At 36.8% G+C, this 72,089-nt stretch overlaps 3 protein-coding genes across 10 annotated transcripts; 2 read left to right on the plus strand and 1 right to left on the minus strand.

Annotated features, from left to right (window-relative positions):
• The first annotated feature begins 20,264 nt into the window (after positions 1 to 20,264).
• Positions 20,265 to 26,417, plus strand: NFE2L3 (nuclear factor, erythroid 2 like 3). Its single transcript, XM_032234509.1, is given in 2 exon segments — positions 20,265 to 25,493; positions 25,495 to 26,417. Coding segments are annotated over 2 exon segments (993 nt in total). The 5' UTR covers positions 20,265 to 24,867; the 3' UTR covers positions 25,862 to 26,417.
• A 2,823-nt stretch (positions 26,418 to 29,240) lies between these two features.
• On the minus strand, positions 29,241 to 43,933 carry HNRNPA2B1 (heterogeneous nuclear ribonucleoprotein A2/B1). 4 transcript variants are annotated; one of them, XM_032235547.1, is made up of 13 exons: positions 43,703 to 43,933; positions 40,773 to 40,883; positions 38,543 to 38,689; positions 37,690 to 37,900; positions 34,890 to 34,991; positions 34,729 to 34,809; positions 34,492 to 34,554; positions 33,328 to 33,450; positions 32,000 to 32,122; positions 31,507 to 31,589; positions 30,441 to 31,357; positions 30,059 to 30,163; positions 29,309 to 29,436 (listed from the first exon to the last, which is right to left on the minus strand). In XM_032235547.1, the coding sequence occupies exons 1-10, from the start codon at positions 43,739 to 43,741 to the stop codon at positions 31,528 to 31,530; spliced, it is 1,062 nt and encodes a 353-aa protein (XP_032091438.1). In that variant the 5' UTR covers positions 43,742 to 43,933; the 3' UTR covers positions 29,309 to 29,436; positions 30,059 to 30,163; positions 30,441 to 31,357; positions 31,507 to 31,527. The 4 variants fall into 4 exon arrangements, with proteins under 4 accessions (XP_032091439.1, XP_032091438.1, XP_032091435.1 ...); XM_032235548.1 differs by lacking the exon at positions 30,441 to 31,357 and having other exon boundaries at positions 29,241 to 29,436; XM_032235544.1 differs by having other exon boundaries at positions 30,059 to 31,357.
• Positions 43,934 to 44,035: 102 nt separating this feature from the next.
• On the plus strand, positions 44,036 to 57,936 carry CBX3 (chromobox 3). 5 transcript variants are annotated; one of them, XM_032235553.1, is made up of 6 exons: positions 44,036 to 44,141; positions 45,637 to 45,687; positions 52,197 to 52,339; positions 53,510 to 53,675; positions 54,244 to 54,338; positions 57,307 to 57,936. In XM_032235553.1, exons 2-6 carry the CDS (start codon positions 45,664 to 45,666, stop codon positions 57,332 to 57,334), a joined length of 456 nt encoding a protein of 151 aa, XP_032091444.1. In that variant the 5' UTR covers positions 44,036 to 44,141; positions 45,637 to 45,663; the 3' UTR covers positions 57,335 to 57,936. The 5 variants fall into 5 exon arrangements, with proteins under 5 accessions (XP_032091444.1, XP_032091441.1, XP_032091445.1 ...); XM_032235550.1 differs by lacking the exon at positions 57,307 to 57,936 and adding an exon at positions 55,559 to 57,171; XM_032235551.1 differs by lacking the exon at positions 57,307 to 57,936 and adding an exon at positions 55,559 to 57,171 and having other exon boundaries at positions 44,071 to 44,227.
• The last annotated feature ends 14,153 nt before the right edge of the window (positions 57,937 to 72,089 follow it).

The following is a 72,089-nucleotide window of genomic DNA, read 5'->3' on the forward strand; positions in this document are numbered from 1 at the left end:
CTAAGTGAACTGTTGTAACTTGAGGATTACCTGTATTGCTTTTTCTATAGCTTGGTATTCTTCAAAACCTTTGCACTACAATGTCAGATTTCTGAAATAAACAGCAGATGGTAGTAACCATAGTCCATCCCATCTGGCAGACACTATGATAAGAAAAACAGTTGGTGTCCACATTTACTTGTGTTCAAGTTTCAAAGGGACTAATTACAGAAAATTAAGAACATGCCTCACTCTGCAATCTTTCATAGATGTGATAACTAATGTCAACCAGTAGAGGTCTCTATTTCTTTTATGTTGAATACTGTACAATACAAATAATTTAAGTAACTTTCAACCATGCCATTCTCCATACAATATTGTCTCCCAAATGATAAACATGGTACAAAGTAATAATTTATTATATCTATATCTGAATTATAAAATCTGTCACACATACCCATTTATATCACTAGACTTTGTAACGTTGTTATTGAGATGATGGTGATGAATTAACTACAGAACATCCTAAAAGTCGGTTAACTGAATCATTTTCGGCTAAGAATTGGGCCAGGACATGAGATAAAAACAGCATTTATCCCTGTTCCTATTAAACGTCTTATTGCACTAGTAGTATAAGTAGCACTGATGGTACCATCAACCATAATATTCTTCTGGACAGGGGGTTGGCAACCCATGGCTCTGGAGCCATATGTGGCTCTTTCATCACTCTGCTGGGGCTCCCTGTCACCGGTCGGCTGCAACATTGATGGGGCTTTTGGTTAGGACTGGTAGAGGAAAAAGGATGCTGTGCTAGGAGACTTTATGGCAGGGGAAACCAAGCTTCCAGTCGCTCCAGAATTGAATGGGAGGCTTCCAGTTAGGATTTTGTGGCTCTTTGAGTATTTAAGGTGGCCAACCTCTGTTCTGGATCATTTGCAAGATCTAGGAGTTAAAGGCACTAATTGATAGTGTTTCTGCTCCTACCAGAACAGATGATTCAAATCAATTGTCAAGGAGGAAAAGCAAAAATGACCATGATTATAGCAATGTGGAATGCCATATGGTTTAATCCTCTTTGCTAATAAACAATTATATGAAATACTAGGAGAGATCACTAGTTGGTTTGGAAAGAGGTATCATCAGCACACCAATGATTCTCAGTTACACATCCCCACTCTTGGCTGGACCAGGCCAAAGATACTGTGAAAATTTTCCACTGTGGCCTGGAAGCAGCAAGAGGTAGATGGGAAGAATCAAGTTCAGACTAACTGAACTTTATTCGGTTCATTCTAGCAAAATGAAAAAGCTGATCTGAAAATTCAATCCTAATGGTTGCACTTCCCCAGGTTCGTAATTTGAGAGACCTCCTGTATTCACAACTCTTCTGGGAAAACAGGTAGACCCCAATCAGGGCTAGGTTTTTCAGCTTAGCTAAACTGACTGCAGCAGTTACAACTCCATCAAAAACAGGAAGTCCTAGCAATGGTAAAACTTGATTATTGTATATAGGGTACTCACAGGTAAACTAAGAATTTAAATGCCAAAATGAGATTTGGTTTATTCACAAGTAGACTCCGACATTATGAAATATTCTGGACCCAATCTTGATGTTCCAAAAGCAGTAAAACTTACTTTGTCCTAATGGATCTTGGAGTCTTGGGGTATGCTATGATTGGCCATTTAATGTAATTATATTACATTAAATGTAAGTTTTTTACTGTTATATTGTGCAGAATCTCTTAGATTAGGATGGTATATTAAATGAAGTAGGTAATAGATAAATAAAAATAACTAAATATCTGGTGCTTATTTTAAAATGTATAAAGATCACACCTTTAAGACACAATAATTCCTTTTCTTTGCATGTCATCCAGATGTTCAAGACTCAAAGCCAGTCAATATAGCAAAGACTATGTGAGAGTTATAACTGAAAACATCCGAAAAGTATTAGATTGTCTACCCCTATTCTATAAGATATAAATAATCCAACATATATACTGCAATTTTTATTAACACTCCCAGATTAAACAGACAGGAAATATAACTAGATGAGCTAAATCTACTTTATTGCAAAGCTATATTAACAGAATCTTGTAAGTCTGAAGGTACAAATTTCCCACCTTCACTTTTAATTATCTGACCAACTAGACTAGGTCCTTCCTAAGTTTCTTTCTCTGACTGTTAAGTGACTGCGGGATTCTCCTTTTTTATCCCATCATTTCTTAGGTAGAAGCTCCTTCCCTCATCCCCCAGGTCATCCGCATATTCCATTACAATCCTTGACTTTGCTGTGTTGCTTAAATCTTGACCAATTCTCAAAAAGCATGATAAAGGAACACACTATTGGCATACAGTGCTTTAGCGATTGAAGCACTCAGCTTGAAGCACTCATATTGTTTAATAGAGATGAATTAATTCTTTAAGAGACAGCATGCTATATCTGGGCTGCAGATATCTGGATGATACAGAAAAAAATAATAAAGAAAACCTAATATCTTTTAGCCATTAACTGTTTGCCAGTTTTTGTAACCGCAGTCTGTTACACCTAGTCATTATTTATTTTGATTTGATATATTATAATCTAACAGCCCTGAAGATATCAGAGTGTAAATTCTGACTTGATTTCAAACACTTTTTTTTTCATCCAAAATATAGTGTGCCTGCTAAAAGCCTTTAAAAAGAGACCAACAAAAATGTGTTCAGGAGCCCTAAGGATTCTAACAATAAAGAGAATTTTCATATGTCAAATCGGATTACATTAAAATGGAATTAGGTCATTAGCTTTTACACAAAGCTTGCCACATTATCCTATCTGTTTTTCAGAAAGGTTGTTCCCTAAGAAGACTTTTGGAAGGGGGGGGGGTCATTTTAACTAGCTAAACTGAATAGAAAACCAAGTGTTAGTTCAGTTTCACTATTTCCTAAAAGCATTTATTAACATACTTCATGTAATATACTTATCCATCTGTAATATTTAATAATTTTGCTTAAGAAATATAGAATATTATAGTGTTTCTTTTTTCCACAATCATAAAAGTCATAAGAAATAACAAATCATACTAAGTTTTAATACAGTTTTTAACTTACTGTATTGTCTATATAGTGTGTGCGTGTGTGCGTATATGCAGTTAAAAATGGGAGCTTACTATAAGAGCATTATTATTTTTCTTCCCTTATAATTTGGATACTCCTTGTTTTGCCTTAAAGTTAAATGCTTTGACAAAATCCTTGATAACTTCCAATTAGAAAACTGCCGAACAATTGCCAAGAATCCAGTAAGCAATTATTTTCTTAAAGTTTTAATCTTCACCTAACCTGATTTTCTTCTTGCTCAAGGCAATATGTAAAGCAACAGATGAAACGTCTGCCATTATGGTTTCATAATTATGTAAAAAAGCTTCATTTAATGAACTTGCAGAACTGACAGTTTTCCCATAAGTTGCTGATTCATAATGTGATTTTTCCATTTTGGTTAACTGCAAACTCAGTAATTGTGGTTTTAAATCATTATGTATAACTGATAACTTTGTATGTATTACAATGCAATCAGGGTTTACTCAATAGACAAAAACTCTGCCTGTACACCCAATTTTCTAACCAAAGTGATTTATTTAAAGCTTTTCCCTGAATGCCATCATTCTGCTAAACAACTAATTCCCACAACACTGCTAAATTATTTACTAAGACTGTATTATTATTATTATTATTATTATTATTATTATTATTATTATTATTCAATTGTATCACAGTGGCCAGTTGTTTCACCGGATTTGGCATTGGTTACTAGTCAGGGGATTAGGATGTCGTAACGTATTTTCGTAATATGCGTGCAGATCCAAGCAGTGCGGCTTTTTGCATTTGACTGATGGTGATTTTGTCAATTTTTAACTGTTTTAAATGTAATTCCAGTGCTTTTGGAATAGCACCCAATGTGCCAATTACCACTGGAATTACCACTGCTGGTTTGTGCCATAGTCGTTGAATTTCGATTTTTAAGTCCTGGTATTTTGCGATTTTTTCATGTTCTTTCTCGGCGACCCTGCTATCACCTGGTATTGCGATGTCTATTATTGTGACCTTATTTTTCTCAACCAGTGTGATGTCTGGTGTATTATGTGCCAGTATTTTGTCTGTTTGTATATGGAAATCCCACAAGATCTTGACCATCTAATTTTCGGTGACTTTTTCAGGCTGATGTTCCCACCAGTTTGTTGCTGTTTTAATATTATAATTTTTGCACAAATTCCAATGGGTCATTTGTGCTACTGAATTGTGCCGCAATTTATAATCAGTCTGCACGATTTTTTTACAGCAGCTGAGTATGTGATCAACAGTTTCATCAGCTTCTTTGCAAAGTCTGCATTTGGCATCATCAGAGGATTTTTCGATTTTGGCCTTAATGGCATTTGTGCGGATAGATTGTTCTTGCACAGCCAGGATTAGTGACTCTGTTTCTTTCTTTAATGTACCTGTTGTTAACCATAACCAAGTTTGTTCACTGTCCACTTTATCTTTTATTTTTTCCAGAAATTGGCTATGCAGTGCTTTGTTCTGCCAACTCTCCATTCTTGATTTTATCACATCTTTTCTGCATTCTTGTTTCATCTGTTGGGCTTCAATAAATTTTTGTTCTTTACTTCGATTAATAGATGTTCTTGACTTTCTTTTAAATAATCAGCCAGTGCATGTTTTTCTTCTTCAACTGTTTACTTCAATTGTAATAATCCTCTGCCACCTGATTTTCGGGGCAGATATAGTCTATCAGTATCACCACGTGGATGTAAACTGTAGTGCATTGTCATTAGTTTCCTGGTTTTTCGGTCCAAAATGTCCAAATCAGCTTGTGTCCAGTTAAGTATACCAGCTGTGTATCTTATAACTGGTATTGCCCAGGTATTTATGGCCTTGATTGTATTTCCACCATTCAATTTAGATTTCAAAATTTTCCTAACTCTGTTGGTGTACTCTCGCCTGACAATAGTTTTTACTTCTCCATGCTTGATGTTATCCAACTGCAGAATGCCTAAGTATTTGTAGGCTTTGTAGATGATGATGATGATGATGATGATGATGATCCTTCCTATTACCTATGTCCTCCCACTTATGACTATAAACATGTTGCTTGTATCTTTATGATTTATATTGTTTTATTTGTTTCCTAATATAATTTGATTGCTTATTAGTAACCTATGACTATCACTAAGTGTTGTATCTTATTATTCTTGATGAATGTATTTTTCAATATGCACTGAGAGCATATGAACCAAAGACAAATTCCTTGTGTGTCCAATCACGCTTGGCCAATAAAGAATTCTACTCTATTCTATTCTAAGCCACAATGATTTGTTTCACACAAGCTAAATTAAAGCAATCCTTACAATTTAATGAAATATATAAATTTTAGTAATTCTTTTGCAAAATCATGGCTACTTCAATGTCCTGAAATTTCACTATCTAAATGATAGACTTTTCTATTGGTTTCAATGAGTCTCAAGATGGTTATTAATGGAACTATTTAATATAAGATGCTGTTATTACCCTGTTCCCAACCTATCAATAGAAGTATGTGGTCTATATTCAAAGTAGATGAATTGGGAAATAAGAGCTAGCAATTTCCTTTCCAATCAGATATGATGGCCAAGAAAATTTTAAAACAAAGAGTTACTGATGTGGCTGCCCAATATAATATTGCAGCACTTAAATATGTTGAGTCTTAAAAGTCTTTCAATACAAATTAGTCTCCTAATTAGGAAAATATTTAATAACTTATAGGCATCAATATCTCAAGAGAGCTTTTTGTGGTGTTCATTTGAAACAATTAAGCTCCATAGTAAGATATGGGAGGTTTCAATGGAAAAGAAGGCTGCATTTTTGTAACACGAGAGCCAAGGTGGCGCAGTGGTTAAATGCAGCACTGCAGGCTACTGCTAGATCAGCAGGTCAGCGGTTCAAATCTCACCGGCTCAGGGTTGACTCAGCCTTCCATCCTTCCGAGGTGGGTAAAATGAGGACCCAGATTGTTGGGGGCAATATGCTGACTCTCTGTAAACCGCTTAGAGAGGCCTGAAAGGCCTATGAAGCGGTATATGTCTACTGCTATTGCTATTGCTACACCAGCTTTTGAAGACTTTGGGCATACTCTTTTTGATTGCAAATTGTAATCTGTAGAAAAAGTTGCGTATTTAGATTCTTTAAAAACTAAAGAAAACACTGGAGCACCCAAGAGATACTGTCTCTTTGTGCTGGAAACAAAATTGCATAACACTGGGAAGATCACAATTTTTAAATCAAAGGTCATTTTAAAGAATATTTAGATCAACTTGGAATTAAATATAGGGGAGATGACTTACTATGAACATATTCTATTGTTTACATCTACTTGTATATTTGTATTACTTTTATACTTTTGATAGGGTCAAATGTCTAAATCAATAAAGTTTATATTCTACTATACTCTAAGATTTTACAAAAAAGTATATGTAAATAAATTGCATTGTGTTACAGTTTCGCTTAGAATTAATCTTATTTATTGACTAGAAAATCAAAATCTATATACTACTAAATACCAAATACTACTAATACTGTCCTATCTATTTGTTATTTTCAATTAGCCAGAATGTTGCATCATAGAGCAACAATGCTTGTAACAAAGTACCTCAAATGCACTAACTTAAATAATGTGTACATAATCTGTGATCCATAATTCCTGTGGAACTGAAATTTCAGAAGAGTTGTATTCACAAATTTGTGGCTCCTGCTAGACTTCCATGAACAGCTGTGATCTCATGAACATTTCTAATGCTCCCTGCCAGTTTCCTACAAGCAGAGGCAATATGGAAGCCAGCAGGAAGTTGGAATCACTTCTGCTCCAAATGCTTTTTTGCATTGCTCATTTTATTTATCTCTTTGAATAATAAATATTGACAAAGAATGACCCAATTGATTGTAGGTTGTCTCAATTGCCAATTTCAGGCACTATTGTTGACTATTAACATTTACTTTGGGACAAACTGAAATGGAAAGTGAGGCGCTAAACATAGAACCCAAAATAGATTTTGACAGTATTATACCTCTGCAAGTATTGATTTGTTACACCAAATTGAATATTTGAGTAAAAAAGCTCTTCACCACAAATTATTTTATTGCTTAAGTGCAATCTCTGTTTGGGTAGTTTGTCTCTGGAAAAACATCTTTACATGCTTATCTATCAGCCAGTCTTTTGCTGACTGCCATTAAACATATGTCTTTATATTCTCCTTTATTGGTAACATATGTCTTCATCCATTCCTCTTCTCCAACTCTGAAAACTATACTTCCTTTGCTTATAGCTGGGAGCCACAAGATGGTATGTACAAACACTTTCCCAGGAACAATTAAACTCTCTGCTGTAATAACTATTTAAAATATTCACATATTTTTTTAAAAATACTTAATATGTTTTCATGTTGTTGTAACTGGCTAAACAGTGGCAGTTCTACATTTAAGAATGCTGATTCCAATAAGGGCCCCACAGGTAAGCTCATAATTTAATAAACATAGGTACTTGCATCCCAGTGATTTGTTTAAAAAAAGATGAACTATTATTCAGAAGCTCAGAACAATGACTTTTAATTAAATGCTGTATCAATATTTTGTTTCCTCCTGTACCCTTCATAATTTCTCAACCTTGCCTTCTAAACCATCGATGGATGTCTACTATTTATCTTTCTGCTCTCATATTCCATAGAATCAAAAAGCTGCTAAGGGCCCTTTAATCCACATCCAATTCCCTGCTTCTCTGAAGACAACATTTTAATTTTTCTCTGCTGCCTTTTTATTCAGAACTTCTGCACCAGTATAAAGCAATCATAATTTTTAGAAATGCCTCCTGGGAAATAATCATCCCTGGAAGGATTTCAAAACTATTGTATAACTACAATCCCATGTTAGAACTAAGGCCACATGGTTATCATTGAAAGGCCTAAATATTTTCCCTCCATCTGCTCTTCCCTCTATATCTCCTCTCCTTTTTCTCTCATATTTCCTGCTATCAATTTTTAGACTGAAAGGCATTTGCATTAGGAGCCTGTGAAAACTGCTCTTTGTAAAGTATTATGTCCATAGTTTTTAATACTTTTCTCTGCAGATTGTAGACATGAAATACTAATAATTATCTAGAGAGAAAACTGCATTACACATATCCCTCCACACACGTGTCTGTCTGTCTGTCTGTCTGTCTGTCTAATTTTATCTATCTATATCTATAGATATCTAGATATCTTCAGCTTCACCTACCTGCCTCAAAATATAAGTGTGACACAACTAGGACAGTCATGCCAGCTGAGACATTATCCAGATTGATGTGATATGTTTCAAATGTTGAGGAATTAGGAGAATCTGATGATATGTGGACTATTGGAACAAACCTTTATGAATGAGACAAGACAACCTAGAACTGATAGAATGCTATTACATTCTATCTTATTACATATAGAAAACCTAATGAGAGGGGATATAAAAAGCATTTGCGAGAATTATGGAGGGACAGAAGACCTGTAGCCACACTAACTGAAGAGAAATCCAGTGTTTCAACATAGTGAAGAGAAAGCTGCTATCACAACTAGAGATGAACCAATTACAGATTACACCCCATACTCAAGAAGACCTGGAAGCACAACTAGATGTGCAGCCAATGCCTAAGGATGGGTCATCATTATCACCCTCTCCATTACAGAGCACAGTTGCTGTTATGAGACATAAAATCATGGATAAACTAGCTATAATCAACCCTGAAGACCAGTTACCAAGGCTTAATAGAAAAGTAACATCAGAAAATATGTTAGAAGATGCCAATAGAGCCCCCTCAACAATCTGTGTTACCAGGATAACTCAGATCAATGGTATATGCTATGGCTGCTGTAATCAAGGACTTACTTGGCTTCACAATCAAGAACAGTAGTACATATCCCCCTTGGAAAATAAGGTTAGAGGCTAAGATCAAACAAGTCGTAGAGAGATTGGTCAATTGGTGGAATTATATAAAGGAGTGAAGAGAGTAGAGATAAGACTTCACTCTGAAAAAAATCCAAGGGCCATGTGAAGCCTTCAAGACTGCTAAAGAAAGGTTCATTACACCTGGTCTAGTGTACCAGGTATCAATATCTAGAGAAGCAGAGGCCAAGAATATAAAAGCCTTGTTCCCCAGAGTATATCCCCAAGATATACTCCAAATTTTACTCCAAATTTACTCCAAACTGTAGTACAACAATATAGTAATAGTAGAGGCATCAACAGCAGAAATTGAGCAGTATCAGAAGGACATATGGCAGAAAGAAAAGACATATAACACCATGCAAAATGGTTGCAAGATCTAAGAGCAAACCATAGTAATTTCCTAGAACAGGAACTAATCACCATCACAGAAGCAGACATCAAATAGCGGGTTAAGAACAGGAAGAGCTGGAAAGCACCTAGTCCACATTTGATCTACAACTACTAGTTAAAGAAAGTAACTGCAGTGCATGAACACCTAGCAGCACAGATCAACCAGCTGCTAGCAGCAGGCTCCCACCCAGAGTAATTAATGCAAGGAAGAACAATGCTGATCATGAAAGACCCCCATTAAGGGAACAGCATCAGCCAAGTACCAGGCAATAACCTGCCTCCTCATAATGAAGGTTTTAAAGACTGATAGGTGGCTATCATGCTTTATAGCCACCAAGCTACAAGACCATCTTGGCCAGTATACAAACACAGCTCAGAAGGGCATTGGGACCAATGTTAGAGGCTCAATACACCAGTTGCTCATAAATAGAGCAGTCACCCAAGACTCAAAGTCTAGACAGACCAATCTGAGCACAACTTGGATTGACTACAGGAAAAGCCTATCATTCAATGCCACACACATGATCTATGAATGCCTGGCATTATATCAAGTCAACAGCACACAAAGAGCTTGCCTCAAGAACTCAATGTACTGTGGAAGACAACACTAGAAGTCAAATCAAGATAATTCACACAAGTGGCCATCACATTGTAGTTGCACCATCATTGGAGATTTTCAAAAATAGACTGGATTTGATTGATCAAATAGACTATTTGATTGAGATGGCATAAGTCTCCTGCCTTGACCAGGGAGTTAGAGTAGAAGACCTCTGAGGTCCATCCCAACCTTATAATTCTATGTTCCATGTGTCATATAACACATGTGGAATATACCAAGATGATGCACTGTTCCCATTGTTTCTACATATGCTTAACCCCCTTCATCAGATAGTCATAAATACTGGAAATGGATACAAGTTCAAGAGTGGAACTACTTTTTGTTTGAAGCGAGGAAACCTGATATAATTAGAAATGAATTTCTATAATAATAACAATGAAATGACAAGGGATATACTTAACTCTCTCTCTATATATATATATAGTGTCACAACTCCTAGTATGCCCCAATTATGGGAGGAAGCTAACTGCTTCCATTATCTGTCAATCGGCTCGTCACAAGAGTCCATCATGACAGAAACCCAATATTTTACTGTTGCCTTTTGTACATTTGTGTTGTATTTTTGCTGATATTTTTGCTCCCTTTATTTATTTATCAGCAAAAATACAACACACACACACACACACACACACACACACACACACACACAATGTACTGGCTCAATAAAAGGTATTGGGATACAAATACTAAACAGTGACTTGGAAAAGAGGATTAGAAATTTTGTTAGCAATCATAATTAATTTTTTCTTAGAACGTTATAAAAGTGTAATGTTATTGGATGATATTAGAAATAATTAATGAAATGTCATTATGTGGTTGTGTTTTTCAATTTTGGATTATTTTATGCAAAAGGATGTTAAAACAATTATAGTCAAATGAGAATTGTGGGATGTTGATGGTAAGATATATAAAGATTTTTGATTTAAAATATACAATGTGATATGAATTATAAGTAATGACTGTGGAAGAGATGCACAAAAGTTATTTGTAACCAATCAACACACTTCTACAATATGTAACGAAAGATGATTTTATTTTATTTTATTTTGTGTTGTGTTTGTCTGTTTAACCAAAAATAAAAATAATTTTTTTTAAAAAAAGTGGAACTACCATCAGCCACTCCCTCTACATGGATGACATCAAGCTGTACACATAGAATGAACAAGAAATCAACTTGCTGACCCACTTGCCATGGACTTACAGTGAGGACATCAGGATGTCATTCAACTAATGAGGTGTGGTCAGATGGTAATCAAGAGATGAAAAGTTAAGACTAATAGGGTGGAATTACCAGTGGGTCACAGACTTGTATTACTGAAACCTGGCTGGGCCCAGAGGGAGGAGTCCCCCTCACTGAAATGTGCCCAGAGGTTTTCAGGTGCTTCATCAACCGCGACCTCAAAGAAGGGGTGGGGGAGTGGCCATTGTTATCCGGCAGTCCTTAGCTCCTCGTAGGATCCCTGTTCCAGAGCTTGTCGGGTGTGAGTCCTTGCTGGTGAAGATGGGCCTTGCAGGTCAAGTGGGCTTGTTGTTAACATACCTGCCGCCCAACAGCGTGACAACAGCCCTTCCCATGCTCCTCGAGTCAGTAGCCGAGCTGGCAGTTGAGTTCCCCAGACTTATGATACTGGGGGACTTCAACTTGCCTTCGCTCGGCGAACACTCTGATGGAGCACAGGAGTTCATGGCTTCCATGACAGCCATGGGCTTGACCCAAGTATACAGGGTCCGACTCACTCGGCGGGGCACACACTCGACCTCGTATTCCTCTCAGAGCAGTGGAGTTGTGATCTTAGTCTGAGAGGTAGTGAGACCTTGCCCCTGTCATGGTCGGACCACTTCCTACTGAGGCTCGACTTCCGGAGACCAATCCCCCACTGTAGGGAGGAGGAACCGATTAGGTGGTTCCACCCCAGGCATTTTATGGATCCCCAGGGTTTCCAGATGGTGCTTGGAGTTATGCCTGATACTCGGTGGAGCAGCTCGGTGGAGACCTTAGTCACTACTTGGAACTCGGTGGCGGCTGAGGCTCTCCACCGGATTGCACCTTTACGGCCGATCCGCGGCAGTGGATCCAGGAGGGCTCCTTGGTTTACCGAGGACCTCCAGGAGATGAAACGCCAAAAGAGACGCCTAGAGTGCCGCTGGAGGTCCAGTAAATCCGAGTCAGACCGAGCACTATTAAAAGCTTGCATCGGAGCATATCTATCGGCAATACGGAGAACTAAGAACAACTATATTGCCACTCTGATAGCGTCCGCCACCCTGCTGCCCTGTTTAGGGTGACCCGCTCCCTTCTAAACACGAGGGTTGTAGATAACCCTTTACAGGGTAGAGCAGAGGAATATGTCCAGTTCCTTGCGGACAAAGTTGCTCGGCTTCGGATGGACCTGGACTCCAATTGCGCAGAGCCAGCCGGGGTACCAGGGAAGGTCTTGAACGACATCTCTGGACTGACTTTCAACCTGTTGCCCCTGATGAAGTGGACAAGGCCATGGGAGCGGTGAGTGCTGCCATATGTATACTGGACCCATGCCCCTCCTGGCTGGTCGCGAACAGCAAGGAGGTGACACGGAGCTGGATCCAGGCGATGGTGAATGCCTCTCTTCGGGAGGGCTTCTTCCCATCAGCATTGAAGACTGTGGTGGTGAGACCCCTCCTGAAGAAGCCATCGCTGGATCCAGCCATTTTGAACAACTATCGTCCAGTCTCCAACCTTCCCTTTATTGGGAAGGTTGTTGAGAAAGTGGTGGCCTCTCAACTCTGACGGTCCTTGGATGAAGCCGATTATCTGGACTCCTTTCAGTCTGGATTCAGGCCTGGCTACAGCACGGAAACCGCTTTGGTCGCACTGACTGATGATCTCTGGAGAGCCAGGGATGGAGGTCATCCCTCCATCCTAGTGCTCCTTGACCTCTCAGCGGCCTTCGATACCATCGACCATGGTATCCTTCTGCGACGGTTGCGAGAGGTGGGGGTGGGAGGCACTGTTTTTCGGTGCTTCTCCTCCTACCTCTCGGACAGGTCACAGTCGGTGTTGGTCGGGGGGCAGAGGTCGACCCCTAGGCCCCTGAAATATGGGGTTCCTCAGGGTTCGGTCCTGTCCTCCCTCCTGTTTAACATCTACATGAAGCCACTGGGTGAGATCATTCGACGGCACGGGATAAAATACCATCAATATGCAGACGACACTCAGTTGTATCTGTCCGCCCCGTGCCAACTCAGTGAAGCGGTCGATGTGATGTGCCAGTGCCTGGAGGCTATCAGGGTCTGGATGGGGGGTTAACAAGCTTGTGCTCAATCCAGACAAGACAGAGTGGCTGTTGTGTTTCCCTCCCAAAAATTTGGTTAGTATTCCATCACTCAGGCTGGGGGGTGAAATTTTACGCCCCTCAGACAGGGCTCGCAACTGGATCCACAGCTGACTTTAGAACATCATCTGTCGGCTGTGACCAGGGGGGCATTTGCCCAGGTTCACCTGGTACACCAGTTGTGTCCCTATCTGAACCGGGAGGCACTCGCAACAGTCACTCACACCCTCGTGATCTCAAGACTGGACTACTGCAATGCGCTCTACATAGGGCAGCCCTTGAGGAGCATTCGGAGACTTCAGCTCGTCCAGAATGCGGCCGCGCGTGCGATTGTGGGTGTACCTCGATACACCCACGTTACACCTATCCTCCGCGAGCTGCACTGGCTCCCAATTAGTCTCCGGATATGCTTCAAGGTGCTAGTTATCACTTATAAAGCCCTTAATGGTATTGGACCTGGGTACTTGAGAGACTGCCTGCTGCCAATTACCTCCCAAAGACCCATTAGATCGCACAGGGTCGGCCTCCTCCGGGTTCCATCCACTAGCCAATGCCATCTGGCTATGACCCGGGGGAGGGCCTTCTCTGTTGCAGCTCCGGCCCTTTGGAACGAACTCCCCGCAGAGATTCAGACCCTCACCTCTCTCCCTGCTTTCCGAAAAGCTGTTAAAACCTGGCTGTGTCGGCAGGCCTGGGGTTGATGAGTTCCCTTCCCCTCTCGACAGGTGTGGTTGTTGGTCATTTTAAATGTCTATTTTGTACTTGTATGTTTCCCTTTCCCGTTTAAGTTGTTCGCCGCCCTGAGTCCCTTTTTGGGAATAGGGCGGCATATAAATAAAATAAAACTTAAACTTAAACTTACAGACCAGTTACAAGAACTTTGAATCCACAATTACATGGGAGAAGGCAAAAAAGAAAGCAGCATCCAAAGTAGACCAAATCAGACCAAAAGATCAGATCCTGAAGAGCCAGCTCAATGCAAAGAACATCCATGCCATCAACATGCATACACTGCCAGTCATCAGATAACCTGCTGATATAGTGAGCTGGCCATAGAAGGACATGGAAACTCCCAATGTAAACACTCAGAAGCTCCTCAGAGATTTTCAGTCGAAGTCCAAGAGACTGTACACTAGATGGAAAGAGGATTGTTGGGATCTAGTGTCAAAGCCAGAGCTTCCATGTCCTTCTTTGGCCAGTTCATTATATTGGCAGAATATCTGATGACTGGCAATGCGTGCATGTTGATGGCATGGATCTTCTTCTTTCCATTGTGGTGGCTCTTCAGGATTGATCTTTTCATCCGATTTGATCTACTTGGATGTTGCTGTCTCCTTGCCTTCTCATCATGGTTACCATGTAAGGTACCTAGAACTGGTCACGGATAGAACCCAGAGCATCTAGGTGTATATTAGTCAGACAGCACTTAAAGACAAACTGCTGAGAGAATGCTTGAAGCAGCAGAGATGTGGAAGAAAGGTCAAGCAGACGAAATGCCATGGCAAGATAAGTCTCTACCTGGGATGTACCATTGATAATTAGGTAAAGTGGCAGATATTGGTAAATCCTATCGGTGACTGGAAATTGCTGGCCTAAAAGACAACACTGGGACACTGGTTATAACAACCCAAGAACAGGCATTAAGCACGAGATTCACAGAAGTGGGTCTACCCTACTAGACAGGAAACAAGGTGCAGACTAGAAAGGCCTCATAGAGAGTCCAACATAGGGTGGCAGGATATAAGATGCAAGCAACACCAGCATACTCTGAATAGCACAACCAAGAACCCAGCATTGTGTACAATATCTATACAGAATGTGGGTTATATTCTCCTAAGTCTAGATGAGAGATCCTAGAGAATGTAGTGGAAAATAATAGGGCTAAAATAGTGTGGGACTTCCAGATCTAGGCAGACAGGCAGGTACTGGCCAATCAATCAGATATCACAATAGACAAATATCAGAAGACAGCAGTGACAATAGATATAGCAGTGCCAAGTGATAGCATCAGGAAGAAGTATGAGCAACTGGAAAGTACCAAGGCCTGAAAGAGAAATTGGAGAACATGTAGAAAGTAAAAGCGAAAGTGGTCCCAGTAACGAAGGAAACACTCAAGGCTGGGATCTCTAAGCTGAGTTCTCTCTATAATTTTATCCACCATTCCACTCTGATGGATAGTGTCCAATCTTTCCTTTTTTGTGCATATAGTAATCTTGCCACAGTAATCATATATTGAAATAATGTCCTGTGGTTTTTTAATGTATATCTATCAATCTTAAAAGGAAAGTTTCTGGTTTGAATATTTACACATCAAGGATATCTCATTTTATAAAAAATCTCTTTAAAATCATAGAATGAAAAGTTCAACCTATTTAACCATGTATTGATTCATCTGAATATTATAACCCAAATTCTTAGCCCACTTTATGAAGATTTCCCCAATATTTCTTAACCAAGGTGAAAATGTATTCAGAGCAATGACAGGAGCCATCACATATTGTGTCAATTGCTTTTACCACATTCAAATTTCACAAGATGCACAGTGCTGTATTGCTTAGTTTATCTAAATTTTGATGGTCTGTAACAAAGCATCTCCATGTATCTGGAGAAGAGATGCATAAAAGGACCCTGTCATTTGTACACTGTCATCATTATGACATCACTGGATTGGGTGGGGTTGAAATGTTTAGCCCTTTCCTCCATTTGGGCTTTAAAGGGTCTTTTCAGTAGGAAGGGCACCAATTTGGCATTCAGCGCCCCACCCCCACCCTTTAAAACCTGAAAAAGGCTTCCAAGACTGCAATGCTCAGCACAATCCTCTTCTAGTAGGAAAACCCTTTCAGTTAGTGGGAATTGTGGAGAAACAAGGAAATCTAACATACGTCTGAAGGGGAACAAGTTGGCAAGCCTGATGAGCCTTTCTATTCCACCACCCTCTGCCCCAAGTCCATTTGACTCCCCGTTACATGTACGATGGTCTTCGACGGTCGCCTTCTTGCTTCCCCTCTCCGTCTAATTGTAATGGCGAAAAAACTTCAGGTTGAGGATGGCTGTGGCGAAAGCGCAATGAAGAACTAGTTGGGAGCTCCCGCCTCCCGGACACTCCTTCGCCCCACGGAAGATCTTCGCGGCGGCCACGATATATGGGCACAGAAGTAGAGATAGGCAAGAAAAGGCAGAAGGGAAGGACGCGACAGCTGCGACGGCCGCGCTCCGACCTGCTTTTCCTCTTGGGCAGCTTTCGCACGCACGCCCCACGTGCGGGATGAAAACACCTAGCGGGAGTTGGCGCCACACTTGAGAGGAAGATTGGCTGCAAGACACCCTCCTGGTTAGCCTCGCCCTTGTGGCATTCCGGGGAAAGCTTCCTTCGGGGATGCCGTTCTTCTCTCACGAGGAAGACTCGAAGATGCTGGGGGAATGCCTCCGGCTCCGCGATGTGCAAGAGCCGGGGACGCTAAGCTTTCCCGCCACGCGAGTGGTTCCTTGGCTTGCGCAGGAGGATAAGGCTCCAGCGTTCCCCACTTCAGACGCGGCAGGCGGTGAGAGTAGGCACTGTCGGGAAGCACGCGAGGTCTTCTTGGCAGCCGAGAGGCAAAGACGGTGGCTACAGCCACCCCAAGAGACCCTGCAGGCGGGAATCGCCTCGCCTGACCCTGGAGAGAAAAAGCGAGACTTCAATCCGAAGGTAAATCAAGGGCGGATGAGCGCTTCTAGCCAAACCACCGCGCCCACTTGAGTAGAGAGAAATTAGAGAAATGGAGCGCAGCGGAGGTATTAAACCAATAAAGGAGAATATTTGTAGCTCAGAGTTGAAATGAGGGGGTCCTTGGTGATCTCTGGGTTTGCTTGTTTTCTTTCAGACGTTTCATTACCCAAACTAGGTAACATCATCAGTGCTAATCATTGGGGTATTAAAAGCTTGAAAAGCACCGCGCCTAATAAGATCTGATTTACCAGGTTTTACTAGCTCATTTTTTAAAACATTAAGACGACAATGATACTTTCACGTGATGGAATTGGAATAAAAACCACCCTGCAGGTCATGGGGAGGGTTTCCTATTCCTCTTTGTTAAGATAACCCTAGACTTTTGCCCCATACCCAATTATCGGAACACCCCGAAGATTAGCAAAGGACATGATTATCCTGCTGTTTCAGAAAAATTACCGGTCTCCCAAGAAACATTTTTCTGCCAGGAGTCCCAACTGAAGGATTATTTAGAACTTTGGACTGCAAATACTTGCATGCTTACTTTCCCATTGGTTTTTTATTAAGAAAACTGTATTAAATGTGAATAATTTTAATGTAGGACAGGGTAAGTCAATAGATAGCATATGATTACAGGAGATAGCTTTTATTTCTTTTTCTTCATTCAGGGAAAATAGTTCAAACTGATCAAATTTAAAAGGACAGTGATTTCCAGTAGTTGAAAGTAGAAAGACCAGTGTCAGATAAGAATAATCCAAGTTCAGGGTGGTTATTTATATATTCATTTTATAACAATGCTGTCCTACTCTTCAGACTAATATTTGTGTTTCCATTAAATGAGTGTATGCATTGCTCCAAAGCAAGTGTTTTTTTTTTTGTGAAAAAGAAGACAAACATACATGAATCCTAGAAAATAAATGAAAGGACAGAAATCAGTTCAGAGGCAGTAACAGGAAGTGGTCAGAAACATTTAACTATTTCTTTGGGCCAGACTAGTGTGTTCTTGCTTAGGTTGGATGCAGTTCATCTTGAAGATTGTATTCCTTGAAATGATGATCTTCAGACTTTATCAGGATGGATATACATTGACTAGATATAATTTAATACTTCAGTATTAAACAATGGAACAAAAGTATAAGAATTCCTGGGTAGCTCACTGTAATATGCTGTAGTTCTTTTTCTTTTTGCAAGAAGTGTGGGAGGCAATTCTACTTGCTTTTCCTAGTCCAACCTTCCCCAACTTTCAGGTTTCCCGTTACCTCCTGGCAACTTGACAATGACAAGCAACCTGTTGATTATGAGATTTGAAAATTTATCCTGTCTTGAAGGCTTGGAGATGAAGCAACTTACCCTACTCCTTTATTTGTTAAGGCTAGTCTGCACATGTTCAGAATCTGTTCTTCCTTCACTGCCATGTATTTGGGCTGCATTCAGATCTTGAAGAAATTCTTTAATTTATAATGTGCTTGTGATAAAGTGGTGTTTGTGGTGTGGCAACTTATTATTTGCCTGAAATGTATCAGAGTGATGCCAAATAGTTGGGTGTGGCTATGGATGTTACATTCAACTGTCTCTTGTGCTGAAACCTGCTGTGAAAGGAAAATTTATTCTACTACATCTTTAATTCCTTTTTCCTGCATTCTTTTGAGAGAAAACATGAAACCAGGTTTGATTTTACAATCAAATCCTTTATGAGTTTGCAAAAACAAATTCTACCGCATTTAAGAAATTTATTTCCAATGGAAAGATACTATACGGAATAAATAATGAATTCATGTTTGGGATTGAGAGAGATTGATATTTAGAAATAAGAATTTGTGTAGAATATGGACCACTTTTTAAATTGTGGTTTTGCTAATCTACACTATAAACCAATAGATGCCAGAATACTGCATATCAAGAATATGTGGAATATCAAGGATTGCCTTTTCAAGTAAGGGGCACATTCTTACAGATGCTTATTTTTTCCAAGTAAACATGTAACATGGGAAATGGTCAATCTCTTTGCTGTTGCATCCCCCGCCCCCATTGAAGAAATAACCTACCTTCCCTACTATTTTGAGATTGTATTTATCTATGGTCAATGACCAGTGAAGTAGCTGTAATAATACAAAACAACATATATAAGAGGCCTCCAATAAAATTTCTATATAGATCCGGCTCTTAAAATTTACAAATATAAACAGTAAACAAAATAGAATAAAACAAATTAGATAAAAATAGAATTAAGATGAAAGAATGTGATATTGTTCCAAGATTAAGACATCTTAAATCATCTTAGAGGAGTAGGTGCCAGTAAGAACTTGGTGCTTCTGTTTATAATACCAGGATTATGGTGAAAAAGAAAAAAACTAATTAAAAACTTGATTTTTAATTCGTAGATATATTATGATGTAAGATTTCATTGAAAGAACAGTACACTTAGGTTTGATATTCATTCTGGCCAAAGACAATTTCTCTTGTTAAACAGGATTTTGTGAAATCTACTATTAAGACTGCCCAGAGTAGAATATTAAAATGGGCTTTTAAAAAAGCTGCATGGTTGCTAAGATTGAACAGGTACCTTGTAAGTCTGAAAGATTTCTAGAAAAAAACTACTAATAAAGTCTATCTGATGGCAATATGAACGATTTTGGGTGTGTGAATGTAAGTTTTGGTTTTGTCTAGACCTACAGTAGGAAAGAGTAGATAAAAAGGCTGCAATGTCAACTTATTTTGATCCTGAGGTAAAGTTATTAAGAAATTTGAATCAATAAACACAAAATGTTATTTGCCCTTTTTATTTAGTTCTATTTAATTTATTGATAAAGAATTCAGAGTATTTGCAGATCAAAACTACTGTATCTATATAAAAGCAAAAACCACTCACACCGCATTACAAAATCTCCAGAATCATAAAGCCTACAAACTTGAAATGTGGCACATGTGTTCCTCTTGGTTTCTAAGTGCTCACTTAGAAAGGATTTTTTGAAATAATCACCAGATCATTAGAATTTCTTATATTATTAAAATACTCTGATGCTAAGAAGCTAGACATTCTACTCCCCCTCCCAACCTGAAAACTGCCATTTGGACATGGGCGTGGCTAGCACGTGACTCACCCGGCCTGCTGGCTGGGAGTTTGGAGGAGTCTGAGAAGGGGAATAGAATAGGGGATGCTTCTGTGAGGCAAGCCTGAAGAAGAGAAGGGGGATAGAATAGAAGTTTCTGTGGGGCAAGCCTGAGGGAGAGAAGGGAGATAGGATAGGGGAGGCATCTGTGGGACAAGGCTGAGGGAGAGAAGAGGCTAATCGTAACTACTTATTAATTTTCAAGCTGTGTCAATTAATCAAGCCCAATCACATAGTTTCTTATCGCAGCATAGGTATTCAGCTAATATTTAAATATAGCTTCAAGGCAATGTCAAGTCTTCATATTAACCATAATTCTGCAAAGAACTTAGTAGATGTTTTTACATTAAAATATAACAAATTTAAAGCTTTCCAGCAGAAACGGGCATGTTTTGTTTACTGAGATTTCCAAAAGTAATCTTTAAAATATTCAGGCTGAGTTTAGTAGATTGAAAACAAAACATATTTTCAGTGTAATTTCACCAATCCATGAGTGCAAAATGAAGTGTCCTTATGTCTCTATGTTGGTACCTGTTGTAACCTTTTTATAATTAAATGTACAGTAATTCTAATTTTGTTCAAATATTTGATCATTCCACATGAGCTTTGAATGTTTATTTTTTGTTTTTATTGAGTTGCCCTATAAATCTAAAACCATTTCTAGCAGTTATATAGATTTATCATTTATGTTGTTTTGAATTATACTGAAATTATACATTAGGCAAGCTATTGTAATTCTTACCAAGAAAATAGACCATACAGAAAATCCCTTCTACTGCTTTTACATTATACTGTCCCGTCCTACTTAAAAAACATCTTCTTGACATATATTCCAATTCAAGTATAATACTTAAAGGACAGCCAATTTATAAACTTTTCAAAAATTGTATATAGGAGCTTTCCAAGAAAGTTTTCAGTATAAAAGAATTAATGTAGATTTTCAATTATAAAGTACACTATTCTTGGTTTAAAATGTTTTTTTTACCTGATGTAATGGTATTTCAACAAGTATTTACTTGGCTCGGTTTGCTTCTATAGTAAGCTGTAAAACACGTTTATCCACAATTAATTGACAGCAATCTTTCAAGTGGTGCAAGAGATGAGTAATTTTTAAAGAGATATAATTTTTCAATCTAGTTAATACCAACTTTTCATGAGAATAGAAACTGGAGTACTGAAAAATGGATAGATCTACATTGCTTATTTGAGACAGCTTCTAACATTCTTTGTTCTATTATAGATTCTTATCAAACACCATGCATATAATTTTATTATATTCGATGATTAATTTTAAATATTCCTGCCGTTCCCTTCAATTCCAAGCTAAACATATGTTAAAAACTCATATATAATAAAAGTACATTAAAAAGCCATAGGAAATCCAAACAATATAAAAATAATTTATTTCTCCTGCAGAACAGAATCTAATTTTGTTATTGTTCATTTGAAGCTCTACAATTGCATTCCATGATTTAGTAGCTGCAGCTAAAAGAACTTTGATACATATCCCTAATAATCACGTCACAAGAAATCAGAACTTCCGTGTACCTAGAAATTTTTTTGTGTCTTATTGTGGCCCAATTTATGATTCTTTAGGGTTTTAAAAGCCCACAATAGCAGGGTATCACACCACTGATATCTCTTGTAGGAGAGCATATTAAATATATTAAATCACTATAGACACCATAGCCAACAAATCTAATTAGTGCAAAGAGCATGAGAAAAGTGTTAAGTTCTGATCTAAATATCTGAAAATCTCTCGGGCAAAAGTAAGGCTTTTTAAAATTTAGATTATTCATCATAAATATCTTGATATCAGGATCATTTTGCAGAAACATTAAATAAAGCATACCTTTTAATTTTAATTTTCTAACTAAAATGTCACTAGAACTAATGAACTACTGTATGTTATACCTTTAATTTTCAGGTATTAGTGATTATCAGATTTGCAGTGCTGAAAATTATCTTTAATAATTTTCTTTTATTCCATTCATAGGTTTTAGATTTAAAAGGAAGGCAGGAATATTTGGAATACTGCTACTTGTTACCAAAGGAAAATGAGCACTCAGAAGAGGAAGAAATACAAGAAGTGTGTGATAAGAATGAACAAGCTGATTGGAAGGAGAGGGAGAATCTCACTTCTATCTCCTTGGTGAGAATAAGGAAGGAACAAACTTATTCTTGCTTCTTGAAATTTACGATAGCAAATATTACTGCATTCACATGCTACATGTTTTGGGAGAAAAAAAAATAGAAAAGGGAAAATAGAAAAATGATAATTGATAAAGGGCATTAAAGAATTTGAAAATATTTCCCTAAACCAACGTTTTTAATGTTTAATTATAAATTTTAAAAAACTATGCATTTTGTAAGGAAAGCACATTTATCCATTGTTCAGAGTGCTTTTTCAGGAGGCAACGGGATTTTTAAGTTTTTCACTCATTTAAGAAGCTTCTTCAGCTGACTGGATGGTGGGAAATGGAAGGATATATATTCCTTGTAGACAGCTGGTAATGTATATTCTTTGGATGCACTTGAATAACTGATCTCAACATGTCTCCATTCTATTGCTTTAATTGCATCCTACTCTTCTGAAAGTGATCTATGTATTCATTTAATAGCCAGTTTGTCCAGTGGCTTATATTTGTGTATTAGTTAACAAATGTGTTTAATAATATATTTTCTAAGTTGCTAATGAGATTATTGAATTATATAGCCTTTTAAGATAATTGTTTTCAAAGTAGTCCCTAACAGAATAAAAGGTAATATATAAAATCATAAAGGAAACACAAACAATAAAGGAACAAAGCATTATCAATCATCAGTTAACATACTCATTGCAAGTGAATTTAATAAACTTGTACATTTGCAGGATTAGTTTAATATTTCAATGGCCAAGTTTACAAATCCCAATCGCTAGGATTTTATTTCATGTTAAGCCAAAAATTAGAAACCTATGGCTTTGTATAGTATGTGAATCAAGTTTATTTCTTTGATATTCTCATTTCAGCTTTAAGTAACTTATTCTTTGTGGAGATGTACCAATTTTGGGGTGTATCTTGTTTTGTTTTGCAGAACCACAGTACTATTGACTTTTACTCCTTAGGTTGTTTTCCAGTTAATATCCCTCTGAAATTATTTTGGAGTAAGTGTGAAAATAAGGGTCTAATGTTATAAAGTAGTTCAGAGACAATATATATGCTAGTTGAAAGCAGCTGTTTCCAAAGCTTACAATTTGCCATTTGAAAACATTATCTTGCAATTCTTATTATATTAGTTCAAGCTATGTCTAGCTGCTCCTTCTGTATTAAAAGTAGCTGTCACTATTATCAATATATCATATTCATACCATTCTAAAGGCATATGAGGTTTATAGTTTGTGTTCATTTCCCAAATATGGAGGTCATTATTAATTACATTTTATGGCAAATTGTCATTCATATAGTCAAAGCGTTGGTTTTTCCCAGTAGTAATATACGATTAAGAGTTGGATCATAAGACTGAGCGCCAAAGAATTAATGTTTTCAAATTGTGGTGAAGACTCTTTTGAGAATCTTTGAACTACAAGAAATCAAGTCAATCCTAAAGGAAATAAACATTGACTGTTCTTTGAAAGGACAAATATCACAATAAATAAGTCAATGGAAAAGACCCTGATATTGGGAAAGATTGAAGGCAAACGGGGACAGGGATGGCAGAGCATGAAATGGTTAGTTCATCAACACAATGAACATGAATTTGGACAAACTCGGGAGATAGTGGAAGAAAGGGGGTTCTGGTGTGCTATGGTCCAAGGGGATCATGAATTGTAGTGACTTAACTGACACAAGTCTGGGCTGCTAACATTCAACAATCATTAAAAACAAATTAAAAGCAAATGTAAATAAACATCCACTGTGCTAAATAGGATTACCCATTACCTAGATCCAAAGTTCAGTGAAGAGCCTGGTCCAGTAAGGCTAGGACCATCTGAATGTCAAGGAGAGGGCTATTCCATAGATGGGTCCTATAAGGGTACTTTTTGGACTGATTAGATGGCAATGCTTGATTCAGGGGTTCTGGAACATACCCATCCCACCTCCTTAAGTGAGATGTAATTGGAGGTTGGAGGGACAATCCAACAAATGGAATCCTACTTGATGAGGGGTTTCAGAAGTGAAATTCAAATCCTAAATTGCATCTGTTAAGTCATGGTCAACCCATCTATTTGTCAATATTTTTAACCAGAGAAATGTAGACATGGTGACACATATTGCTTTAAGTCCTTTACTCAGAATTCATGACATTTCTCACTTCCTTCTAGTATTTTTAAATTATAAATTGAGCAAATAGCAGTTTTTGCTAAAGAAGCCAGTGTTGAAGAGTTGGTATGCAGAGTACTGGTCCTAATGAAGTTCCCAATACTGACCAATTTCAGCATGAGAGGTATAAAAGATGGCATGTTATTCATCAAGATAATTTTAAAAAATGCTATTTTGTGCAATTTTGACTGTTGGTCTTACGTTCATTGTAGTCCTGTAGCAAAGATGTGGTAATAGGATTCCTTTGGAAATAACTGTAATTGTCTTGTTCTAGAACATATGTTCAGCCTGGTAATATGAAATGAATCTATGTTCAGCCTGGTAATATGAAATGACTTATATGATTTACCTTTAACAAACTTTTCAGGAACAAGCGAGAAACAGTGGAGATGTAAATTTGACAAATTTTCATCAGAACCCTATAGATTTAGTCCAAGCTATTAGCCATGATGTGAGCCTTCATGATGCCACAGTGATGGGATCAGACCGCGCTAATGTAACAGATGTGGAGACGATTTTAGAGAGTGTGGAGATTTTACCTGGCTTAAATATATCTCCAACAAATGAGACCAACATGTTAGAATTATGTGCAAATGATCATTGCACAAGTCTTACACACCAAGATTTCTTTTTCAGCCTGAATGAAAATGGATATGAGAAAACACATTTCGCACCATTAACCATGGAAGAAAATTTTGACTTTGCAAAATCCTGTTGTTTTGAAGAACGAGATTCAGATTCTGGACCTTCTTTAGACTTAAATCATAGTAAGGCATCCCTTGTATTTTCTTGTAACAAGGATGCCAACTTTGGCACATCACATGACTCAGGAGCTCTAGGAAATAGTTGCCTACAATATTGCCATACAGAATATCAAAGCAATTATGACCATGGGACAAAGTCACTAGTAGATATATTCCATGATCATATATACAATCAGGATTTACAACAGCTGACATTCCCTGTATCAGTGGATTATTTCAGATGGCCAGAAGAATCCAAAACAACTGAAAATGAAAGTAATACAAATCTAAATGATGAATACCGGGCAAAAGCTCTGAGAATCCCATTCTCTATTATTGATATAGTGACCTTGCCTGTAGTCTTTTAATAGCATGTTATCAAACTACTACCTAACCGATAACCAACTGTCACTGATTCGTGATATAAGACGAAGAGGAAAAAATAAAGTTGCTGCTCAAAACTGTCGTAAACGTAAACTAGATGCAATTATGAACCTGAAAGATGAAGTGTATCATCTTCAGATGCAGATGGAAAAGCTTGAGAAACAGAAGGCGCAATATAAAAGGTCAATTCGCAATATAAAACAAAAACTGAATCTTTGCTGGAACTTTTTCAGTAAATTGAGAGATGACCAAGGAACAATTAATACAAGCCAATGTGCCCTTCAGGGTTGTGGAAACGCAATCTTATTTTTACCTTTAAACGGAACCCCCAAACTGAAATAAGACAAAAAATTTAAATGTTTTAATAATGGTGTATAAGGATTGCATTTGCAAGAAGCCAGAAGAAAACAGTGAATTGTATCCCTTGTCTAATTTTACTGTTTTGAAGAATTTCAAACTAAGTAACTTTAAAATATTTTTATATTTGTTCTGCAGTTTATTCAGCTCATATATGGATTTTGATGCTAATGTGCTAACTACATGCCCACAGAAATCCTATCACCTGCAATTTCACTAGTTACAGATAAGCATCATTGTTTTCCACATACATTGGGACAATGGATGTTCCAAGAGTAATCATACAGGCATTTCAGTAGCTAATGGCAGGTGGGGCTGAGGTATATGGGTTAGCCTCCCACTCTTTCTGACATTTGCCTTAATTTCCATGTTCCACTTAGACAGTTATTAAGCCTTACTTTTTTGCAAGGGTTGATAATAGACGTTTGAAATTGAGGGTGTATTATTCATTTCCAGGGTGTATATCAGTTGTTTCCAACGTTTTTTCTCTATACCCCACCTAAGCATCTCTAAAATCCTGATGACCTCCCCCCCCACAAATATAATTCTTACTATTTTAAAAAAATGAATTCCTACTCACATGGAAGCCTAAAAGGCCATTTAGTAGAACATGGCATCCATGAAAGAGAAAAATAAAAGAATGAAAGACAGTGGAAATACTGAGGAACTTAAGAAATTCAAAATATAATTTGAGTTCACCTCAGGATATTTACAATGTAATCCTATTCATGTCAACTCAGAAGTAAGTACTAGTCTTCAATGGGGTTTACTCCCAGGAAAATGTATGATTGCAGCTTTAGTGAGATCCTTGTGCTTCATGCTGCTGGAGTTTATATTAGGCCCCAAATTAGTCAGCTTTACTCTCAAGTGTCCACATTCAGCGATATTAAAAGAAGGTGGCACAGAAAGGTAAATCTAAAAAACCTTAGCTTAATTTATGAATAAGATTGTCATGAACGAAGGAAGTGTTTTAACCTATGACCCCTCTGCCTGCCCACTCACTTTGAACCTGCAGATTAATGAGAAAACAGACTAAAAATAACTAAATCTAACTATTTCTTATTAAACATTGGTCCTGGTTCTGTATCCTTACTGGGCTTCAGATCCAGCAGCCATCCACCCTGTCTCCCCACAGAGCAGCTCTCCCTGCAACCACCATGCAGCAAAGCCCACAGGAAAAAAAGACTGACTCTGTCAGTCCCATGATCCTTAGTGAGAACACATCTGATTGGCTGGCAGTTGTTCTCCCCCCCCCATCCCACCCCCAGCTGGGATATCCTTTTCAGATCAGGCCCTAGAAAATGTACTTTTAAGGAAAACAATAGGTAAATGAAACACAACTGTTTCATCAGAAATATAAGAACAATTAACGGGCTTTCAAAAATTCAGTTAATAGCTTATTTTTGAGTTGCTCCCATTAAAAATCAAATTGCCCCTGAGGGCATGGGCACCACATTGAGAACCACTGGTATAGATAGTCCTCAACTTACAATTTGTTGTTACGGCAGCACTGAAAAGTGACCTATTACCAATCTTCACATAATCATCACAATATACCATGCTTATGTTATCAAAATTTGGCCACTTGACAACTGGCATGATCCAGTTATGTGATTGTCATTTGCAACTTCCATACCTTTCCCATGTTTCTTCTTCACCCATCGGTACTATGTAGCACCATGTCTCCCCAGCAATCATAATGTCCTTAACACAAATAGTCCTGTTATGTTGCTTTATGATTGCATTACTCACTGACAGAACCCCAATTGCTGCTGTAGCCCAAATACAACTACTTGTGCTACTTATTTGGAAACATTATCATTACAAAGTGCACTCCCTACAAATGTTTTATAATTCCATACATTAGAAACACTGTATTTTATATTGGGAAAGTTCCTGAAGTAGTAGCATTACAATTCTACCCATATATTCCATGAGCACTGACTTGTATGCACTGAAATGCAAGAACATCTATTTATATACTGAATAAGCTACAAGAAATAGCACAGAATTACTTTTTACAGAAAATTGAGCTTTTGTATGTATTGTATACAATTTATACATATTTACAGTTGTCATTACTTTTTTGGGGGGGGAGGGGTGTTCTTCTTAATTCCAATGATAATTCTGTATAATACTGTTAAAATTCATAACCCAGTGAACCAATATGTATTTATCTAGGCTGTACTGTTTAGCTATTTTACACAAATCTACCTCTGGTAAAAACAGTTGACTTTGTAAGTATCATTTCCAATCTGCTTAAGATTCCCATATTATTGTTAGGGAAAATATTTTATATATATAAAACACAAAGCTATGACCTTAATTCAGCTCACAATTGTGGTAGTAAGTCATGCTGGTTATTAAGCAAGTCATCATGTGAAAGTGCTAGATTTTAAAACGTTTGTGGGAGTTGCTAAGCATTATTAAGTCAATAACTATCTGTACCAGCCTTGTACTTAATTCAATGTTTTTCATAAAATATGCTTTTAAGAGGAATTAGGGTTCATGATGGGCATATGCAATTATTCTATTATTACCTATAAAGACCAAATTAACTATATTCCATTGATTTTACCTTTCTATTCATAAGAATGCCATACTTCAAAATGATTGAAAAATTTGGTATTATCTTCTACAAACCTAGTTGCTTTAAATTTTAACTTTATAGTTTTTAAAGAGTGGCAAAAGACATAAATACTGGTATTTCTATGCATTGCAGTTGCTATTGTCTAAATTGTATTATGTACTCAAACATAAAGTATATACAAATAAAATTACCAGCAATTTTGCCCAACTCATTTTTGTAACTAGTCTTACGTAGTTCCTTTTCAACTTTCACTGAACAAGCACCTTTTCAAAATATTGCTTTCCCTAGCAGTATAGGCAATGGGTTTTTTTAATGCTAAAAAGTAACATTTACTTAAGATGCTAAGGGACAATATGTCCCATTTTGTAGAATGCTGTAGTATTTCCCTGTTATATTTGATTTTCATAGAATTATTTCTGCAGCTGATTATTGATTCTGCTATGCTTGTTATACTATGCTGCAGTCATTGGGCATAAAAAGGAAGATACATGGATAGATATGATCCCGAAAACTCTAATTAAGTATAGTATTTCCTCTCTTCTTAGTTCCATTTTACCCTATTTTTCATGTCTTACAGCAGTATATTAGTACGCACGATGATGCCGACAAGTATGCAATTTGGTACAGCTCACACGGCATTGAAGAACTGTTTTTTTATCATTTGGGATGTGCATAAAATGGTAATATGGTATCAGACTAGGAATATTTTTAAACAAAAGTTTATTATAACACTTATAAAAATCCAATATTTACATTAGTCTTGATTTCCTGTCAGTCTGAATTTTAGAAAAAGTATACCTTTCATTTGTAAAGCTTTGACTAATTTACAATAGGCTGCATCATCAACTATAAAGGGTTTAATAAAAATCAGTAAACCAACTATTTTGTGAAGAGAAAAGAAATATCTTATTTCTTGAAGTTTCTGTGGTTGACCACTTCTTCATTAGTTACCTGCAGCATTGGCACCTTCCTGCCAAAGAAAAAGAAAGTATCTGAAGAAGTTTATCAGAAGCCTCATTGTATCACAGGAAAAAATTCAGCAAATGGCTAGAAAACGATGAGGCAAGGCCAGGCTTTTAAGTGTGCGAGTTGTATAAAGCCAACATAGAATTTTTAAAGGGTAATATAAGAATATTTAAAACTGTGATGATTCTGGAGTTAAAATCTTAATTTATATTAAACAGAATATCCCTCTAAGTAAAAAAAAAAAAATCCATGTCCACCATATTGAGGGGAATTACAGCATTCAGTAACAGAATAATTTTACATTGTGCAGTGTTAGAATATATGCAACGAAAACACTCTTTGTAAGCTAGCTGAATTTGAATACCACATGATACTTCAATTCGCTAAATTCATATTGCTATAGTGTTGACAAGACCAGTGAGGGGAAGAATTCTGTATGCAAAGTCTGCATAAACTTCACTTTCACACATAAAATTCAAACCCAAGTTCTATAATACAAAATATGTTGTATCGAAGAACAGATATCCAACTGTCCTATTCTGAAGAGCCAGTTTTCAATTTTAGGTTTTAATATATAAGAATTGGTAAAATAAGATATTGTACCATTTCAAAAAGCTGCAACATACCATTTTAACTACCCATAGCAGGGATGGAACCCTTGCAAATCATTAATGGACACTTGGCTGGTTCATTTGCTCAGCAGGTCTATTGCTTGTCCATGGTGCATAAAGCTAGATTCCAGTAGGGAAAAGATAGGTTAAGCAGCTGAAGTTAAAAATAAATCAAAATATAATAGCAAAAAATGAAACCAACAACTACCCAAACAAATACCCAAACCCCCAAACCAAAACAAGAATTGTTAAATTTTCCAGTGCACAATTGTTAACTTGGTTCATTGCTATGTTAAACTAGATAATATAACCACTATACTGAAACAGTACACTGTCATATATAGTATTAGTTCTTGTTTTTTGAATATTAAAAAAGGAAAAGTAAATAAGATCTTACCTAAAGTGGTTTAACTGAAGCTTAGAACTATTTTGCTCTAGAACCCTCAGCTCTCGTTGGCATCCTTAAAACTACTGTAGTTAAAGCTTTGGAGAAGTACAGCACAGCTTTTAAGACTGGCTGAACTTAATTGCCGTTCTCAAGAGTTCTTTTGCACTAGACCTGTGTCCCTGGAACAGTACCTCGCTGGGGATATTTCCTTTACTTGCCATGGAAGCAGCAGCATCTAAAAGATCTAAAAAGGTGTTTCTCTTTGCAGAGATATCCCTTAAGTTATCTAGTTATTAATCTGGTAATTTACAGAAAACATTATCTAACCAACATATTACATGTACAACAAACAAATTTATAGTATTTGTGGGACCTTCTACTACCCACTCCTTGCCTTAATTTACAATATATTTTAAATAAATCTATAATTACACAACATTTCCTTTAGAATTATTTTATTAAATCATAAATGTACAACAGCTTCTTAACTCTACACACGTACTTAAAATTTTTTTCAAAGGAAAACGTTATGTCTTATTACACCATGATCCTGGCTAATAGCTTTTCAAAACTTTAGAGAAATTTTTTTAAAAAAGGTTTCACATGTCACCTGAAACTTACAAATTTAACATTATCAAAGGAATGCTTCTACACTCTTACAAAGACCACTAAAAAGAAACAACAATGAAAAAGCTAAGAAACTGTCTCAAAGGCATTTTTACAATCCTTCCTCCACAGTAAGGTATGATATTAAATAATCCAATCCATTCACAAAATGGCTCTCTGCATCTGCTCTGGTGTCTTCTGCCATATCACTGCATATTTATGCATGACTGAGATAAGTGTTTCCTTAACAAAGTTATTTCGAAAACCTGAAGCTGTTCTGTTACCTCTGGGCTCATCCTCTCCTATTTATACAGTGAAGCCTGTTTCAACAGAAGTAAAGAGTAAAAAAATAGGTTATGAAGTTATCCCAATTTTTTTTTTTAAGGAAAGATAATATGACCCTAAAAAGCTTTTACCCCTGCAGCTAAAACTAAGAAAAACTGCAATTTTATATTAAATGTACACTCACCCATGAAAAGCTTACAGAAGTTCAATAACGACTCCTCCCTCCATATCCCCCACTTCCACCACTTCCACCAGGACCATAGTTTCCTGTGTTAGTAAAAACAGAAAACAATTAGTAACAGAACTTTCCCCTAAATGATTTCTCTTTATTTTGCCAAATTTCATTTAATTCTATGAATATATTACATTCCTAGAACTAAATGCTCTAAATGAGCATATCTCTAATTGTTTTAATTAACCAAGGAAAACTTTTAAAAAATAACCGAATACATAATGTTCAGGACTGTCCAATTCAAATTATTTTCTACTGAATAAAATTGTAGTTTATGGAGGATGCTTAAATCTTAGGAGCAACATTACTTCAGAAGTAGTTAACTTGTTGGCTTACATTAATAAAAAAGAGCAGCTTAGAAAAATAGTTCTACCTCACTTGTTCTGTTCTTAGTAAAATCAATGAAGTGATAAGAAACCCGAAAATACTTTTTGTTCAATGTTACCTCCACCATATGGTCCTCCCATGTTCCTACTTCCACCAAAATTTCCACTTTTCATTGGACCATAGTTTGAAGGCTGTTGGTTATAATTTCCAAAGTCATTGTAATTCCCACCTCCATAATTGCCTGCATAAAAAAAAATATTTTGTTCATATCAAAGATAATTTTACTGTGAATACAAGATGTGTAATCAAGCATGTAAGACAGCTGTTTTTAATAAGAAAATGAAAAAAACTGGCAATGTAAGAAAGGAGGTTTGGTATTGTTCTTAACATTTCAATACGACCTTGTATTATAACAGTAGTTATATTTTGTTTCCCCAAAAATAATCCTGGAGGGAGATAGCGTGGGCAACCCAAGAAGTAGCAAGCACATACAAATACCAGCAACAGTGTAGAAACACTTTGGGGGGGGGGGGGAATGACACATAGGAGATCCGGACATGTTGCATGTCTGCCTGACTCACGGGAGGCTTGTACAGTAGCACTGGCAGCAAGCAGAAGCATGGAGGAGGTAGGTGATCCTGACACCCCAAGCGGATGGCTGCTTGGTACGGCCGCAGGTAAACTGAGAAGTGGTGGGGCAGAGTGGAGCAAATTACTGTTCCCAAGTGCCCATATGCAACCAAACACTTTTTGCCCCGACAGAGACTCAAAGCTTTATGTGCTTACAAAGGGGACAGTTTGAAACTGAGCTATTAGCTCTGTTTCAAAGTACCCCCAGCTTCGTCTCCCTCTGGATGAAAAGCATTTGGGCAGCTACCATCAGCCTGGCCCTCTCCATCCCATTGCCTGCAGCCTTAATTGGGGCCTAGTTCTTGGCATGCCACCACAGCTGAGAAGTATCCCAGCATTGGCTGGGCCAGCAGGCAGGCTGAGTGGACCCTGGGGTATGCAGACAGCTTGGCCTGTTGCATCTGTGGGCAAGCAGAGTGGAACAGACAGGCGCTCACACTCCCATTGGTCCCCACGCTCGCTGCCCCCTGCACTTAAGACCTCTCCGAAAATAAGGCAGTGCTTATGTTCAAGCTCAAAACAAAATAAGACCAGGTCTTATTTTTGGTGAAAACACGGTACTATTAGTAGAATAATTTTACATATTTTAACATTTTTACTAATTAACTTTGTCCTAGTATTTGAGGTTTACATGTGTAGGATGAAAGAAGAAATATAAAATATAATTATAAAAATAATTTATGGACATTATTGGCCATTAACTCCAGTAATGTTTTGTGAAGTCATGCAAAGGTGTTTTCTGAAATTTAGGTATGAACAATACATATTTCTTAACTAGTTTAGGAAACTATTCTCAAATATTTAAATAATCATTACCTCCTCCATAGTTGTCATATCCACCTCCGTAGCCCCCACCCTGGTTGCCGTACCCAGGTCCTCCTCCACCATATCCACCTCTTCCTCCTCCTCCATAACCAGGACTGCCTCCAAAATTGCCACCTGTTTTAATATAAGACTTACATAAATACATTTGTACTATAACTATCTACATAAAATGAAATCATGTTAAGATAGAAATTACATGATCATAATATGGGGATCTCATTAACTATAATGAGACAATTTGGAATTTTTATTGGAAATATCCAAATAAACAAAGAGGGTTTTTTTCTGGCGATAATTTATCACTGTAGGAAGTAATTGCTTTTTAGTCCTGCTTTCAAATTAGAAAATAACTTCTGACCAAAAAGTTTGGCTGCAAGCCTAGCTTTGAATTTATGCTCCTTTTCCCATATTTGAATTTTGCTCGTCAAATCTATTGTTGTTTGACATATTTTTACATTCATATCCCACTGGCTGTATTATTGTAATATTGTTTTTCATATATTAATTGAAGTTAAGTTTATGTAAGCAATGTCTATGCCTTGGTTGAATAATGCATTAGTTATTGCTTGCTGGAATACGTATGTAATAGTATATTATATTATTATTCTATAATATGACAATACTTGTAACATATTTTACATTAATCTGGGTACCTTCAAATGAGCCTTGACTTCTAGAACCTGGACCAGTCCATGCAATTTTCTTGGCAATATTATAAGTTGGTTACAGTTTGCTTTCTTCCTAGGGTTGTCTATGAATGACTGGCCCAAAATAATTTGGCTGGCTTTATGCCTAGATCAGGACTATTAATTCATAGTCTTCTGATTCCTAGCACGGTGCCTCAATTAAGCCAAACTAGCCCTCAATCAGTATTTACACATGTATAAAACTGAACAGAACTTAGAAGAATTATCAAATTATATTAGACAATACATGCATGACCTACAATAGATTTTAGACAAAGCATGACTATCATTATTATGAATATTTAAAACTTAAATAGAAAAGCAGACATAAATCTAATAGGGAGTTCCAATACTTACATATTAATTTTTAGATGAATCCACTAAGTAATTTGTATTAATGATGCTATTTCATTATTATTTTTAAAATCATTTCAATATCTCAAAAATAAAAAATATTCAGTATACTAACCTCCTGGTCCCCCTCCATATCCATTGTATCCATCACCAAATCCACGACCACCTCCATAGCCATCTGTGGAAGAAACCATTTTTAAGTTACCTTCATTGTGAGTCAGAGTCTTATAAAACAAGTCTGCTTGGCTGTCAGGATTCACTTTTAGCTGTTAATTTTATGAAGTCTTGGATCAAAAATATGCAATGGAAGCTATTAGGACGTCTTTATTGTACGAGTAATTTTCTGACTTACCAGATCCACCTCTGAAGTTGCTTCCTGGTCCTGGACCAAAGTTTCCACCACCTCCACGTGAATCTCCAAAGCCAAAATTACCTGTAAGTATTTTTTTTAAAATTACCTCATATATTATTCTTAAAAATAACTAATTTAAAAATAATGCAGTTCAAACATACCTCCCCTTCCACTCCTTGAGCTTTGAACTTCTTGCATTTCTTGCCTTGATAAAGCCTTTCTTACTTCTGCATTATGTCCATTGATTGTGTGGTATTTCTGTACTGTTAAAATATAAAATTTTAGACAAAGAATAAAAATCTCAACTTAAATTTCACAGAGTAGCAACCAAGCTCATTAGCAAAACAGAATTTAATTGTAATCAGAAGAGGTAATTCAATTGAATCACTGGTTATGTCAGGTTGGAAGATTATTTTTTAAATAATTGCATATGAAGGATGGGTGAATCTCATCATTTCATTTTCATACATCTATGTTAATTTTAAAAGTATTATTCATCCAAACTTCAATAATTCTCATAAGGTAGCAGGAAGTTTTGCTGCAGTTTGTAAATTTCAGGCATGCAGCCAATATTCCCTAAATTTTAGAGCTTTACACATCAATTTGGGTAGCCTCAGCAATTTTTAGAAGTACAGATAGAGCTCTGCTTGTAATAATTTGTCTAATGACCAAAGTTACAACTGCAACGAAAAGTAACCTATAACTTGTTTTCATTTATATCACAAGTGGGCTGCATCAGCATTATGGTTGCCCTTAAAGAGCGATTTGCATGTAAGACTATGGCGACTCATAGCAGCTAGGTGGGAGTGGCCAGATGGTCACAGCCGGGTTGCTGTGGGTGGGCGTGACCAGCTCAACACCATTTTCTGGGTGAGCTGACTTAGGACAGCTGGGTTGAGACGAAACAAGTCACACTAGCTCGTGACTAGCTCGACATGTGGACAATTTGGTGCCCCAGAAGCCTCGCCAAACTGCTGGCAGCTAAGCACACATGCGCGCACACACACTGCACTCTAAATTTGGGAATTTTTAACCAGAGGAAGGAAAGGGCCCTTTCCAAGCCCAGGGATAATTGGCAGTATTCAAACTCAGATGTGGGAAAGTCTCCAAGCTTGAAATTTGTTTGTGGTATGTGTGTGCTCGCATGTGCACAGCATGCCAAAGTAGATAGCCTTCTCCCAGTCCCAAATATCATTGGTTCTTCCTGTCCCGTGCCCTCTCTCAGAAAAGCAAGAGTGGGAGGATGCTGCTGCTATGTGTAGAAGTGTAGAGGAAGAACTTTGCAGGAAGCAATTTCCTGAGTCCAACTTCTGCCCTGGCAGATCTCTGGAGAACAAGAAGAGGTGGCAGGGGAACAGTGCACAAGGGAGGCTGGCCCTTCTCAAAAGGGAATCCCCATTTCCAATTGTTGTGGTAAGGGTGCTGGCTTGTTGGGGTAGCTTTGCTCACACAACACCCCCACCATCCGATCTGTCAAGGCAGAGTTTGATTTGGAAGCTTCCTGCAAACTTTCTTCTTTGTGCTTCCACATACAGCGCCATCCTCCACCTCCTGTGGGGGATCAGGCAAGGCTGGGAGGGGGGATCTGGCAGTGTCCAGCGAAGAAAGGCGAGACCAGGGAGGGCGAGTGTCAAAGCCCCATCCACCAGGAGCCTTGCTGTCCCTTGCTGATCCCAGTCTGGCCCTCGAGCTCCCGGGCCACCAGGATCCCGCAGCCCAGCCCCGCTTTCCCGAGCACTTACCTCTTCCTCAAGGTGGTTGCTGCTGTGCTCACTCTCTTTGAACAGGTTGCTCATGCTGGGTGCAGGAGGGCAAACTGCATGGGTCAGAGGGAGGCCCACTTCCTCTCCATGTGATGAGACCCAGCTTTGTAAGCAAAGCATCCTCAGCGCTAGGATGGGAGACCACCAGGAGGGGGGACAAGGGGATGAGGACTTCCCTCAGATCCTCCCTCCTATTCAATCCAATTTCCCTCCCTCCTCATTCCCATCTCTCTCAAGATTGCAGTACAGTGAGTTTTGACCCATTTTATGACTTTCTTATGAGTTGTTAAATGAATCAATTTAGTCGTTAAGTTAGTAAGTTAATCTGGGTTCCCCACTCATTTTGCTGGACTGATCACAAAAGGTGATCACATGACCCGGATCACTCCAACATGAGTCAATTGCCAAGCATCCAAATTTTGATCATATGACCATGGGGATGCTCCAGCAGTTAAGCGTGAAACATGGTCATGGCATTTTTTCAGTACTATTACTATTTTAACAGTCATTAAACAGTCATTAAATGGCTATAGGTTGAGGACTACCTGTTATTTATCACAGCTACACTATCCCAGAATTATATGATCATGATTTGTAACCTTCCCAGTAGACAAGCAAAGACAATGGGGAAAGCCAGATTTGCTTAATAACCAAATGGTTCATTTAACGATTGTGATTCACTTGTAACTATGTCAAAAAAAGTAATAAAATGGCGCAAAAGTCACTTAACAAATACTTTCCTTAAGCTAAAAAATTTTTGGGTTCAATCGTGAACTACCTGACTATCCAGAATGCCTGAAGTATCTAGTCATAAGCCAGTTTTCTACACTCTTTCATGCTCTGAAGCAGGAATTTAATTTTTAACATCACTGTTCAGCAAAGATTTGTCAAAAAATTACCAAGTCTGGTATCACCCCATCAATTCTCTAAATACTAAAGTATAGTCACTTTACTGAAACACTATTATTGAATGCTAACCAATTCAAAGTATTTATTACTTGCCTCTGATTGTTACCTAAATTTGCAAGTAGCAAGGTAACAAACTTGCTTTCAGACTAACTAAAAATAACTAGTAACTGTAGCATAAATGACTTTATTACTAAAACCCAATCTGGCAATGGCTACAATTCACTCACACACACATAATTTAACTACAATCTCTAACATCTCACTCACATACCTATTTCTGGATACTTACACACAATTTTATCCACAGGATCATGGTCATCAAAAGTTACAAATCCAAAGCCTCTCTTTTTGCCAGATTGTCTGTCTGTAATTATTTCAATTGTATCAATTTTTCCATATTCTGAAAAGTAGTCTCTGAGGTGATGTTCTTCGGTGTCTTCTTTAATTCCACCAACAAATAATTTTTTTACAGTAACATGAGCTCCAGGCTTCCCAGATTCCTTGAAAAAATAGTATATTGAAACTTAAAGAAAACCTGACTATGCTAAGGTAATGGCGGATATCAGCTTTCTCCCTGGGGACAATTGATAGTGATATAAATTAAGGGGTTCTGGTATTGGGTAAAGGAGAGAAATTTGAAACTGATTTATTCCATGGACTTGTGCACATCATTGGTAAGGATTTGAAAAACATTTTTTATTCCAATCATATAGAAAATGTTTCTTCTCAAAGCAGCCTTGCTTCAAGGTCAGGACAGCTCTCATTGTATTTTAAAAATGCACACTAAAATAATTCTGGTCATGAATTGCCCTCCACTGCTCTAAACTACTACTAAATTTCTTCCTATTATAATGAATTTGTACCTTTGGTCTCCATTATTGTTTTAATAGTGATTATTTTTTATTAATTTATTGGATATTGTAACCTTTAAATTATTTTTCATTTTTCTACCTATTGGATGTGATGATATGCAGATCCCTGACTATTATTTTCTTATGAAGTATATTATCTACAATTTGGAATCTAGCAACATCTGAAAAGCTTAAAATGTTGCCCCATTTATTATAAATGTTTTAAAACCTCTGCCTTTATAAAAGGATAGAAAAGCATTTTGTAATGCTGCTCCACACTTCAAAACTTACCTCTCTGGCTACAGCTCTTTTTGGTTCAACTACTCTTCCATCAATTGAATGAGGCCTGGCAGCCATTGCTGCATCAACTTCAGCCATAGATGAAAATGTTACAAAACCAAATCCTCGTGAACGTTTGCTTGCAGGATCCCTCATTACCTATAAGATGACAAATTTAAAAAAATCTCAAGTTATTGAAGTACTATTGCCAAGCATTCCCAACATTTATACTTTTTATCATTAATGAAACCTTCCACAATTTTTAAAAATGAATAATTGATTCACCTTCAATAATATTCTTTAAATTATTTTAAATGGAAAACTCAGCAATGTATACATTATCTACCTTTGATTATTTGAAATAGGTATTTTGTATACACTTACAATTCACTATTGATATGTGCACTTTAAACTACATTCTCAATATATTTACTTGGCAATATATATTAAAGCATAAATTTAATTAAATAAATTATAGGGGCAAAAGCATCAGTTACATTAATACGTAATGGTAAATTTAATAACTGTGCTAAAGGCCTGCATGAATATTGGGTATAAGCATGGTTCTCAAGAGAAATTCAATGCCTATTTGTGGCTCAAAATATCACATTCTTAAAACAGCGGTCATCAACTGGTGGTCTGCAGAAAAATTATTTGCATTTTTATATTGCATTTCATTGTGATGGCTAACCTTTTTGCCAATGCGTGCCAAAAGCGGAGCGAGTGCAGGGGGTCATGTGCGCCCACACCCATAATTCTAGGCACCTTCCCTCAGTTTTTGGCACGGTGGATCCGTTTTCCGCCCTTCCCAGGCTCCTAGAAAGATGGTGTGGAGCCTGGGGAGGCGGGAAACGGCCTTCCCCACCGCACTGAGGTCCACTGGAGGCTGAAAACAGCCTGTTTCCTGACATTTTTTTAGAAAAATAGTATTTAGTGCTCAACTCATGTGCCCACCTTGATGTCACTTGTATCAGGACTGCCTGTGACAGCCCAAGTGCTCTGCCAGTGAAAATGGGACTCATGAGTTGTTTTCAGTTGTGATGGCTTCTTGCAACTATCTGCCAGCGAAAAGAGAGCTCAATTTTCAGCTGCGACAGCCTCTGCCACCCATTGTTATAGGCCCTACAGGCTGATGGTTCACTGTTGCCAGGGCAGCCCCAAAGGGTAGATCTAATCACACTGCAGGCCGAATCCACACCCCCTCCCCCGGAACTATGATGACCTTGGGCCAGTCACTCTCTAGCAAAATTTATCTTACAGGTCTGTGTTGTGGGGAAAGTATTAAGTATGTTTAATCCTTGAGTTACTTATAAAAATAAAAATTCAATAAATAAATAAAATATATTTCCTTAACTCTGAATTTCTGTACTATCAAAGCTTTGACATATCTACCATATTTTTGGACTATAAAACACTCTTACCTTTGGGGGAGGAAAACAAGAAAAAAAGTTCTGCCTATGCTTCCCAACAATTTGCCTCTTTGGGGATCACCATTGCCCATCATCATCTCCACATATCCCATTTTCGGCCTGTTCCAGACAGCAGGGATTCTGATTGGAATGGGCTGAAAACGGGGGCGCACGGAGCCTGGAACAGCCAATTGGCAGTATTCTGGGAGGCAGATCCAACCACCAATCAGCTGCTCATGTTGAATCAGGCTGTGCTGAACGTGACCAGGCTGTTAGCTGCAAGGAAGCAAATTGTTGGGAGGCGGAGGCCCAATGGGGGCTGGTGAGTGGCCATAGGCTTGGCAACATTTGCTGTATAAAACACAGGCATTTCTACCCACTTTGGGGGGCGGGGGTGCAACTTATACACCAAAAAATAAATATACAGTTTACACCTCAAGAACTTAACATTTTTTAAATTCTAAATCAAAAAGTTGTACCATTCAATAACTCAGAATTATTTTGATTAACTAGCCACATTTCTTCAGAAGTATAGAACTACATCTGGGGCATACTATGTAGCATTGTGTATGCTTTACCATCAGCATATAATCCAAAAATATTAAGAGGAATTTGTTATTGATTTAGCTTAATGTGGACACACTCCAACGAAATCATGATTTGTAAACCACTTTATGGGATTTCAATATTAAAATAAAAGCCAATCATTATTTTGTCTTACCATCCTCTTCGTTTTCAAAACTTGGCAGAAATAAAAATTGCTATTTATAAACCACAGGATTAGACAATTTAAATCAAGTAGTCAAAAAAATTTAACCACACATAAAACTTACCACACAATCTGTTAATTTTCCCCATTGCTCATAGTAGCTTCTCAAACTTTCTTCTGTTGTTTCAAAGCTTAAGCCGCCAATGAATAGTTTGCGGAACTGCTCCTTTTCCCTCTGATTAAAACAAAAACTCAAGTTTACACCTTTTACAATATTGGCTTTTTAAATGCAAAAGTTGATAGCATAAAAGAACATATACTCATTTTACAATACAGAATGAGGTAATTTATAGAATATCTGCTATCACAACTGAAATAAAAATGAATTGCAAGGTGCCATCATTATTAAAATACCAAATCACCTTACCAAATCATGTAACTAACTTGAAGAGAAAATTTTGCTTCCTTTATTTAAATTGTAATTTTATTTATTCACACAAATATATTAATTCAAATGTATTGAGGTTTCTAAAGATTTAGTGGAGAAATGTTGGTGTTTATTGTGATAGATATTTCAACAGAAAATTGTGAGTAGGCCCTTCTGAGTAAAGAAAGTTTTAAAATAACAATGTAATCACCAGTTAAGTAAAAAAACTCCCTGACATTTGGAACTTTAGCATTACACTTTCAAAGGATAAAATTTTAAGTTGCTTAGATATGTAACAAGCTGATGATGTAGAGAACTGGCTAGTCCCCCAGTTGAGAAAATGAATGATAAGTAATCAAATAAAAGGCGACATAATTCTATTGTTTTAAAACAGATATTCTATGCAGGCCTTTTGAGCCATACAGTTTTTGCATTTTCTGTCCTTAATCCTAACAGAACAGGGATTCAAAGGAACTTGATCTATTGCAGAAATCTATCCATTATTCTCTAATCAACCAACATGTCATACTAGAAACTTTTGAATGGAAATTTTGTTCTGTACATATCTAACATTTCAAAAATAAGAAATTTTCCCATGTCACAGTTAGTGTATTATCCTTATATCAAAATGGTTGTCATAGCAATGTTTCCAACAAATATAGAAAAAAACTCAAGAAAGCCTATGCTTTTAATAAACATTGTTAGTTAAAATTCAGAAATCTGGTAGTAATTTGTCTATCATCATAGACTAACAACTCTTCCATTCAATGTTCTTCCATTGGTCATCCTTCAGTTAGTCCATTCATAACCTACAAAAACCTGATCCCCCCCAAAAAAAATTGTACCAAAATTTCTATACACAATATAGACATTACAAATCTAATTTCTAACTGAACCATAATTATAGCAGTTGGTTTGCATAATTTTCTAGACTAAAACATAGATACGTAAATTTATATGCAACTTCCTGCAAAAGCAGACATTAAAATATATGATTGGAAATTTTCAGATAGCGATTTATCCGGCTACAGCCTTAGTGTGATTCTGAAACGACAAGAAATCATTTGAAAAAGTTGGGTTCACTTCTGAAGCGGTTAACATTGAGACCTGCCGAGTCTCCGCCTCCCAACCGAAGATGGCTCCGCCATGTGACGGTTCCGACAACCCGAGCTCCTCAGCGGACTATAAGAGAAAATGGCGCCGACGAACACCGAGGGAGGGAGGAGACTCGTTCCCAGGAGTACTTTATTCCCGTCTGCGCATGCGTTCTGCCCTCCCTTTGTAGTACTGTATTAAAGAGGTATCGAAGTTGCGCTTTCGCCCTGGACATTCATTTAGGACTTTTAAATCCGTTGCTCTCCTGTCATCGTCGGTAGAGCTAAATATTACTGGACGGATTTAAGCAGATGAATTCGCCACAACTGTCCCCTCCCCTTTCCCAACGGCCGCCGGCCCTTCCAGAACCTTCCTCTCCATTAACGTCTTCCTTGTAAGACACCAAGTCCCGCCAATTGCGCCACCAAGTGTTCCAACGAACAAGTTATGCGTCATCTCTAGATCCTACGCTAATGGCGTATTGTGCCGCATTTTAGTATCTTAACAGGCACCAACGCGCCATCCAGATAGCCGTTTCCGCAACAACCCTACGAACTTTTATTTCCACATTGTATCAGCTACACATTTCGCGCAATGCCGTTTCAGAATACGACTCCATCACTAATGGCGGCCTTAACTCCTGCGTATTTAAATATTCACAGAACTCTATCCTATTTTAGGGTTATAATTACCACGTGAAACATTGTGGTGTATAGAATTTTGAGTAAATACTTGTAAATTATTCGTCACTTGTAGTATACACTGGAAACAATGATGTAATTAATCAGATATAAATTACTCGGGTATTTGTGTATTTATATACTATAAAATGTGAACTATAATTAAATATAGTATCAAAACTGTATTAATAAAAATCGTCTAGTCATCAAGAGTTTTCTTAGTCTACGGATGCAACCGGCTGCTTTCGAGCACGGCCGAAAAATCAGAGAAAAGCAATTATTATTCATCTTCTGCACCCTTTTCGATAATTCCTGGAAAATCCAAAAGCAATAAAAGCAGATCGCCAAATTTTTCCCCCGTAAATTGCCTCAGAAGGTCGGCTAACAATAATCGCGCCAAAATGTTACGGATAATGAAGACTCCATTTTTCCCTTTAACCTACCATCTTATTTGCTAGATCGAGTAAATGTATAAATGAATATTCTTTTTGGACATTTAAATATACTACAGGGGAAAATGCCGCCTGTGCATTGTTTCCGTGTTTTGCATTTTATTGTATCTGCCGGCCAGATAAGCGCCTGAGGGAAACATTGAAGCCAACGTGCAACAGGCCGCCATTAAACACTCATGGCTTCGCCTGCCTCCCTCCACAATCTTCCGCGCCGCTTTTAAAAGCGTTGAGAATCGGATTTAGCCCCCCCTCCCCTTCGCCCCTCGCCCGCCATTTTCTCTTCCTCCTGGCTTTGGAAGACTTACCCGCCCACTGCCCGCGAAAGAACCCGTTAAGGACACAATGAATGTGGGGGGGGGGGGAGAGAAGTCGGCCATTACTAAACCACGCCGTCCGTTACCTCACTCACCCAATCGCTCTCCCGATCTCCGCGAGGCATTTCGGTCGGCGATTAATAAAAAGAAAGAAAGGAGCACGCGAATTTTTTTCTCTTCTGGCCGTTGCAGCTGCTGAAGCGACCCTACCGGCTCGCCTCTGTCCGACGGTCTCCTCGGTTGGGCGCGGCGTACGCAACGGCGGCGGCAAGAAGAGTGCGCGAAGCGGCCAACGACTCTGCTGGCGACGCAATGAAGGGCGGGAACGAAAGAGGGTGGCGTTTGCTGCGCCGGCCCCGCCTTCTGCCCAGGTTGCCGCAGCACTAGCAGGCGCTGCGGGCGGGGCTGCCTCTGCCGCTCTCCCGCCCCCTTTTCCCCGCCCCCTCATATGTCGCTGCTGCTGGTTCAGAGCGCGCCAGGAGCCAGGAGACTACAGGGGGATCGGAGTCGTTGGCCACCATTGAAGTCCGTATCTTTCTCCCTCCTTTTCCTTCTCCGCTCCTTCAGGTCTTTCCTAATTCGGTGATAAATTTCAACGTAGGAGAGAACCGGTGGGGGATCTCTGTGTTTGTGTGTGTGTGTGTGTGTGCGTCTCGTGCCGAGCTTACATTTTATGTAACTCCCGAGAAAGGACCAGGCGTGGCCTCGTTTTGCTCTCCTCCATTTTCTCTCTCGCGGCTCCCTCTCCCGGGCGGATTGAAAAGCTTGAAAAAGAGGCGCGGGGTTTCCCAGTGCGGCCTTCCGACTTCTTGTGGCGGGCCTTCCGCCTGCTTGGCTCTTTCCTACAAGCCGGGACGGGAGCGATCGAGCTCCGAGATTGGCAAACCGCGTGTATTATTATTATTACTATTATTGTTATTATTTTACCGCTGAAATAAAAAAAACACCTCTGAAACCCAGTAAGGCGTCATGACTAGTGAGCGCAGACCTTTTCCCTCCCCCGCTTTCCTGCGTGTCAGCAAGGTCCAGGCCGCGGGCAAAGCAGGATTTGGAGGCGTGAACTTGATTTTAAAAAAAAAAGGACTAACCGCCGAGGCTTTTAGCAATTCAAATGGATGCGGTTTGTGCTTGGCGGACGAGGGGCGACGCATGAGCTTATCGAAGTGGGGGTAATGCCAGGGAGTCGCCCTGAAGGAGGTGGTTTGTTGTTTGCCACCTTTCCTGGCCCAACATTCTGCGCTCTTGGCTTATTATGGGATTCTCATCCGGGATCATTTCCTTCCCACCGGCCTTCGCTTGCGTGCCTCGTGCTTAAGGGCGCCCTGTACAGTTTTCCTTTACGGCAGGCGTCCATTTATTCAAAAATGGGAAAATACGGTGCAGAATCTCTGACCTAAACCGGCTGTGAAAAAGCCTCTGGGAGATGCCAGGCTTTGTGTCTTGGTTTTTGTTTTGTTTTTTTTTTCTTTGCTGAATCTCATGACTTATGTTCTTTATAGGTTTGGAAAGAAATCATTCCGAATTTTAAATTTTAGAGGAGTTCGAGGACAATCGATTTGCAGACGTCCAATGGCTTATATATTAGGTTAAATTTGTATTATGATTACCATATTTATGATGCACAGTTGTATCTGTACCTTAGGCAACTATAGTTCTGAAATCCTTTTCAATGATTATTTACTATTCATACATTGAAATAAATTCAGTGTTCTACAATATTGCATCTTACTCTTCAAAATATATTTTATCATAGCACATTGTCTTAAGGTTTTGAAAATAAGGTTTTCCTATAAAATTGTGCTCAGTATTAGATTACCATGTATGATATAAAAGATCCTGAAAAGCCAAGGTAGGTCTTAGGAAACTCCAAATAATGCCTAGGATGTTGGAAACACAATTTCAGCCTTTGTTAATGATGTGTGTATCTATGTAAGTAAACTGAATAGAAAAAGAACCATATTTGTATTGAGATGCCTTCCTTTATATAATGCAACATTCCTTTTGTCATGCATTTTTCTAGTAAAAGTTCAGCAAGTCTTCAATAAAAATGGCCACCAATAAATCTACATTGGTAAGTTCTTGACTGTCTAAAATATGTAAGGATTTTACCATCATATTTCTTCAGATTTATTGTTGGCATCTCTGCAAAAGATACATCCACATCTCTCCTCCACAGCATAACTAAAAATATGGCATCTTAAAAATGTGAATATTCTGGCTCCAACAATATGCTATGTTGGTTCATTTTGCATGTTTGTTGGGGAATAGTTTCAATAATGTGGTTATATACGGTATTCTTCGGAGTATAAGATGCATCAAGGTTTTGAAGAGGCAAATTTTAAAAAAGTTTTGTGTTCTGCAGACTTCCTGAAAATGGCCCCATCCCCCCCAAAAAGGGCATGAATAGCCCCTAGGAGGCTAGCACAAAAGGAGCCCACTTTTTATTTAAAAAGGCATTAGGAAGCTTATAGAGTGCTCCTGGGGGGGGGGGAAATTGAACAAATAAAGGCCCAATTTTTCCTCATTTCTGCATTCCCCAGCCCCCAGGAACTCTCTGAAAGTCTCCTACAAGCTACGCACATCCATTTTGGTGAAGGGGCAGGGTTTCAGGAAGCAAAAAAATGCTGTATTCAGTGTATAATTCGCACTCAGATTTTCTTTTTTGAGAGAAAAAGGTGCTGCTTATATTCTGAAAAATACGGTAGTAATTTGTTTCTCTTATATTGAAAAGTGACAACTGTGTAAATCTCTTCAAGTTCTGATGATGATTTAGCAGAATGTCCATGCATTTTTCTTTGCAAGAGGACAGAAGTGGTTTGCCCCTGCTGCTCCCCTGGGTATTTTTTTTACCTCCCAGTTTAGCCAACAGCTTAAAAGGCTTCCCATTCAAGTATTAATGCCTGATTCTGTTTCATTTCTAAGTCTAAATAAGGTCAGCTAAGCATTGCTACTTGCAGAGTTGTGTAAGTTACTATACAGATTATAAAACTAAAGGAACAGATGCAAAACTAACCAAGTTAATGTAAAATATTAGTTTAAAAATTGTATTTCAGATATTTTTGAGGAGATACTGTGGGATAGAAGGGAAGGGATTGGGTCCTTTGGTCATTCCATGTCAAGTGGTGTGGGGATCCCACTCGACCATGGATTTCAATGAAATTTTCTGTGAACATGTACACGTCCCCAATGAACATTGGTAAAGTGTTACATGTGCCAATGCAATACTTGTGGAGATATAGTCATTGGTTTGACCCCATACCGTAGCCTTCTACAGTATGACTCTGAGGTTCCAGCAACTCTCTGACAATATTTTGTTGAGTGAAACAAAACTTGGCCAACTGGTACAACTTTTTGTGCTCTACTAAGCAAAATAAAAACACTCTCATGCGCGATCTCCATCTAGATAATTTGGAGCAAAGTTGGCCAAAAATATTGTGGCTCGAAGAAAGGTTAAAGTTTGGTTTTTTTATATCTCTGAAACAAAAGTATGAGAAACGTGAAACTTTGTGTGTAATAAGTTAGCCACACAAGTTTTTCTAATATAAAATTTCATTCTCTTGCAGCTTTCCAATAGTTAACAAATTGAGTGCAAAGTTGATGGTTTTTGTAAAAGTGCCAAAAAGGGTATTTCCAGCACACTTTACCAAAAAAAAAAAAAGGCCTGAAAACTTTTGTTAAAACATTTTAATTAGAAAGAGCATGTTTCAACCCTAAAAAAGTAAGGTGGGTTTTTTATTGCTGACATATAAAACCCTAAAAATAAGGACAATGTTGAGGACATTGCTATGGCAACATCACATGCCTTCTATTATTTTTTCACCTTGTTTGTTTTATATAGACATCATTACTACTATTCTATTGGGTTGGTCCATGGTGACATTGTCACTATCAGTTCAGGCATTTCAACCAACAACCCAATCACCATAGGGGGCACACCCAATAGCCATGCACTGCCCGCAGTGGGTGGCTTTCTTGGTTCAAGATCCCAAGCCTGTAGCTTGGTTTCTTCCTCGACATTCCAAAACCTTGTGTGGGTATCTGTTTGGTTCCCAAGCCGATCATTGGGCAGTTTATCTTAGGTTCCCAAGCCCAAGGTGGGTATGTTATATGGTTTGCAAGCTGAAGTCCGTACTGTTCGTATGAACAGCTAAATTCCAATGATCATTTAATTTATGCGCCATGTTCTTTAGCATTGCTTCTGATAGTTCTCCATATATGATGTCTAAGACAAACGAAACAAAAAAATAATAGAATGCATGTGACGTTGCTATAGCAACATCCTCGACTTTGTCTCTATTTTTAGGGCTTTATACGTCAATGATGAAAAACCAATCCTACTTTTTTAGGGGGTTGAAACATGCTTCTTCTAATGAGAATGATTTAGCAAAGTTTCCAGAAGATTTTTTTTTTTTTTTGTGGGCTGAAAATATCCTATTTTGGACGTTTTTACACCAAAAAAATCAACTTTACATTCAATTTTTAAACTATTGGAAAGTAGTAGAATGAAATTTTATATTAAAAAAAACTTGTGTTGCTAAGTTATTACGCAAAAAGTTTCACATTTCTCATGTTTCCTTCCAGAGATATAAAAAGCCAAACTTTAACCTTTTTTCGAGCCACAATATTTTCGGCCAACTTTGCTCCAAATTATCTAGATGGAGATCACTCACGAGAGTGTTTTTATTATTTTGTCTCATAGAGAACAAAAAGTTGTATAAGATGGCCACGTTTTATTTCTCTCAACAAAATGTTGCCAGAGATATGATCTCTCAAAGTTGCTGGAACCTCAGAGTCATACTGTAGAAGGCTGCAGTATGGGTCAAACAAATGATTATTTCTCTGCAAGTATTGCATTGGTACATGTAACACTTTACCAATATTTATTGGGAACATGTGTGCATGTTCACACAAAATTGCATTGAAATCCATGATGGTCCAGTGGGGCACTTTTCTGAAATCAGAAAATGACCCCCATTGCAGTTTCAAAATTATATTATCTGGCACAGTTCCTGGGACTGACAATCTCTTATTTCCTTTTGTAAGAATTAGATCATGGGAAGATTATATATTGGAACAGTGAGCATCACTGATGATGAGAATCAATGGGCAAGGTCTATTAGCTGATAAAGGAGAATATTTGTGGCTCAGGGTTGAAATGAGGGGTCTTTTGTGCCCTTTGAACTTGGTTGTTTTCTTGCAGATATTTCATTACCTAAATTAGGTAACATCATTGCTAGTGAAGGAGTGGGTTTGCTTTCAATCTAAATTTACGTGGCTTGCTCTTGTCCATGTGGGAGTCTTAGAGGTTGTTTAGTTGGGCTTATTTGGCAGTTCCTTGGTTGGGGTATTGCTTATTTGACTGTTAATCTTGCAGTTAATTAATGTTCCTGATTAACTGATTACTGGTGGGGAGGTATTTTCATTTGTTCCCTTTTCGACTTGCTGATTGTCTCATTTGCATAGAAATTCCCTAGCATTTTTAAACTTGGCTTTGTTTCGGATGGTCAAAGTTAAAATTGTGGCTTTGATAACCTACCTATATCAAAAAGTGTATGACACCCCACCCAATACAGCACAATGAACACAAGCGTACAAGGAGTAAAAGTGCCATACATCATAAATATCTCAGAAACCACCAACAGACTACTACAACTCCATGGAATCTGCGTACCACTCAAGCCCTTCAAAACATCCTAACTAAACCAAAAGATCCAGCAGCCTCAAGAAAAAACAAGAGTCACTTACAACATAGAGTGTAGAGACTGCAACAGCCACTACATAGGACAAACAGACAGAAAATTAGCATACATGAACACCAACCAGCACTCAGAAGCAAAACCCCTTAATTTTACAATATATGGACAGACTTAACCATAGGTTCAACAGGAAAAATGACCATTCCAGACCAAGCCAAGTCTAAAAACACTAGGGAATTTCTAGAAGACTGGCATTCTATAAGTAGATAAACAGTATCTATACTATGCAAAAGAGACAATCAACAAGCCAAAAAGAGAACAAAAAGACCAAAACATCTTCCCACCAGCAATCAGCACCCAGATGGGCATGGATTAACTCCCAAGATTAACAACAGGCCATTAATCAAGTAAATACCCTAATCAAGGAACTGCCAAACAAGCCAATAGTAAAGAGGCCAACCAAAGAGCCTCTAAGGCAAGCCTGTCTATGTCCACTAGCCCAGTGGTCAGCTACTGGAAAAAAATATTCACATTTTTTATATTGCACTAAATACTATTTATCTTTTTTAAAAATTCATATTGGTGGTCTACAGGATTTAAGATTATGAATTTAGTGGTCCCTGAGGTTCGAAAGGTTGGTGAACCCTGCCCTAGCCTGCCTACTGTCCACTAAACTGAGAGCAAACTATACTCCTTGCTATCACTGAGGTTATCTAGTCTGGTTAATGAAACTTCTGCAAGAAAACAGCACAGCTCGAAGAGCAGCAAGGATCCAGTTATTAGTTGATTTTTAGAATTTGTTCCAGTATGAAGTTCCTTTGATTTGAAGAGCTTTGTTCTTAGAAGAATGTGAATAGGACTGCAGTTGGCTTGGACAACGCTCCATTAAAAACAATGAAACTTAATTTTTCATGGATTGGTATGGTTTATTGAGTGGGAGAGCTTACACTAAAAAGATGAAGAAAGGTCCATTGTAGTCATTCCTTGACCAGCAAGTCTAATCATTTCAGAATCCATATCACTAAAATACAGTACATCTTTATTAGTGTCTTTAGTATAATATTGCTATTTGTAGAGAGAAATTGTTTCAGATGTAGAAGAAGGAAATAGAATATAATTTATTTTTTAAGGTGCACTTTTCATCTACTTTCTTAAAAAGACATGTGCTTTGGCTAATAATTTTGAAACACTTGAACTAGTTGTACCTGTAAAAATGCTGTTAAATTAGAGAAAAATATATTGATTCTGACGCCAGTAAATATTTTCCACAAATGCTGTGATGTACACCTCATTTTTATATCGAGCTTAGAAAATGGGGTAATTTTATTAATAATCCCGTGTATATTTAGTACATCAGCTAAGTGAAAATAGGATTGTACTTTTGTATGCAGAATAAAAACCTTCTATTTTTTGGTGCATTATCTATAGTACAGAAAAGACAACACTAATGTTGCTTCTAAATCATTGCCAAGGGTGCAAATACTGAATGTCTGCTTGACATACTATTTTAACTTGATAAATTTGATTGTATATAGAATTAAGCATAACATTATACATAAAAATGAATTCTAAAATATGGCTGGAAAGCACTTGTTTTGAAGTGGAAATGTATATATAGAGGGATTGGAAAATATAGTAAAATGCCATGTGTGTATTTATGTTTTACCTTCTGAAATTTTTTGTTGTATATTCCCAAGATTTTAAATAATGTGGATGAAGAATATATTCCAATTTTCTCAAAATTGTCATCCCATCAAAGCAATAATCATCTTTCTTCATTCACACTGTTTTTAGAAATGTTGATCACTCATTTATACATAGTTTTGTTAGTATTGGTGAGTGGAGTATTTAACATTAGCCTTTATTAAAGTTGCTCAGAATCAAAGAAACTATCATATTGATTTCAAAACATTTTGATATTCATTTTCAAAGATGTCATAAGGACACAGTTCTAAAGAAAAAGTTTTGGCCCTGTATTAATGAAACTTGAAATTGGGAGACCTTAGCATTGTTTCTCTTAATCTGGTTTTTCTCATATATTTGGGAGGCTCAGTATATTTGGGAGACCTCTACTGTCACTGTATTACCTATTTTGAACTATCCATTATGGCTTGCATCCAAAATTATGACCAGGCTCTGCATTTGTTTCTAAAAGAACTGCAACTACTTCTACAGTAATAAACTGATTTTAAGACAATGTATAGAGAAATTGCAGACAATAACATCTTGCTGAATTGTGTTTATTAAACTTGGAATGCTTTGAGGATGATGTGGATGTATTAACTTGCTATCTAATAATAATTGGCTGCTAAGTGCTTTTCTATAGAATTTAATGTAAAGCCATTTTCAATCTTTTAAACTTCTTGAGCTTGATTAAATAAGTTCATTAGTGCTAACATTGCTGATACAAAAGTTCTTATGTCAGTCAGAAGTTTCAATAAAGTTCTGTTAACTCTTGAATGTATATCTTCAATTCTAATGAAAGTTGAAATGATGCATGTATGTAATTATAAGATAAATGTTTCATACCCAGCAACTGAAAGCTTCAAAACTGCTTTTAATGGCTGATGATTGCTATTAACGTTGCAATCTATAGATTGCTTCTCTTCTCTTTCTAGTATTAACCCCAAATTTGTTTTGTTTGCCTTTTGTTTACAAGATTTTTTTTAAACAACCGATAAAAATGAAATATCTTAACAGCAATTCTGAATAAAATATTTAGGCTGCTCAAATAAGAAATTGACAAGAAATGCACAGATCTCAAAAGCTCTTGTTTAAAATAAATCTAGGTCTTGCTGAAAAGAGTATGAAAGTTTCTGCTCGGTTAAAATAAAGGTGCAGCATGGGTATTAAATGTATGTGTGCAAATGATTTTGTTTTATAGCATAAAATGGGAAAGAAACAGAATGGCAAAGGTAAAAAAGTTGAAGAAGCAGAACCTGAAGAATTTGTTGTGGAAAAAGTCCTGGACCGACGTGTAGTTAATGGGAAGGTGGAGTACTTCTTAAAATGGAAGGGATTTACTGAGTAAGGAACTTCATACATTTTTTTTCTAAAATATTTTCAATATCAGTGTTAAATTGAAGAATTCTGCAAAGATGGTGTGAAAATATTGCTACCACCAATTCCAGTATATGAAAAGTCAAGTTTATATATCGCTACTCTGAACTTATGGATGTATGGAAAATAGGCAGGGTATTTCAATGTAAAACTGCCTTCCCTGCTTAATATCAGTAGAGTGTGGTAAATGCTGCATTTTCCACTGGATTGTGCTTTAGTTGTATAACCTATGAATAATCTGTCTGCTGGAAGTCTTCAGTGTATATGCAGTCCTAAACATGCTTACTAAGAAGTCGGCATCATTTTGTTCAAAGGATTTATTCTCTAGTGTGTACTGTTGAAGATTTAATATTTCTTCCAGGAATACTCTTCAATTGTAGGGAAGAAAGCAGAGAACTTATAGTTCATGCTATCAAAGTATAATGCTCATTTATAGCACATAAAATTACTCAAATCAGCAGCAAAGTATTTAAAAGTTGACAGTGAGAATTGATTAACTTTTTCCTTCTGTTAATTGTAAATGCTTTATAATATTGGGTTACATTATACTGTAGCATTTCAGGAAAAGAAAACAAGTGGTAAATACTTTAGAATTCATTTTTCTGCTTACTAATTTTTTTAAATTCTCTCGTATTGTTATTTTGAGTGTATTCTACAGGCCACTTGTCATATTACATGACGTTGCATTGTTCAGTGTGTAGAAGAACAACATTTCGGTAACCAGATGGCCTCAATTTATATTTTTGAATGAATTGAAGAAATACTATGTTATATATTTTTTTCCTGGATTTCTAGGTTAAAAAAATCACATTTTTTTCAGAAAATGATGTGTGTGTGTTTGCCATTGTCAAGTTTTAGCAGTAATAGTTGACTGCAAAATCACTGCCTTGGAACTGCATGTGACATTCTATAATATAGTTAATACATTTTGACTGAAATAATTACCCAGTATAGTTTCAACTTGGTTTAGCTACTTTAGGAGCCAATCTATAGAAATGGGTTTTGAAAACAAATAGAATTGTTCTAGGAATTAAGCAGATAATCTGGATTTTCATGTATAACTATAACTTGTGGACCTTCAGATTTAGTTCTGATAACAGATTTTTACTTTTTGTTCCTACCAAATTGTTTTTTTAGTGCTGATAACACATGGGAGCCTGAAGAAAATTTGGATTGTCCAGAGTTAATAGAAGCTTTTCTGAATTCTCAGAAAGCTGGTAAAGAAAAAACAGAAGGTACCAAAAGAAAATCCCTTTCAGATAGTGAATCTGAGGACAGCAAATCAAAGAAAAAGAGGGATTCTGTAAGTTAATGAAAACATTAAACAGACATTCAGATCTGAATAGAGAAAAGGCAAGGGAGGACCATATATACCAGGAATAGTTATGTCTTAGCTCCTTATTAAAGGCTCAATTTTCATGGGGCATTCCTAACATATGTCACAGGCATAATGCACTACTTTACAAATTTAATCCTCTTTTATGTACACATATGCTGGATCCCTCTGTGTGCTCCCAGTTTCTTCTTCAGCAATCCTGTTTCTGAATATATGTTATTACAATTAACTTATCGTCATTTCATTCCTGAGAAATTTCTTGGGAAAGGATTTGAAGCTAGGATACCTCAGTCCTAGAATGAAGAATGGTAATATTGAACTTCTCTGAAAGATGATAATAAGAAAAAGCTGGTCAACAGGATTCTTAAAACTTAGGGCAGGATTTGCAAATCATCTTTGAGAAATGTATGTGGTCCACAGGCTAGCTCCCTTTTATACTGTTCTGAATGCATTGATAGATTTTTTGCTGATTTTTTTTCCATAAATCAAAAGATAATAGAAGGATTTATAATTCTCTAAATATTTACTCCAACAGGTTGATAAACCCAGGGGATTTGCACGAGGTCTTGATCCTGAACGGATAATTGGAGCCACAGATAGCAGTGGAGAACTTATGTTCCTTATGAAATGGTGAGCAGCAGACTAGAATGTTTGGTTTACAATGTGCCTTCGGTTAAATTTAAGAAATATTTTTTCTGTTACTACAAATAGCCAATAACATTTAAGGGATATTGTTAGGTTGGCTTTTTTTTTTTTAGTATTGATAAATCACACCATACTATTTTAGAAATCAGAAAATGTATTATAACTTTAATACAGGTAAACAATCTGACTTGTAATATTACTATATCTGTCCATAATTATTAAAAATATTTTGTTCTTGTGTAAGGCATACAAGAACCCGGGATAACACAACAATAGCCTAATTTCTTTCTACTTGATTTTGGGAGCACATTACACTGACTAGTGATTAATTCTCATTAGATCTTTAACAGTTGGTAACTATTAATAAATTACCATTTCAATCCTATTGATTTAGAATTTAGTCAAAGTTAGCTATCAGCCTCCTTATCAGAGACTAACAGATTTTGAATGATTAGAGTAGGAGTTCTTAAAACTTTTGTAATTCTCTGACTTACCTAAATAATATAAGAGCTGAGATTCCATCAAAGGAGAGGAGATGCTTTGAAATACATAAAAATTGAAATCATTGAGGCAGCAATACCTTTTTAGACTTGCATTGATACAAAAAAAATAACTCTGTTTAATTATTTAAAGACATATTTCATAGGAGCTGTTGTACATTTCATAGCATCTCTTTTGAAGCATAAAACTCTTATACATTCAAATCTACTTGCCTGAAATTTGAAATAGAAATGCACAAGGTTAAGCTATGTGCAGTACTCTCAAAGATGTTAGTAGTTGTGATTAAGATTAGCACTCCAGAGAACCAAGTGGAGATTTTAATTTCATGGCAATTGAGCCATGATTAGGTGGAGTTCTAACTAAAGAAATGAAATAATATCACTCTGACTTGTAATACATGGTATATATGTAATTTATACATATGCTTAGTTAAAATCAAGTATTAATAAGATCACCAAAGCTTAGGGATAATAACGCATTATTAATGTCATAAATGCTGCTAATAATGTGAAAGCTAAAAAGGAAGGATTATTGTATATCACCCAGTCACTTTTTGTGAGATGGGAAGTTTACAAATTTGTTAAATAAATAAATTGTAAAGACTAATAGTAGGACACAAACATGGTTATGTGAGTCAAGGATGTCTTCAATTGACATTAGAAATAGTTTTTAATATATTAATTGGACATTCTTTCTTAAAACAGGAAAGACTCAGATGAAGCTGACCTGGTATTAGCTAAGGAAGCTAATGTGAAATGTCCTCAGATTGTAATTGCTTTTTATGAAGAACGATTAACTTGGCATTCTTGCCCAGAGGATGAAGCACAATAATTGTTTGGATTTTCTCCTTTTCCTCCCCCTTTTTCTTAATTATATGTATGATATTTTACTTAATACATGTGGAAAACTTATAATTCCAATTGAGATAAGTTTGGTTATTTTAAAAGTAATATGTTTTGCATAAGGAAGAAAGCAAAAGTGCTATTCACTTTCTTTATTACAAGAAAACATTTGATACTGCTTTCTGCATATTAAATCAAATGTTTTATAAAATTTGGTAGTTAGTAGTGATCCTTAATGGCAACTTATTCAGATTTACAAGTGTTTTGTAGTTCTCTATACAACAAATGTGCATGCATTTTTTTCCACCATATAGTCTGTAAAACCATTATATTTAGTATTTGTGGCAAATTGGTTCAGAGGGGACCAAGTGAAAATTTCGGTTTAATTTGAAAGTGCATATTGTATTTTATTTTATTGTATATACTGCTGAACAGTTACCAATAAAATAGTTTCATATTCTTGTGCTTTCTTTACCAAATTGTAGGAAGGTTAAGAGGTTTTGAAAGCTATTTTGATATGGAAAATATCCACTAAAGGATAGAGGCAGTTTTGCTTTTTTGCAAAAAAACCAAAAAAATCCTGTTTTAAATAGGTAGTTAAAATGAAATTTATAGTTTTCTCCCGTAGATGTTTATAAGCTGCTTCCTTATAATTATATAATTCCTTATATAATTTTTAAGACTAGTATGCAGACTTGGTTATAAGTACTCAGAATATATGGTTGAGTAATCAGATTCTGACTTAATCCCTTAAACTGTATATCTGATACTTTACAAGTTAATAATTTATTGATGTCTTAGGCTTGACTTCTTTAGGAACTATTATTCTTAATCCCAATATACTTCCAAATAAAATTATTTTAATTGATTGCCTGATAGATTTATGTAGATAGCAAAATTGAGGCATGGAACTGCAGAAAAGAGGAATCTGTTGGAATATACAGCATATATATATATATATCACATGGTCAATTGTTAAATTACAATTTGATCATCCAAATAGGGTTACTATATATGTGATTAATTTTTAAGTACAAGTGCATGCAACTAGCATTATTCATTTGGCTTTGATTATGTTTGGGTGAGCAATAAGGAATCTTGTCGTGTAAAACGTAATTGTCAGATTATTTGGTTTTTAATATAGTTCAGTAATTCCATGTACCATACTGGATTAATAGAATGGATTATTGAAGTTCACCATAACAAGTTTTTATTTAAAAAATCAACATAATAATTACAATTCATCTCATTTCTGAGAATTACTGTAAAAATAAATGATGCCACATTGAAAAAAACACCAGAACTCTAAACGTAAAATCAGTTCACTGCCTTTTAATAAACCAATTTCCTGGTACCTGTTGAGGTTCCCTTCAAATATTTTTGTGTTTTTCTGATTTCTTCCATTTTGTTTAGTATTTGTGTTTCTGCTTATGTTTTTGTCAAAAGTTTTATTAAAGGGTTTATTTATATAGTAACCTCCCTAACTCTCCTATATCCATATTCAACCTATCAAAACAGTATTGTAAAAACATATTAAAAATACAAGTCAAAATAGTTTTAAAAAATGGTAATAGAATACTTATCCACTCTGGACGAATTAAAATCAACAGGTCTAGATGGATTACATCTTGGTTCTGATGTTCTGAAGGAGCTGGCAGACGTGATCTCAGAACCACTGAACACAATCTTTCAAAGATCCTGGAGCACCCAAGAAATATCAGAGGACTAGAGAGGAGAGCTGACGGTCCCATCTTCAAAAAAGAAAAAAAAAAGATCGAAAATATAGACAAATCAGCCTGACATCAAAGCCTGGGAAGATCCTGGAAAAGCTAAGCAATGAATCTGTGAACATCTTAAAGGCAAGCAAAGTTCTAATCAGAAACCAACATGGGTTTGTCAAAAACATCATGCCAGACAAATCTTGTTACAGTTTTTGACAAAGTGACTTAATAAGTGGACCAGCAAACTGCTATGGGCATAATTTACTTGGACTTTACTAAAGCATTTGTTAAAGCAGACTACAACCTACTACTTGGTAAGATAGAAAAATGCGAGTTAGACGGCATCACCAACAGATGAATTCATATTAGCTAGCCAACCATACTCAACATGTAGTCCTTAATGAAACTACATCTACATGAAGTATGCAGTGTGGTACCTCTAGGTTCTCTCTCAGGCCTACTATTATTCAACAGCTTCATAAATTATTTAGATGAGTTAGAAGGGAAATTCATCAAATTTGTAAATGACACCCAACTTGTAGGAATAACCAACAATCCAGAAGATAAAGGAATAGCTACCAAATTAGAAAATAGGCTCAAGATCAAAAAAGATCTTGACAGACTTGAACACTGGGTCCTATCCCAAATATGAAATTCCATAGTGAAAAAATTAAGGTTTTACACGTCAGAAACAAAAAGTAAATGCCCAGGTATAGTAGCCGACTAAATAACAGTAACTCAGATATCTAGAATCTTTGTATCTAAGTGGAGCACCACTTAAATATGAGCCAGCAGTGTGCTGCAGCCAGCAAAATAGCCAATACAGTCTTAGGCTGCATTAATAAGGGAAAGACTCCAATCACATGAAGTGCTAGTATTGCTTCATAATTCTTAGGTAAGATCACAGTTGCATCCAGTATTGTATCCAGTTGCCATGATACAAAATAAATAAATAAAGACTACAGAAAAGAGCAACAAATTAGGCTAAAATCAACAGTTGCATGAATTGAGCTGCTCTAATGAAAAGAAGGACTAGGAATGACATAATAGTCTTCCAATATTTAAGGGGCTGCCACAAAGAAGATAGGATCAACCAATTCTCCAAAGCAACTGAAGGAAGGGCAAGAAGCAAAGAATGGAAACTAAGGAGAGATCCAACCTAGAAATATGGAAAAAAATTCTGACCTTTAGAACAATCAGTGGAACTTCAGAAGTTGTGGATGCTCCATCCCTGGAGATTTTTAGGAAGCTACTAGACAACAATTAGTCTGAAATGGACACACACGTTGCTCAATGTTGATATTGCAGGAAGGGATACAGTATATAGAATCTTTCTGAAATGGTTGTGTGTGTGGACATATTCACCATTCTAAAGATTATATCATCCTATAACACCATTGAGCAATAGGTCCTGGACAGCTCCTAAAGCTAATGCATGGTGTACAGTATAGTCACCTAAAATGCAAAGGTGCAAAAGTTCACTATTTGGTCAGGATACTGCAACATGCCATATATATGTATGTTTTTGAAGAGCACAGGGAGCTTCAATAAGTCTAGATTTAATGGACTGGATCTAAGGTCATAGGTAGACAACCAGAACATAGTACAACTGCCACTCAAGTGCCACATTCATTTTTTGTTATATTCCACATGCAATTCGAAAGTGTTGCTTTTTACTTTTAATGCACCATATGGCTTGATATTGAACTCTTTCTCATTCAACTTTTATCATTGTGATGAAAGTTTTAATTAAAAATTATTTTAAGAGGGGGCTTGAGTTATATAATGATCTTCTGTTTTTATAGCTGTTTGATTGATGGGTTTAAAATTTTTATGGTTCTATTATTACTGTTATGTAAAAATTAACCCATGAGAAAATCTTAATTATGATGGGTAAGAAAATTGGATACAAATTTAATGAAGAATAGAAATTAGTAGTAGTAGAAATTTATAATGCCTTGGATGTTGATTGAATAAAGAAGTGAGTAATCAATACGTAAGAAATGCATGAAGAGATTTTGCCATGTAGAAAAAATGAATTAAAATCAGAAAGTAAATAAATGAAGGAAGAATGAACTATCAAGCAGAAGGGAAAGACCTAGAAAGTCTTAGGCTGATGAAATTCTGAAAAAAAAACCAAAAGGTTTAAAGAACAAAAGGCAATATATGAAAGTGTATGGATATGTGGAATTGAGGATGAGAAATATATTACTGTGTTATCACAGGCTTTTAATTTCTTCACTTTAGTATAGGTAAGTCATGATTAGTGTGAGTTTAAATAAATCAATATTCAGTTTACTGTGAATTTTTCACTGGTACCAGGTTGTATTTAAAGTAAACCAAAATTCAGATTCAATATAAATTTAGTGGGTCGGCAAAAAAGCTTAGCGCATGTGAAGTTACTATAGGGGTTTTACATGCTGCTAAGTTTTGTGAGTGCAAAAGGAAAAAAATAAGATTTCATTAGAAGAAAGTAGCAGAAGTTTAACGGCCTTTTTACATTAGAACAGCAACAAAAAAAGGTGTTGAACATCTGTAGTATAATTTTTTGTTTTTATTTTACTTTATAACTACTTTGTGGCTTTGTGAACATAAATTTAAAATATACTCTTTTTATCCTTTACTATAATATTTAATATACATCCAAAAAGTTATATTACCCATTTCTCTCAAGCGGGAATAAATCATTGTATCACTGAATAATGCAAATTGAAATAATGCAACCATTTTGTGGCATTCATTAATCATACTAATTAAGACCCACCTGTATTTTTCTAACTTGTACATTTTGCATAATACATATTAAAAAATGGGTAGCTTGATTGATATGTAACTATGTACAATAGCTATCTCACCTTAAGTCTTAATTTGAGGTCATTTACATGCAAGTTAGAAAGTATGGTCCAAAGCATAGAAAAAGCTCCCCCACCTCAGCAGTGTGAGAATTTCCAACATGGTCCTACTTTCTGTTTTCTTAACATGTTTCAATCGATTTCAGCAATTGTCCTTTTATCTTTTGGCTGTGTTTTCTCAAATCAACAATCCAAATGCACAGTATCTTGTATTATGCCACCCACTTTAACATGTTTGTTAACACAGTCAAATGGGGATGCGAAGGCTCAGCAGTTAAAGACTTGAGTTTGTCAGCTGGCAGACAGCCAGGTTGGAGACCTACGATATACTTTTTAAACTTTTAAACTTAAATTTTAATTTGATTGCTTGGTATATAATTTAAACACAATTGGATTGAAGAATATCGACAGATGCTTATTTGTTTTGGAAATATGTTTTTTGTTTTGTTTGGTCATATTGGACTTGCATGTTTAGGGTCATCCCTCAATAAAAATGCAAGATATGATCATAAATCACAGGATATATGATTTTAAAATATTATTTAATTTTTATTTTATTTATATATTAAATTTGGAGACCACCCATCTTGCTCACAAAGCATATAAATATACTGTAAGTGTTACTTCAATAATCTTAATATACTTGCTGAAACAAAAGGCAAGATAATATGACTGATTTGGTTGTTCTGTGAACTGCATTGATGATTATTCAGTAGGTGGCAGTCTTCAATGGTCTGATAAAAATTATTTTTTTAAGTCTCTATGATTGCAGTTCTAATTCTACAGCATTTATTTGTCATAGTGGCTAGGTCATGTAGCATAGTTACTGGTTCTGTGAATTGCATAAAGACAACCAGTATGATCAATTTATGTTGCTGGCATAGTAAATTAATTCAGTAAATCATGATTAGCTCACTTGGAATTTTGTTATGCTTTCTAACCATTCTGCAAAACTTATAATTTTTTCTATTTTTTTTTAAGATGCTGTTGTGTTGTGACGATTAACTGAGTTGCTTCAAAAAGTGATTCAAGTTATGAAGAATAAATAGTGTTTCTAATCTGGTGCTTTAGCTATGGACTAAACATTTGAGGATTTCTATCTTGATTTATTTTATACATTTCTAGTCTGCTTTATCAAATAAGTTCAAGGTAACATAAACTGTTCTCTCATGTCAGCCCATTTTATTACTAATCCTTAGTCTAACCTTAGCTATACAACTTGCCATTATTCTTCCCAAAATAGATTGACATGGTTACACTGCTGAAATACACAGATTCCTCCATCCCATCTTTAATTTGCAAGCTTCACTCTACTGTAGTGTATTTGAATATCAGACTATTATCTCAACTGCTATATGAGAACTAAGTTTTGAAGTAGGAAAACATTTTTTTCGTGATTTTATTCAATCTCTTCTTAATTACTTTACTTCATTCTTTTATCTCCAAGAGGTAAGTAAAATCTCTGTTGGAAATTGTAAAGAGCTGCTGCAACCAACATACAAGGTATAAACTGAGCAGAATAGGACATTCTAATCTACTGATTTGGATCAGTATAAGTTAGCTTTATAGTTGTATACTGCAATAGATGGGATTATTTGGAAAAATATAAAAAATAGTTAATATGTGTTTGAAATATTGAGGTAGATAAAGATTTGATTCCATACTATGCATACACATAGATGGTTTCCTTGCTAATTCCTGAATCATTGCTTGCTTGCTTGCTTGCTTGCTTGCTTGCTTGCTTGCTTGCTTGCTTGCTTGCTTGCTTGCTTGCTTGCTTGCTTGCTTTCAAAATCTTACAATTAATATATTAAATGTGAAGCTGCCATGCTGGAAAACAAAATGTGTTCTTTAAAAATAAAAGGGAGGTAAGTTAAAACTAGGGCATTTGTAGCCCCCCCCCCTCTGTCTGTCTCTCTCTCTCTCTCTTTCTCTCTCTCTCTTTCTCCCCCTGCCTCCCTCTCAGCCCCTCTCTGTGTCTATGCTTTAAATGTAACAAAAGTAAGTTGAGAGAGGTTGTGGCTTAAAGAGGACATAAAGATAATACAGCAAAAGAAGCGATAATTCAAAGTCGAAGTTGAAGTTGTTTCATTAGTTTCCAGTGAAATGCTGTTTAGTCTGGCTCATCAGCATGGCATCCAATTTATGAATACAGTAGTCCCAACCCAATTTCAGTTAGAAAACAAGCATAAAATCTACATTTTAAATTCACCCATCAGGCACAAAAGTTTTCTAGCCCTACTTTAGAAGGATGTGATATAAAATATTCATACTATTAGTAACGTAAGGATACTTCAGTATCTTAACAGAACTTTTAGAATGGGAAATTGAGATACTTAAATACATTTTCATTCTTATATTCATTCAAATTATAAGGCTATAGAAACTGGTAGAATACCCATAGAAATAAGTCAAGCAATAGCTGAAAAGGTTCTAATCAAGCCATATAATAAATCTGGAAAATGGTATGCAGGTAATCCTCGACATAGGACCACAATTGAGCCCAAAATTTCTGTTGCTTAATGAAATATTTGTTAAATGAATTTTGCCCCATTTTACAATCTTTCTTGCCACAGTTGTTAAATGAACCACTGCAGTTCTTAAGTTAGTAACATAATTGTTAAGTGAATCTAGCTTCCGACTGTCAGAAGGTCATAAAAGGTGACCCAGGTACATTGCAACCATCTTAAATATGAATCAGTTGTTAAGTGTACAAACTTTGATCACATGAGTATGGATGCTGCAATGGTCATAAGTGTAAAAAAACGGTCATAAATCACTTTTTTCAGTGTTGTAACAGTTGAACAGTCACTAAATGAACTATGCAATTTGAGGACTACCTTCCAATGCCAAAAAAGAGACTTAAAATCTGTAACACATTGTTAGAAGAGAATACTTTGGTTCAAACCAAACTGGGTCTTCCAAACAGCACATTAAATCATAAATTACTTGAAGCAGAAACCAGTTAAGCAAATGAAAGTGGCTACAAAATTATAGTTTATCAAGGAGAGATTCAATCTAGAATTAAGGAGAAATCTGTCAGTGAAAACAATTCAGCAAAGGAATAGCTTGCCTCCAGAAGTTGTCCACATTGGATTGGGATGGGAAAAACTAATAAAATAAAGCTGAAAATGACTTCAATTTCTGTCTGCTACTTTTATTTTGCCAGAGGCATATGTAATTAAAAATAGGATCAGCCCAAATCTACTGCTTGATTCCTTTCCAACTCCAGAACAATTCTTTGCCAATTGTCAGGAAATTCCTCTTAATCCCATCATAGCTAAAACAATGGGAAAGCACTCACCTATCCAGCTAAAATCATCTAAGGAGCAGCCTTAACAAGGAATTTCTGTTAATATGGTGATATCTGACATTCTATTATCAAATGCCACCCCTAGTTATCTCAATGGTCCACCCTCTTTAACAATGGAATCCTCTGCACCATTGTCTATTGAAGAGGACGGCTTTTATTTTAAAATACAAAAAGACTTTGTATAACCTCTATCTTGCATCCTAATACTTATTCATGAATCAGATTATTCAGATTCTCTAATTCTCAACTCCAGAATGTGTAAGATCTCTGCCTTTCTATTGTTCATGGCCCTTCTTTTTTGTTAATGGAAGGCCATTAAAGATCAACAATCACTATACAAAGAAGTGGCAATTTCTCCTTCATCTTGTCCTTCTTACTTCAGCAAATTCCATTTCAGGATAATTAAGAAAGGTAAAGAACCCCCAAAGTCAGTATTCATTCATTATAAAGTGTCTTTGATTGTTTCAATCATGCCATTCTTATACAAATGGGAATTCCAGAGTATCTCCTTGTTCTAATGCAAAACCTACAGTATACATTACAGATCAGGAAACTGCAGTTTGGATAGAACATGATGAAATAGTCTGGCTCAAAGATATCAATAGAGTGTGATAAATATGTTCTCCCCTTATTTATTCAACCTATATGCTGAAATATATTAAAGGAATTGAGAAAAAGATTAACATTGTTTTAAAATTAGAAAAAGAAACATAACTATGCTGATTGATCTACTCATAGCTGAAAATGCAAAATTCCTGCAAGCTTTAGCAATAAAAGTCAAGGAGCACAATAAAAAAATGAGACTAAATTTAAAGCAGACCACACTAGAAACAAGTACAACAACCAATTAAAAATAGGAATTTTGAAGTAGTATATAATTAGGATCAGCCATCTATAACAAAGAAATCAAGAGTTATGAAATAATTCTGCAGACTACAATTTACGATAGTAGCCATGAAAACATGAGATTCAGAGGCCACAATACCTACAACATGATGAATATAACTCCAAAGATCAGATAAAGGTAACTGCCTTGAAGTAACTATATGCCCATTTTTGGCCTCATATATCCAACTAATCAACTTAAGAATTCTCATTGGAGGAACAAATGCCCAGGCTCAATCTATTATACTATGAGACTTTATATGAAGATCTAGTTGTTTGAAGAAAGCACTAATGTTGGGAAAGCTAGAAAGAAAGAGAAGAACAACAAGATAGACGGACTCAAATGTTGTGGGTGCACTGTTGGAAAGAACGTATGAAAGGAAGATCATTTTGGAAAAACTTGACTATATGGTTGCTATAAGCTGTCATTGACTCATTGACATAATCACTTTTCATTCTAACAATTCTTAGTTCTTTAGTGCTTTAATTCTATGTAATATATACAATAGGGATGCAGTGGCTAAGACGCTGAAAGGTTGGCGGTGGTTTGAATCTCTAGCGCTGCGTAATGGAGTGAGCTCCCATTACTTGTCCCAGTTTCTGCCAACCTAGCAGTTCGAAAACACATAAAAAATGGAAGTATAAAAATAGGGACTATCTTTGGTGGGAAGATAACAGCATTCTGTGTGCCTTTGGCATTTAGTCATGCTGGCCACATGACCACAGAGACGTCTTTGGACAGTGCTGGCTTTTCAGTTTTGAAACAGATGAGCACCACACCCTAGAGTCGGGAGCGACTAGCACATATGTGCAAGGGAAACCTTTAACTTTTAATATATACCATGATGGAGAACCTATGGCACGTGGAGGCCACTCTGCTGGCATGTGAGCTGTTGCTCCAGCTGAGTTTTGCTGTACATGCGTGTGCGCCTCCACCTTCCACCTGATTTTTGGGTCTCTGCAGTGCGTGCTGTTTAACCAAAATGCAGTTAAAACACTGCAAGCCATCGAGGATATAACTATATACATCCAACAGGAGCAGGAAGTATCTCACAGGAGCAGATAGTGGTAAATCCTAGATAGGCAGGAAGTGCATCACTGAACAATGGAGATGAACGCTAGAGAGGATTAAAGCTGCATATAAGGCCAACATAACACCTGTAATAGCATGCACATGCATGGGGATGGGGAGGAGCGCAGGGGGAAGGCAACCCCCCCATGCCCCATTTTGGTCCCAGGAAGCCTGGGACCAAAAATAAGGCAGGGAGGTCACATGCATAGCGGTGTGGGGTGCACATGGGTGTGTGTGTTTGTGCACACATTGTATTATGGGTGTGGGCACAAGCACTGTCGCACATGCACGCTTTCAGCACACGAGGATACAAAGGTTAGCCATCACTGATATATACTTAACTACTTATTAATTCATGATATATTAGAAAGTTATGATGTCTTATTACTTTGTTACTTGTATGACATTTTTGTTCTTTTAATTTTCTTTTGTACTTGCTTATATATTTTGTTTCAAATATCCAGTAAAAATGATCTTGTGTGTTTTTATCCCAATTCTTATTCAATTTAAATGATTTATTCAATAAAAATTTCAGAAAAATTCTTGTGTGAAAAATTTTGCTTTTGAAATTGTTTAGAGGCAAGTAATAATTATGAAAATGTTCTCTTTCATTGGACAATCGCTTGTTCAGGAGGTTGTATGTTTCCTAGTTTCTAATGTTTTCATTAAATCCCAAGGAAAGATGACATGAAACTTCCCTTGGCCTTTTTCAAACTGGAAAATGTACATAACAATATCAGGAGTAATTTCCTTCAGCAAAATAAATCCTAATAATAAAGCAAGAAAAGTGTGAAAGAAACGTTTGACAACTTTGAGAATACTGCAGAAAAACAGTAGCCACTTTTGCAAGATAAAAAAACCTTGAGAAATTACAAGGTGAATTTTAGCACAGGCACAATCATCAACAGGCTTGTTACATTAAAAGAGGACTTTGGAGAAAGCTAAGTCCCATCCTCCTCTGAAGTTCACCACTAGGACTGTTTCTTGAAAAGGGCAGCTTTTCCACTTCAAAAGGATTGTAATTGGGATAAGAGAAGGGCCTATCTTTGAAGGTTTCCAGTATAGGCTAGAGGTTGCACACATTTGTTATACAATATTTTTCAAAAATAAGGAAATATGTCTCTATTAGAGAAATTCTCATCGAACTAAATTTTAGCTGTTATTACTCCATTCATATTTGTTACAGATCACATTCAGAGATTTCACTGTTATAAATTAAAGTAATTCTAAACAAGTGATAAAGATGTGTCTTAATTTGCAGAATAGATAAAAATCGTTAGATAGATATTTACTGATCCAAATCATTCAGATTATGAGGAATGTACAGGAAGTTTAGGGTAACAATTGTAAAAGAATTGAAAGAATGCCATTAACCAGAACTGAACCAGAAGTGTGGAAGGTCATGGAAGTTCTTCTAATGTAAGTATCGAAATCTTTGTGCTCCATCAGTTGATTATATGCTTATTTTAAAATAATTTTACTGTGCTCTTTAGGTAAAAAAAACAGCTTACAACATTCAGAAATTGTTCCTTTGTTCCTATTTTGCTAAGTGCTGTGTACATATTACATCTTCCCTTATTACATTTTCACAATACAGCAATTCTGTTGTAAGGAATGGGACTTTTTTCTTGAAACCACAGCCTTGTTATTTTCCTCATTCTTTAGCACTCACCACTATGCAATTGCAACACTATCTGGATTGCAACTATATTGGTGCATGGAGTTGTTCCTGAAAATAGCTTGATCCTAAGTAGCTTGATCCTAAGTAGCAATAATGACTGCAGTCTACCCTTTTCTATTATACAGAGTGGATAACTGCAGCACAGAATTACAGTTGTTTTAACTATCCTGCCCTCCCCTGTTATATCTTTGCCATTGTCAAATTCTTTCACAGATAAAACTTTGGCCTAATACTAATTACCACATGATTGATCCTACAAGTGTTAGGATAGTTAATTGATGTCTAATCATGAAAGGACAATGTATAGTACTGTATCATTTAATTTGATTTAATGCTTCTTTTAAAAAGAAAGAGAGAAGGGATTTTAAACTTTAATACTTTTTTAAAACAAATTATTTTTAAAAAAATATTAAATCCACAGATCCAACTGGACATGTTTTATTCTTAATCTATAAACAATTTATTTTGTCAAAAAGAAGGGAGAAATATAATAGCAGGATTTCTTAGTTTGGGTAGAAAGGATAAGCCGTTATAGGCTGCCATTTTTTAATTCTGTAGACTAGAATGATTAAAAGGGTTATTTTCACTATCTATACTTTTCCCAGCAAAGGGACTGCTGCGCATATACATATATACAAAGCCGGTGGGTCCCAAGCAGTTTACAAAGCAATTGAATGAGCCTGGAGAAAAAACTGGATGCTTTAAGGATTTTAAAAAGAAGTGGTCTTATCTGTTCCAAAGTGCTTCTATCAGATGATTTCCACATTTTTAATATGTGTGTATGGTGCTTTAAAGTAAAGAGTTATGTTTACATTCATATACACTTTGAAACATTTTTTGAAGATTTAAAAAAATCATGCAGAATTTTGGATTCAAATCTCCAAAACATAAAGACATAATATATAATATGCATGTAAAAATTGCATTTAATTTCAATATTGCCAATACATGTGATCTGACTAAATTATAGCTATATATTGTGCATGCATGTGTGTGTATGTGTAAAAAGTATAAATAAATAAATGATATTCCATAAAGATATATAATGAGGTGTTAATGTTATTGTTAATTTTTCATATTTTATTGTTTTATATTGCCATTTCTATCTTGTGAGCTTTCTAGCATTACCCAATGTATAGCATATAAATTTAATAAATAATACATCAGTAGAAGCATCAGAATCTTTGTACAAAGATTGATGGCACAATGGAAGACACAATTGCTGGTCAACAGTGATAAATTAAAAGAGATTAATATCAAGGCAAGAATCTTTCAGAGTGACTCACTATCACCATTATTGTTTGTCATTGTACTGATTCCTCTGTCATCAAACATTTGCCAGATTATCTCTTGTCCTTTACATGAATGATCTGAAGCTATATGGAAAAACATCTGAAATAGAAGTGCTGCTCAACACACTCTGTTTACACAGCGAAGATATTGCAGTGGAATTTGAGCTGGAGAAATGTGCTACTCTGACCATCAACAGAAGAAAAATAGTTACCATTGGCAGAATCAAGGTAGCACTGGAAGGGATTGGAAGTCTTTTAATCCAACCTTCTGCCCAAGGCAGGAGATCCTTATATCAACTATCCTGGACAAATGGTTGTCAATTTTTTTTCTTGAGAACCTCCAGTGACGGAGCAACCACAACTCTGGAATTCAATTTGTTCCATTGATTAATCATCTTACTACCAGGAAATTCCTCCATATCTCCTGGTTGAATCTCTCTGACGAACTTCCACCCATTGCTTCTTGTTTTGCCCTCAGGAGCTGTGGAAAATAAATCAATGCCATCTCCCCTGTGACAGCCCTTCAAGTATTGGAAGATTGCTATCATGTCCCCCTGAGTCTTCTCTTCATTAGACCAAAGGATCAGTGCTTTGGCGAATCAAGAGCACTGGCCCGGCCCAGCTATGGCTGACACTGCTGCTCTTGCTGCCTCCATGGCCTGCTTGCTGCTCTTGCAGTGCCTTGCGCAGGACACTTAAATTTAGTGCGCTTCACAATGCCTCCTCCTCCTCCTGGAGCCCATTATGATGTGGAGTATTGTCTGCAACCGGGCTGAGCCAGTGTCTTAGGGTGGAGAGAAAGTTGTGTATCTCCCGAGTGACTAGAGTGCATGCAGCACCAACAAGAGTCAGAAGAAGAGGCAAGTACAGGGGCACTTCTCTCCTGCTCTGGAATATGGAGCAAATCTCCACCCACCACCATTGCCCTTACCTTCTCATGCAAGGAGTGACTGAAAGGGGAGAGGAGGGTGAGGGGCAGGAGTAGCCAGTGGTGGGGTCAGCTGACAGGAAGGCACAGCAGAGGGATGAAAGAGTTTCATTTATCTGGGAACCTGAAATGATTCTTGATTTTAATCATAGTAAAAAGCACCCAAACAAGAAGAAAGAACATCAGCAAAAAAAAAAAAAAGTCCAACCCTCACCTGTTTTTAGAAATGGTTCAAGGGGGGGGACACCTACACACACACACACACACACACGAGAGAGAGAGAGAGAGAGAGAGAGAGGGGGGGGGGAGGGAGGGAAAGATGAGAGAGGAAGAGAAAGAGATGAGAGGGAGAGAGAAATGAGGGAGATAAAGAGAGACTGAGAAAGAGATGACACACACACACACTTGTTTCCCAGAGAAAATATAGGGAGCCACAAAAGGTTCATGGTAGGTGTGGCTGGTGTGTGTGTGTGAGGTGGCTGGGTGGGAGTGAGTGATGTCGTTGCCCATGCCTGCCCAGATTTTGTGGATCAAATGGCTTTGAGTGTTTAAGATTGCAGACCCCTGGACTAAATATACCTAGTTATTGTAGCTGTTCATTGTATGATTTAGCCTCCACACCCCTTATCATCTTTGTTACTCTTGTTTGTACTCTTACTATGGTCTCGGTGTCTTTTTAAAATCATGGTGACCAGAACTGGATAGAATGTTCCAAATGGGACCTCACTAGTGCAGTACAAAGAGGTATCGCTTCCCATGATCTTGATACTATCTCTCTGTTGATGAAGCCTAGAACTACTTTGGCTTTTTTGGCAGCTTAGCGCTCTGCTTACTCATAATTAAGCAGTGATCCACTGGGACACATAGATCTCTCTCACAGTTACTATTGTTGGGCCAGGTACCTTTTATTTTATATTTATGCATTTGTTTTTCCTTACTAAGTGCAAGACCTTACTTTTCTCACCACTGAATTGTATTTTGTTGGGTAGTCTCAAGTCTCCTCAACTCTGTCAAGATCCATCTAAATCTTGAGTCTGTCTTCCAACATTTTGGCAATTACTCCCATCATAGCATTGTCTGCAAATCTGATGTGCTCCCTTTCTATCCCTTCATCTAGATCATTTATGAAGATGTTGAAGAGCATCAAGCCCAAGACAAAATTTTGAAATACTTCACCGCATGCTTCCCTCCATGTAGCTGTAGCTCTATTGAGAACTATATGTTGAGTGTGGTTGGTTAGCCAACTGCAAATCCATGTCGATTCCATATTGTTCTATCTTATTAAGATGTAGGCTGTGGTCTACTTTATCAAATGCCTAACTAAAATCCATATATATAGTGTATCCGTTTCCGCTATAATTTTCACCAGCGAGGCTAAAACCAATTTCATTGTATTTATTTTGTACAATGACAATAAAGACTATACTATACTATATCTATAGTATTTCCCTGATCCAATAATTTAGTCACTTTATCAAACAAGGCAATAAGGTTTATCTGGCATGATCTGTTTTTTAACAAAGCCATGCTGGCTTCCAGTAATTGCCTTGTTCATTTCTGGATGTTCACAACTCCAATGTTTTATGATCTTTTCCATGATTTTCCAAGGTATTAATATCAAACTGATTGGTCCACACTTTTGCCCTTTTTGAGCATTGGAACCACATCAGCCCTTTTTTCCAGTTCCTCGGCAGCTTCCTGTTGCTCCAGCATCTGAAAGCTTTCATTCGGTGGTTCCAAGATTACATCTGCCAGCTTCTTCAGTATTCTGGGATGCCCTATGAAATAACATCAAAAGCAGATCAAGCCCATGGCATTGTCAGCAGGTGCTGGTGTGATGGCACTGTCAGGGGCAGTGGGGTGATGGGAGTTGGGGCAGCAGCATCCCTCTACAACAGTCCCAGTTTCTCGTAATTTCCCCCATTGGGAAAATTAATTGCACACCTATGTTCAGGAGTCTGAATGAAGACAATCACTACAAATTTGGTGACTCTTTAAATTGACAACATCAAACCCATTGAAGTCAAGAAGAAAGTTAGAAGTGAATTCAAGACGAGAGTGAACTGAAGATTCAATGGAGAAAATATCAAGGAAATTAATACCAAAGCAATTCCAGTCATTATACACTTAGCGGGAATAATGGACTGAACTCAATCATAATTAAAAGCCCCTGGATAAGAAGAGCAGAAAAAAATGTTGAATTTTGCCCTTTATCTATCTAATGCTGTTGACAGATTCTACTTGCCAATAATAGGTGAGTATGCAATGTTCCAAGTACTAGACAACTGAAGACGAAGAAAAGATGCAGCGAGACTAGTACACCATGTACTCACTGTTCTGGTGAAACCAAACTGGCCTACAAAAACAAAACCCACCACCAAATGAAGAGCAGGAAAGAGACATGGCAAGGCAAAGTATTATATGGCCAGCATATATAAAAAAGCAGGCAGATAACAAGACTTGGTAATGCCTAATTGGAAAACTGAAAAAAGGAGGCTAATTCTGACTGCACAAGACCAAGCCTTAGGAGCAAGTGTATATGAAGCCAAAACCGAGAAAACCACAATAAACAGCAAATACTTTTTCAAGAAGCTGAACAACAAGAAATAATATTTGCCTACAAGCAAGAAATAAGGGGAGCACAAAATA

This window comes from Thamnophis elegans, chromosome Z (genome assembly GCF_009769535.1).
Source record: "Thamnophis elegans isolate rThaEle1 chromosome Z, rThaEle1.pri, whole genome shotgun sequence".
NCBI classification, from domain to species: domain Eukaryota; kingdom Metazoa; phylum Chordata; class Lepidosauria; order Squamata; family Colubridae; genus Thamnophis; species Thamnophis elegans.

Bases quoted from the DNA above. Each gene is read 5' to 3' on its own strand.
- HNRNPA2B1 (XM_032235548.1), bottom strand. From the start codon at position 43,741: ATGCCTCGCGGAGATCGGGAGAGCGATTGGGTGAGTGAG. The intron at 38,690-40,772 runs GTAAGTTTTATG...GTCATCTTATAG, and splicing joins GAAAATTAACAGATTGTGTG to GTAATGAGGGATCCTGCAAG. The intron at 34,992-37,689 runs GTAAGTATCCAG...ATATTTTAACAG, and splicing joins TCCTGTGGATAAAATTGTGT to TACAGAAATACCACACAATC.
- CBX3 (XM_032235550.1), top strand. From the start codon at position 45,664: ATGGCCACCAATAAATCTACATTG. The intron at 45,688-52,196 runs GTAAGTTCTTGA...TTTGTTTTATAG, and splicing joins CCACCAATAAATCTACATTG to CATAAAATGGGAAAGAAACA. The intron at 53,676-54,243 runs GTAAGTTAATGA...TTACTCCAACAG, and splicing joins CAAAGAAAAAGAGGGATTCT to GTTGATAAACCCAGGGGATT.